Source organism: Lytechinus pictus, chromosome 4 (assembly GCF_037042905.1).
Source record: "Lytechinus pictus isolate F3 Inbred chromosome 4, Lp3.0, whole genome shotgun sequence".
NCBI classification, from domain to species: Eukaryota; Metazoa; Echinodermata; class Echinoidea; order Temnopleuroida; family Toxopneustidae; genus Lytechinus; species Lytechinus pictus.
In genome coordinates, this window is record NC_087248.1 from 25,810,651 (window position 1) to 25,882,739 (window position 72,089).

Genomic DNA, 72,089 nt, shown 5'->3' on the forward strand with positions numbered 1-72,089 from the left:
GCGACCCACGTCTGCATGTAGGTAGGTATAGGCCTAAACAAGGCTGATACATTCATTACAGTAAACTGTACAAGCATACAATTGAAAAGAAAATCAATAAAGTTCTCATTATTATAAGGCTGCATTATGGCAACAAAAGAAAAAAAAAACATCCTGTGATTTTCTCTTCCATTCCCCCACAAAGCTGGATGTTGCCAATGACCGGTGCCAGGCGGATTTCAAAAGGGGAGATGACCCCATTGTCAAGTTGGGCTGGCCCGTGGGGGGATTTCAATGAGAGAGATTACCCCCATTGTTGAGGGTTACTAATTGGGATACTTTGATGTTTCTTTCCTTTTGAACTTTTTTTTTCAACAAACCATATGCTAAACTTTCCATTGTCAGTATTAGAGTATGAGGGTATCAATAGAAAGCTTATAACTCAATCTTCCTCATTCTGTTGGTTTTAAGATATTTATTTACTGGTAAATTAGACATTTTGGAGGAAGAAAAAGCTGTAACAAATATGAAAAAGCAAACAATATATGTGAATTAATATTTCATATATGATAAATGAAAATATAATAAATGAGGTGTCATCATAAAGATAATTTTTTACTCTACAACTTTGCTACACAACATTTTTTGATAAAATCAAGCAGTGAAAAGTTAAAGCAACTAGATTCAGGAAACTCCGTTGCGGTCTTCTAAAATTACATGCCCCTGAAACAATGTGGCACAGGCAGGTTTTTTAAGTGGCGCATAAAGAGTTAATAGGGCGAAATGGACGCAAACGAAATTAACATTAGACCATCTGGTAATGAGACGAAATGGTGATAAGACGAAGTGATGATGGACGAAATGCCATTAGACTAAATGAAGAACGTGAAGAGTGGATGAGTTGGCAGATAACAAGATCAGTTAAAAAAACTGTTTTACATCATGGTCCTGACAATGAATACAAATTGGCAATTTACCCTACATACCAGTATACTCCTTGTGTATTTACAATTGGGAAGTATTTATTAATCGAATAGTTGTAAAGTAAATAATTCATTTTATGTTTTCAACAATAGTGAATAAGTACATGCGACTACCATGATTCTTCAACGACCATGTCATGTCACGTGCAATATCCTTAATGATTCAGATATTTTAGCACAATGATTTGTTTACAGTAAAAATGATCATCACTTTATGAGGGAAATTAGTGAAATTTTAAAGCGACATTAGGTTTTTTCTAAGCCTCGCTTGCCATGCTTGAGTTAATAGTTTCCTCCAAAGTATTTTTCAGTGTCCCATTTTTTCTCTCTAAATGAGAATGTCCTAAAACTGGTAGTACTGCAGACTTTCGGATTTATGATGATGTATTATCAAGGCTCAAAATAAACAGTTTTACACAATCACCAATCACCAAGCCAATTCTGTCAGAATATATAATACACAATTAATTACCAATGCCAAAAAATAAATATTTCTAATGACGCGAAGTATATTCCACGTTACCTTAGGATTAAGTGGTTAAATTCTTTTTGAGAATGAACATTTAGGAATATTTAGGGATATATAGAAAGAATTCAGCCTCGAGTAAATTTGGATGAAACTTGCCTATTCGCTCGTTAGCGTCGGAACCTGAACTCTATTTTGGACATTACTATTTTGTATAATTAAATAAATTGTTATTTTGTAATCCGATGTTCACCATGACAACTGGCATTTATGGAAATGTCGTCTAATTTAGTCAAAGGGCAACTAATTAAAACCATAAGTTGTTTATATATACCGCTGGCTATTCGATAGGGTTCGGGGCAGGGGTGATCGCTAGTGAAAAGAGGGGGATAAAAGAAGAATAAGAAGAAAAATAAAGAGTGAGAAAAGGAAAGAATGATATCGGAGAAAAAAACTTTGGTCACGTGGATCTTGTAATTATCCTTTCAATCAATTGATATTGTTTTTAAACAAAAATAACATAAAAACTTCATGCTACTTGTTTTGCCCCCCCCCCTTTTTTCCCTTTCTAATCCCTTAGCCCTAAAAGGACTGGGCAATTTGAGATGTATTGAGGACTGGGGGGGGGGGGGCAGGATCCCCCCCCCCCCCCGTCTGATCTCGGCCGCCGTTTGCCCGATCGCACCACAAGTTTGCCACGCACATTTTTTAACCACATACAGTAAAAAAAAATCTGAAAATAATTATTTTGTATTCATTATGAATGAAATATGCAAGTTTCTTCTTAAAAACATTATTTGAATATTAACACCAAATTTAATATCATTTTTTTCCCCTTTTTTCCAGATATCATATATGTGATTTAATTTGAAGGTTTCCATCAAGAAAAAATGCCAAAGTCAATTTTATCTTTATGTATTTCTTTGTTTTTCCAATTTTGTGCATTTCTCTTTTTTCGTCTTTTGTTTTTCATTGTTTTGTCAATGAAAATTATTACAGACCATTTAACAACTAAATTAGACCCTAAGTAATTAAGCAGACTAATCAGAATGAAAAAAACCCACCTGTTGGTGAATTTCATCTCCGGACCATAAACTTTGTTCACAAAGTATGACAATAAGCAATCTCGGCATGACATTGTCTCGTAAACAGTCATGTGGCATATCACAATGCTTTACCCGTATATCGCTATTTTGGTTTCAAAGGTTGCGTGAGACTTCCAAAAAGTCATAAAAAATTGTGGAGATATCTTTATGCGTTTCGGAAATATCGCGCGAAGCGTTGAAAATGCTCCCAGTCCTTTTAGGGTTAATGCTACCATGATGTGCATAATTGGGCGATTCCATACCTGTCGTATCGGACATTTTGACAATTTCTAGTCTCTTAGCTGATTGCTTGAGCAAGAAGAACATATTTTAGTTTACACTGAATTTAAAGTAGGTACGCATGTGAAAAACCGATTACCAACAAAAATGATTTTGGGTGAATTAAATATGAAAATGTTTTGTGTCGTCCGGGACTCAGAAATGCCCAGTACGACACGCAACATTTTCACCTCTAATTCACACATGGACAACATATTTCTGTCGGTTGTAGTTGTTTATATTACTACCAAGTAGTACTTTATTATTACCCAAAACCAATTGAATTTTCTCGTTTGTTTGGACAGTAGGTTGAAACAAGTTTTGAAAATGGTTGATTTTTCTAAAATGGAATCGCCCAATATATTTTCCTTTCTATTCTGTCTGCATTTGTTCGTAATTTTCTCAATGTATTTCCAAAGCTATCACTCATTCTATAGAATTTGATAACTCAGTAAATCAACACTCTTTACACGTGTTTTTCCGTTTTCTATTCTTTATTTATAATATGAAGAGTATGCAATGAATATATAATAATTAACGAAGTAAAAAATGGTGTAGAAAATAACACTCGAATGGCAGGAATAAAAATAATTGTGGCACGAAGCCATTATTCCCACTTCCAGCGATATATAATTATAAATTGTACTTCAAACAAACTAATTCTAACAAAAATAGTTTCTAAATGGTAATAACTCTATCCGTAATCGCATATCCCCCAAATTCATCAGAATCTAAATAACGCCTTAAAAAATGTATGATAACGGAGAGAAAAGTAGGGGTTCTGATATCGTCCGCTTCAATTAGAGGGTCGTAGCTACTCCAGGCGTTAATTTCCTTCGGTAACAAATTGCCAACAGCTAGCCCGAAAATGGTAATCATCGATTAGCATTAGTCCTGTCATGTAGCTCCCATCACAAACACGCTAATCTTGCAGCAGCTAGTGATAATGTAAAACAATTATTCCTCGTCTTTTCATTTACCCTTAAAGAAAATACGTGTATAACTGATGGAAAATAGAGTATGAACAGATTTGACCATAATTACATAAATTTATTGATGGCATTTCTATGCAGCATGTTGCCTCAAAGGCAATAGAATTTGTTTCTTGGTTAGAAATCGTGTATTCAACTATAAACTTAACCTTGAAACTGGGCCTCAGAATGGTAAAATTTACAACAGTGAAAAGTCTGATATCATTTCTCAAATCCATGACCTTCAATGATTACTTGCTGATGATCAATATTTGATAATAAGTGGACAGCCAGAATCTTAGAGAACTTTATGAGAAACTGTATACAAACTTTATGATATTACATGGTAGGGTTTCATAGATTACATAATGTCCCTTTCTTGCGGTAAACATACAAACATATACATCACATTATACAATGAGTTCATGTGGACCTACTCTAGGCATATAGAAATGAAACATAATTATTAAAAAAACATAAAATGCATGAATGGTAACATTTACAAAAGTGCAACAGTCTGATCTTATCCTATATACAAACTTTATGAAAGTACAATATTAAGGTTATAGTGATTACGTAATCTATTTTTTGTCTGCCATAAACATACACATGTATTTACAACATCATATCACGTGCCATTGTATGCGTACCCCTAACATAACAACAATAACTACAGCAATGTAAAAAAATACACATATATTTACGTTCATGCAATATAGTGCTCATGAGTATATACATGTACCACTTTTTTACCATTTACACCCGATACTGTCAGATTTGATACTATTACAGCAACCAGCAACATTGTGAGGTTTGTAAAAGATTGTTTAACATGTTGAACATCATCATTTTTATTTTAACTTTAATAGCGAACCATTTGTGACTGATAACCCATCGTTTCCTGCACGCCTGTTTAAGGTATGCCATGTACTTCACATTCATGGGACTGCCCTGTACTGTCAGAAATGGTTATCTTGATCTCTTTGGTGTCATTACTTTTTAATTTCATACCTTTTGTAGGCAACAAAGCTTTTCTTTTTCCTGATTGTGTTTTTTAATTATTTAAAATCTTTACACGATTATTTAAAAAAGAGGATACGCTCTTCATGCAACATCCTCCATTCATTCCAGTTTGTATGATTGATTTTCATGGTTGTACTGCTTATTATGGGAAGATGTACAAACAAAACATAGCAGGGGCCGCGAAAACGTTAAAATGACCATATGATTGTGATTTTGTGCATGGTCAGCCCCCACACCCACACACTTTGAAAACAGTTCCGCGGCCCCTGCATAGTGTAATCGCGGAAAATGAACAATTTAAAAATCAAATGAAATTATGAGATGACATAGTCATTGGAGTAATTTTAGCCGATCAATCTCTACGTGAAATGCTACATATACAAGTCATCGAACCAATGCTGCAATCGGCAATATAAATAATAGTTTGTTACTTTAAAAAACACATGTAGTATTAGGTAGCTTGCATTTCTCACCTAAAACTAGTTTTTTTTTTACAAATCATGTAGCTATACACTATTTACAAAGGACGTGTACATACAACATTCAACCTCATATCACACATTAAAATGATTACTTGTTTCTAACCAGGATCATAGCAATGTGAAAAAAATCAATGTAAATAAATGTTCAAACAAGAAATAAGCATATCGTTTCTGGTATAAAAAAATGATTGTGAACGAAAATCCATTAATTTCTTAAAGAAAGCTTACATCTGATCGGGAGAAAAAAAGGTCGAGTCCACCTCAGAATAATGTTGATTTGAATTAGTAGATAAAAATCTAACGACTGGGCATTACGCTGAAAATTTCATCAAAAATCGGATGGAAAAAAAATGACATTTTAATTTTTTTTTACTCAAAACAGTTATGTGCATAACTCAGTGATATACAATTGAGAGAGTCGATGTAGTCCATTACGCACTTTTTTATTGTTTGAATCATACAATATTTCAATGTTTACTTAATTGACAATAATGTAAATCTTGATTGAACCACATAATGTTTAACAAAGTTAATTCCACATATCAAAATGAGGAATACAACTAAATTTCACATGACAAGAGGGAGACAAATTTGAATATTTCCTATAATAGAATACCAAAGAAATAGTGAGTGGGTGATGTCATCATTCCCCTCAGTTGCGTACCGACCAAGATGTGAATATAACTGTTTTGTGAAGAAAAAAAAACGAAATTCAGAATGTCATAACTTTCTTACATTACATCCGATTTTGATGATATCTTCAGTGTATGTTTGTTGGATTTTTTCTTTTATTGATAATAAACTTGTCTGGGGTGGATTTGTCCTTCACAGACATATATCTGAAACAACAGTAACAGCAAATACAATAATCGGCCAAATACAGGCCTCGATGGTAAGGGCGGTGTTCCAGTCGCCGTGCCCATGTTGGTTTCTTACTCTCGACTATTTTTTTTTAATCGGTTGGGGAGAAAAAAACTTGAATGGCACGTCCCTTCAAACAAAAAATGAATTTGAATAAATAAGAAGATTCGACAAATTGTAACGCTGGACATTTCAAGAAAATCGGATGTAAAATAGGAATGTTATATTGGTTTAAAGTATCGCTTTTTTCCACAAAACAGTTATACTCCAAGCAGGATAGTAACTTAAACTCACTATTTATTTTGAATGCTATTATCACAATGAATGGATATGTTTTCATATTTTAATTTAGGAAGCATTTCCAATATACAACAATAGGTTGCACCAATGGCGATGAAACTTATTCAAGGAACAAAAGCCCGTTTTACGTTATTTGACAGAGATATGCGCCGAGCATGTTGGTATTATTATGAGGAACACTAAGGCATTTCATACCTTCTTAAAGTTGAATTAAGAAGGGGGTGAGTTTCCATAAATATAGGTTCTACATACAATATATAGTATATATAAGTTGTTCAAACACATAGCATGTCACAATAATCCTCTGCCTTCTCGATATTTTGCTTTGAAAGTCTATGAAATTAGCCACCTGTCAGAGCCCGAGAGACGAGTGTACAGAAAAGTCACTCAGAGTGTGACGTCACCGGGGGAATTTAGTATAAGAGGTGCCTGAATGTCATACAGAAATGCTATGCAGAGAGAGAAAGATATTTTACATTTTTTTTTCAAAGCAACTCAAATCAAACAAATAGGACTGATATGTACAAATCTTTACTTTCCCTGTATAAAAAACAGTATGAATAACCACCATGAACTCTTCAATCATGATGTAAGATAGCAAACAGTGAGTTATTGAATGATATTTTCATTATTTCTCATTTATTTTATCACGATGTTCAATCAAGTGAGTAGCTGGAAAGTAATTCCGGCGGCTAGCTCAGCGCGCGCTGAACGCATAATACTAGTACACACAACACCCAGGCATTGAGTGTACTGTTATGGTCTGGTATGTCGACTTAGTTCATGGCCGTGCAGCGATCCCCTGGCGTTTTTTCTTCTTTTTCTTTTGTCTTTGACTCCACTTTTTATATCCTCTGGATCATTTCCACTCATAGCTCATTCCACAGAACAATCTTGAACCAAACGTATAGTATTCTTTCTCGGCCTTCTGAGTTGTTTTCTATATTTAATTACGCTAGGGGTCACCGTCACACATACAAACGCAATTCGGAAGTGAGTTGAAGACAGAAAGATATATAGTAATTAGTATACATCTCTATGGTTGAAGACAACAAGAACGGTACGGTAGCTCGACAGCTAGCTGCGCCGGAGCGGGCGGCCGGTCGGCACAAAGCAATTCCGCAACCAACTGTGTTTTTTTGCAAGAGCCGCGTCACACGCGGATAAATATGTCATAATAACACGTCTGCTACGTTATCGACTGGTGAGAAGATCTCGATCAAATTTCATATTATTCACCTTGAAATTATTCCTTTAGGGTCTATGGTATCATTCTGAGGGAATTCACATATTTGGAATAATAGTACGGCCACAAATATTTTAATCATTTCCTATTTGCAAGTTCTATGGCTCGCAGATACAACTTCAACTGCAGTTATTCCATATGAAGGAGTACGTGCATAGTACACAAAACGGCACTGCCTTGTTTACTACACCCGTCTCGGTAGGCATTGCAGGAGCGAACTCAGGGAAAATGGGCCCTTAGGGATAAATCGTTCAAATTCACTATTTTGAAAAAAAGAAAATGGGGGGTCGAATCACCTATTAGTGTTTGGGGGTTGTAAGGTTGCTGTTAATGTAAATATCTCAATATTTGGAATCGTCTTCTTAATTCAACTTTAAGAAATTCACAAGAAATAGTGAGTACGTCACTTCATTACTTCCCCCATTTGAATTTCACTACCATCAGAATAAGCAAAGCCATTGTTATGTAACTGTAACCAAATGTATCTATCTTTATCATTTTCTTTTTTAACTGGTTTTATATTAATAATATTGATGTAAAAAATTTATAGAGCGCTTAATACAAAAGTTTAAAAGCGCTAAGAAAGAAGGGGGAAATACAAGATATCTCAGAAAAAAGAACAACAGAGGAATTGAAAGTGAAAACACCATTACGAAAAATTAATTATACGTACAAATAAAGAGATAATCGGCGAATATACAGCTTAAATATAACGGGTCGATAATCATGTATGTAAATTTAAATGATCCTGATAAATAAGCTTACAATCCGACTTAAACCAATCTGAACACAATATGATAATGCAAATTAACAGAGGGGGATAATTTCATACAGAACACCAGATATAACGATGATGCCTCACGTACATTAATGGGGAGATTATTCATGAGCTTCGGGCCAATAAGTGAGAAGGATGCTCAAGTTGTCGTTCTGTGTGTTTTTTGTTTTGGTATATACTATATACAAGAACATTTTTTTATGAGGAGGCTGCACCCTACTAGCTATTTTTTTTAGCAGCCTCCTCCATTTCAAACCTGCTAGTATTATTATCGTAACTAACATTTTTGTACGAAAAATATGCAATTTCATTGCTTGTATATTATGTAATATTGTACGAAGAAAAATATAATATGTTGGAAATAAAAATGAATGAAATGAAAAAAAACAACTTTGAAATGTCAACTGTTTTCTTTCATATCACAGTTTACACTAGTTTTCAGCGTCTTATATTGTTTGGGTTTTTTCTCATTAGACATTCAACGCAATTTAGGTAATAATTAACAGGATGTCCATCTAACTAATCATTCGATGCGAGCGCGAATCACTCCAAAGGTCGAATTTGCCCCCCCCCCCCCTTCCTAGGTCGAACATTAGTGATAGTATAGTCGTCAGATCAGTGTCAAACATTAATTTGGCGACCCCCCCCCCCCTTCCTAGGTCGAACATCAATTTGGCGCCCCGCACTTTTATTACTCCCCCCCCCCTTTCCCCTTCTTCTCTCTTTCCCTTCTTGTTTTCTTCTCTCTTTTCTCCCTTTTCTCTTTCTCTTCTTTCCCCCTACTTTTTTATCTCCCTTTTCTTTCCCTTTCTTTCCTCCCTCTTTTGGCGCCCCCTTTTCGCCTACCCGGGAGCCCGGGCCCCGAACCCCCCCCCCTCCCTCCCGCCCAGAATACGCGCATGGGCAAGGTGCGATACTTTGAAAACTTTCTGAAATGAAATGTCTAATGTAAAATATCATGATGAGTTTGACGAGCAATTCATGGTATACTCACTGTATAGTCCCCCTGTGGCCGCCGTAAGGGCGCCTTGCGGCCACCTCGCGTCTGCCGTAGTATTTGTCAAAACCCTACGGCCAGCGCAGGGTCGCCCTAGGGCGATCGTACGTCATGATTTCAAGGACATACGTCAGCCGCAGATTTTTTTTTCCATAAATTTAACAATACGCCGTGCGGCGACCGTAACATATGTGACCGCTGGAGTAATTGGCCGTGGAAATTCTGAGGCGACCGTAGAATTGCTACTCGCCGTAGAAATTTTAGAATCTACGGCGGCCGTAGCAAATGTGACCAAGGTATTAGGATCGTCTGATTCTTCATGATCTTGATGCCGCAACTTCATCTTGGAAAGTTCTTACTGTATAGTGGTGTATGAGAGGAGAGAGAGATACATACATATTAATAAGATTGTTGTGAAATAGGATAACAAATAAGAACATGAGGGAATGGCGAAAGAGAAGTTGATGAGTAATAGGAAGACATTAATAATTATGCACAGAGTTAGGTGGATAAATCAAGAGAGGGAGGGAGAGAGACGGAGAGCACGCGCGCACACACAATTTGATTATGTAGGACGGCTTGTTTTCGAACAGCAATAATACCTAGTATGAAAAGGCATTAATTTCGACTTTAATAGGTTTCCAACGCGATTAGATAATACTAATAATAATGGGTTTTTTTTTATTTCAAGACTGTTCGCAGCAAGAGCTGGATTGTACAGAACTTTTACATTAAAAAACATAACAGTATCAAAATAGAATTATATAAATATTCAAAGTATGAACAAATGCACAATCATTAATACTTTGTGATTGATATAAATCAGCAGAATATTTTCTAATAATTGTAAATACTTTAATTGCAGAAGGTTCAAAATTTGCTTAAGATATAGTAGACGTGAAAGCGGAACGGAATGATTTATGATGTAAGTGAATAGTATTGGATAAATCTGACTGTAAAGGCTGTCGAGATTTTGAATTAGTGACGTATTCAAAGTATAAGGAGATTGAAAAGTGCAAATTATACAATGGATAAATATTTATGATAAATTGTTATATACACAGAGTTTTATATACCTATATACCTATTTTATACACCTATTTTATATTCCTAGATGAATATATTTATTTACTACACTACAATTAATTGTGAAAATAACGTTACATTTTCAGGTATGTATTGTAAGCTAGGAAAGAAAACTTTGTATCGTTAGAAGCTCTTCTTGTCGTTTTAGTAATGCGGCTATGCTCTCTCTTGAATGGTCATTTAATTTTAACTTTGGTAACAATCATTTTCTCATCTCTTTTTTATTTGTGATCACATGCATCCCTGAATGCATTTTTTAAATGTTATTTGCTTGAATTTTGGCCAGACTAATAGACAAAAAATATTTAGCTATTTATTCCGCTACAAGTTTTTGAGAACATACTTTCTGTCAAAAATTTTGATGAGATTAGAATGATAAGGACAGGGCGGTGATTGGTTTTATATTTCATATGTATTGGAAATTATCATGGGCTCTAGCCAGCTTTCCTTGGGAAGTGTAGAAATGCAAAATAACTCGTTAATATCGCAACTAGATGATCACCTTTTTAGATGGGATCTGGGGACCTGAATTGCAAAATTTAGAAGAAAATGAAATGTTTGATAAAATGAGGTCTTATGACTTACCCCACTGGTTTGCCATGTACTATCTCCACAGTGATCTTATGTTCATCATTGGAGTCAATACAAGAAGAATCGAAGCTCTCATCAGTCCCACATCTTATGAATCTAATAGTATTAACGCGGAAAGAACACGCATTCGTCGGAATAAAAAAAAATTGTGTTATATGGGGCAATGGTGAAATTTTGTGTTTGGACTCTCGGGAAAGCAAAGTAAAAACACCGGTAAAGGCGGGGACAAAACTATGGTTTAATAATGGACCTACAAGATTTGAATTCCCTTCAATAGGTTAACAATATGAATGGTTAAAATGTAAGCATACAAAAAATAGATTTGCATAAAATAAAAAAAGAAAATGAATTACAAAAGCAAGGTGTTGTCATTCCTAAGCAGAAGAGCATTTACCAATCCATGTCTATGGCCCATCAAATCAAAATGGCCCCGAGATAAATGCAAGACAATCATTTATTCCGGTAATTCACATTCGAACATTCTGAATAGTATCTAAATGAAAGTATGTGTCATTACGTCAATACGTGCGGTCGAGCATTTATACATCATAGTAAAGGGGAAAATAACTCTAATCTAAATAATTGCCATATATTTAATTTCATGCTTAAACACAACATGAGATCATACTAGACAACGCATTTGAGCTTTTTTCTATGATGAGTATTTATTTTACGTTATACATAAAATATCGTTTATATAACATTGTCCACCGAGTTGCATAAGCGTTCCTTGTTACGTTTTTAGCAGTATGTGTATCATTCACGATAAAGAACCGAACAATGGACATTTGGAAAGGGTGTACCTAAATCAAATTAATAAATAGTCATCGCTAATCAAAAGATGATAGAAATAAAAGAGAGATATCTCACCCCAGGATCCTCAGATGTTTGATATCGTGTGTTGATCTGAAAGCTTGAATGATGTGTTCGGCCTGATCGTTACCGATGTCGAAATCTGTGAATGTGACCTTGACAAGCTGAGATGAGACCTTGTGGAGAGCATTGGGTAGTGAGGTGTGATCATCATGGAGAGAAACCTGGCGATACTCATTATGCGTTTGAATGGTTAGTTCTGTCGCTGCTGGTAGATGGATCATCTGGATGACGTCACATCTGATCGTGTCCCATACCTGTATGGTGATCCTCTTCACATTGTCAAACATCGATCCACAATCCTGCCATCCTTCTAGTGTCTCATCACTGATGGTCAGATCAGTAACAGTTGAGCTCGTGTTACATTCATCCTAAAATAGATGCAAAATAAATGAAACGAACCTAAGAGATCGATGACAAGAGATCATGCTAGTGGAAACATGATGTATAATGATTACCATATGCCATCGGCTGACAATTAACAAAATAGAATAGGGGAGAGAGAAACAATATAACAAGCTATAACAAAAAAAAACATATCACAAGAAAAATCCATTTCATCAATGATCCATTTTCTTTACTATGATTGTATTTTTTATCATGTTAATCATAAATTTTAGGAAACACCAAGGTTGATTCTGTATTCACTTTCCTGTAAAATAAAAAATAATATTATTTTTTAGGATAAATTTACATAAACCAACATGTTCTTGCAAACACATATTTCATTTCATGAATACAAACAGAAGATCGGTAATTGCACAACAAAATGAAATGAAACAAAAATTAGAGTAGAAGCTGTAATTTAATCAAAACTGGATGTTATATAAGAAAGTTATGCACTAAACAATTTTATGCATGGCATAGCGATAGCCAAACGAGATAGTCTGTCCATATTGTATTTTTTGTTCGCACTATGCAATATTTCATTTTCACAGCAAAATAGTTCACAACAATGGAAATTTACCTTGATAAGGAAAAAATCAAACATGATTCAACATTATATTGTCATGAGAGAGAGAAAAAAAATCAAAATACAATAATGTAAGGGATGGCTTCATCAGATTCCTCATTTACATGCCAATCACGATGCATGTGTAGGTCCTTCATAAACAGTTTGTGAAAATGAACAAAGTCATATTTGGCGTCCGAATTGGGGGGGGGGGCGATTCAGGAAAGAAGCTCGCTTTTTTTTTTTAATTCAATGTAACTCTTCAAAGAGCAGTAAAATTAAGTGGCTTCCATTGGTAAATAAATATATATAATTATCATCATAGTTATTATTATTATTTATGTGCAATACGAGCAAGACATGAATGGCTGAAGAAGATAATTCATTTCTATTCCACTCCTAGTACATATATCAGTGCAATCAAATTTAGTGGAACGAACCAAATATTCTAAGGGAGCGGACATGGCATGAGAGGCAACATTTCAACCCCCCCCCCCCAAAAAAAAAAAAAAAAAATGTGAGAAGGAAGAGAGTGAACAAATTTCTTTTTCTTTTATAAAAAAAACCAACATGATTTGGCTCTATTCGCTTAATCTGTAGCCAGGCCTACTCTGATGTTCACTTTCTACTATACCGGACTTCAAGACGAAGTCCATGCATAGCCTTGCTCTGTTTGAGCCGCACATGCCCCTGTGTCAAAACTGTTGTTTGACTATAAAAGGTGAAATCACGATATTCGTAAACGACCAACTAAACAGTCACTCCAAATCAGAATTTAAACAAGAAATTGAAAAAAACGTCAAATCCGAATATTTAGGTATACGAAAAATGATTTACAAATAGGACCCTTACGTTATCACACCCTTTAAAGTTTGTGTTGTTAGCGCTGAAATGAAAAAAAAAAACTATGACTTGATTTCAAGTACTGCTACATCTACATGTAAGTACCTCCTTCTAGATATTACCTTTGCAGTCAAGGCCATCGATGGTGATGAAGAGTAGAAGTCATCATGACGCTGATTCATCTTACAACATCTACAAAGGAACTGAGCGAGGTGACGTAATGCAGGCGGACGTTCACTGGGATCAGCATAGAGATCAAGAGTGTCTATTTGCTATAGTAGTAATATCAAATGAAAGTTAAAATCACTTGTCGTAACTATGAGCATTGTAATTACATATCGTTGATTTTATTCACGAAATAATACACAGATCGGATATTTTAGTAATCATGGTATAATAATTATTATTATTTAGATAATTGTTAAGGGTATATATTTAACATTGCATTTGTAGGTTACCATGTTTTTTTTTTCGTTTCATTTTCAGGAACATGACACTCGTAACAATATTTAATATGCGTACACTGAAAATAATCATCATACAATAAAGTAGAATATCAGAATGAATAGAAATACACAAATACAGGGACGGATCCAGCTTCCACCAATGAGGGGAAGACCTTTTTAACCCAGATATGTATTTTCCCCGATCGGCTGCTCAAAGTTGATTTTTGTTTGTTTCTTTGAGGGGGTTGTCTCAGTGGCGTAATGAGCCAAAAATCTTGAGGGGGGCTTGATACGGCGTATTACGCAGCATTATTATGAAGTTGAGAGCGAGCGAAGCGAGCAAGCAAATTTTTATTTCTAAAATCAAGATTTCTTGATTTCTTTCTTATCCCTTTCTTTGTCTCTTGGTCATGAAAAATGTGGGGGGGGGGGCAAAACGCACAAGTCCTAGCAATCATTCCTAAGCTTTATCTAAGCTTTATTCATATGAAACAACATAAAAATATAATAATCTCACAAGCCTTATTTAGATAGTGCAAGTGCGAGCTAAACATTTGGGGAGTTTCATGCATTTTGTCCTGAAAAATGAACATTCTGGGTAATGTTAGTAAACCTGAAGAAGATGCGTATGTAACTAGATAATTACTACTTTTTATATTGGTTCTGGCTTGATCGAAAAGGGACCTGTTAGGACGTTTGCAGGTAGCCATTAACCCTAAAATCAACCCCCTCCCCTCAACATTATCTGCGATCATTCCGCTGCACGAGTTTATACTTTTAAGTCTTGCGCATCTTTTGAGACCACATTTACGACGCCCGGGTACGCGGTTTCGAAATTACGCAACATTTTGTAAATGCATGTCAGACCAAAAATTATTCCAAAATGTGATTTTATGTACAAAGTCAGTGCAAATTGAGTTTTCTCATCTTATTCATAAAGGTATGATTATTTTCACTTTAAATAGCTGAAAGCAATTGATTTTAAGCATAATATTATGCTTCAAAAAAGTTGTGCAATAAATCTGGTAAAAAAAATAAAAACAAAAGGTTGAAAAACAAAGAAATACATAAGAAATTCATAACACAATAAAATACATGAGAAATTGATTTCCAAACCGAAGTTTATTTTAATTGCCATTGTTAAGAATGCTACAAAGAATATTTTTACCAAAAATTTGAATTCTAGAAATTTTATTTAGTGAATTAGAGCAAAAGGTATGATTTATGCATAAATCATCATAATTAAGTCATATAAAATAAAAATCTCATTATTTTGGAGAATTTTACCATACAGCCTTGTAGATTATATCGCACACTCCCAACGTGCAAATTTTTGCGGCGCTCGCGCGATCGGCGGCCGAGATCTCAGAGGAACAGAACAGAACAGCCAAAAAAGCCCGGCCTAGTTAGGGTTAAGACGATCCATATTTTAACTATTTGAATAATGCAAGCGCGAAGCGCGAGTTGGAAATTTTTGTCATTCCGACCGAAAAAAAAATTGACATTCTCAGCACTTTTTGTAATCATTAACGGTATAGGTAAATAACCAAACAATTGATGCGAGCACGGAGCGCGAGCGGAAAAAAAGATATTTCAGACCTAAAAATGGGACACCCTATGTTTTATAAATCATGAAAAAGGATTGGTAATTTGGTATTTTCCTACAATATTAATGCGAGTGCAAAGCGCGAGCAGATTTTTTGTTCATGTTCTGATCTGAAACTGGATAATATTAGCACGTTCTGAATATAGATCAAGCTGGGTATTTCAATTAAATGTGTGCGTGTGTTTTAGAGTTAGACAGAATCTGGACATTCTGAATACATTTCATTTTTTATCATGAAAATCAATAACGAGAGTGCGAAGAGAGAGCGGAAAATATTGGATCCGGTATGAAGCACTGTGAAGGGGAATTGTGAAGTGGATGTGGATAGCACTTAATAAATGATGAGAGTCCAAAGCGCGAGCTGATATTTTTTTTTACCTCGAACCTGGACATTCTAGGCCTAAGGACAATTTGTAATCAAATGAAAATGATCTTCCTATTTCTCGTCCTAAGCGCGATATGACACTTGTCGATATTCCTTTCTGAAAAAGGACAATTCAGTCAATAGGAATTAATAAAAATTTTATTATCATATTTATTCATGTAATAAGCCTAATGAGTGAGTGAAATTCGTTGACATTGAGGCTTGGATTCATGCGTTGATATATTTGTAATAATTAATGCGAGCACAAATCACGAGACGAAATTTTTGATAAACTGTCATAAAAGGGGGGTTTTAACCAGTTTGTTATAGAATTAATATATAAAGAATCTTATGGAATAAACATAGACAATCTATAGGAATACTTGGCAAATCAAACAATGCGAGCGCACAGTGCAAAGAGCTGCAAAGGATATTCACAACATGAAACGGACATTTTACAGAGAACTTAAAAAATAAATGTATAAATCATACAAAATAATGAAAGCTCGATGTCCGAGCTGAACTATGATTTGTATATTGACTTCAAAACTTGATATTTTAAGCTACACATGATCTTATCATCATCGAACAGGCAATGCGAGCGCGAGCGAACATTTAATACACTGACATGAACTATTAAAAAAAATTATTTTCCAAGACTTCCCCTGACTTTATCTTATTTACTCGCCTCCCTCCTCTTATTTCTTCCTCTTCGTTTTCCTCCTTTCTCTCCCCTTCTTTTTCTTTTTTTCTTTCTTTCCCTTTTTTGTATTTTTTTTCTCCACCAATAGGGGGGGGGGGGGGGCTCGGCCCCCTGGATACGCCTATGCTAATAGGAAAGAACAACTCCAGCCGTAGGTGGAAATCTCTCCCCAAAAGTAGGGGGACCAGGGGCGGATCCAAGACTTTCAAAGGGGGGCACATTTCCCCGGGAAATTAACCCCCCCCCCCAAAAAAAGGGTCATCACCCAAAATGTAAGGTCATTTCGTCCAAAATAAACTTGACAACCAAAAAAGGGTTATTACTTTCAAGTTCAAGCGGTGAATTATCGGATGGTTTAATACCACTAAGTTTTCTTATCAGTTCGTCAAACTTCACATAGTCTAAACTCATTTCGTCTACAGCAAGTTCGGCTAATATCCACTTCGTCTAATTCCCACTTGGTCTAATATCCAATACGTCTAATAGCCAAATGGTATAATGACCACTTGGTCTAATATCCATTTGGTCTAATGACCACTTGGTCTAATCGTAGAATGGTCTTATGCCCAGTTGGGCTAGTTGTTACTTGGTCTAATTTTCATTTTGTCTAATTCACACTTGGTTTAATGTCCATTTATTTTAATATAGCATTATTTATTATTATTTCATCTAGAATTAACGTAATGGATAACATCATGCATCAGTTAATACATATCGCCAGGATCCGGAGGGGTAGAGCTTCGGTAGGGCTGCTGGGCGCAAAACCTCACCGTGAAGGATTATCGATGACGAGATAGTTGCTCATCAAATGAATTATTCTAATCAACTATAATTCTTATAATTAGGACTATATATGGATAATATAGATGATGATGAAAACTATATCATACTCATAATCATTACATCATTGCATGCACATTAAAATTATAGAACAATAAGTTTGGGACCTTGTAGCTTTATAATGGTCAAATGGCAGGGTTTCATCAGAATAACATTATGAAGAAAGGAACGAAAGTATAATTGTGTGGATACGTATCTGGTAAACATTTTTATGCCTCTTTTAAATCATTGTCATGCACCATTACGGACTATACCTGAACTTATGGAAACAAGTAAGCAATAGTTATGCAGTTTGGGGGATTCCAAAAGTCGCAAAACTAGATCGTGTCATTTTGTTTTGAATATTTTGTTTAGTTATTTCAATGGTAAGTTTGGACACAAATAACTATGAGGCGCCGAGTGTACCATTATTATATAGAACAATTATTTGTTATATAATCATTATTTATTAAATAATAACTATTATTTATATATAATTTACATTTTATTTGTAAATAACTACTATTATATAAAATATCATTTCTAATTATTTATATATAATTCCAAGTAATACTTCATTATTTGTAAATAATAATAGTTCGACATTCCATTATTTATAAATAATGATTATTTGTTTTTCATTATTTATAAATAATGATTATTTGTTTTTCATTATTTATAAATAATGATTATTTGTTTTTCATTATTTATAAATAATGATTATTTGTTTTTCATTATTTATAAATAATGATTATTTGTTTTTCATTATTTACAAATAATGATTATTTGTTTTTCATTATTTATAAATAATGATTATTTGTTTTTCATTATTTATAAATAATTTGTTGAGTTTTCCATTATTTATAAATAATGATTATTTGTTAAATAATGAAAACGTCTACTTCATTATTTATAAATAATTTTTTCGAGTGCACCATTATTCTCATTATTTATAAATAATCATTATTTAATGTTCGAGTTTTCCATTATCTATAAATAAAGATTATTTGTTAAATAATGAAATATCTACTTCATTATTTATAAATAATAATTTTGTTTCAATATCCCATTATTTATAAATAATCATTATTTATAAACAATTTTTACAGTTTGCCATTATATACAAATAATCATTATTTATATACAAATAACCATTATTTATTAAATAATGCCATTATTTATTAAATAATGCCATTATTTATTAAATAATGGAAAACTCGCTATAACATGCAAATGTGGGACCGCCCATGATATGAATATTCATGATGCGATTTCCTTTTTCGTGATTTTTCTTCACAAATTTTTGTCCATTTCCTCTTCATAATGACATTTCTTGAAGCAATTTTCTAGGGATATGGTCTGATTGTAATATTCTTCATTTTCTATATAACTTCGTCTTCGTAGAAATATCAAAAAGTGTAATTTTATACGATTTTTCCTACAGTTCACAATCCCCATAGGCGCGCGTGTACGGTAGGGACAACCGGTGAATCGACGGAGTGCTCTTCATCGAAATACTACGTTGGTTGGTCCCCGGAAGTGGCGGGCGGAATTTAGCCCGAATCCTCGATGGAAGTCGATCAAGTGCATATGAGCTGAGAGAGTGAAATATCAGTGTACTTGTACAGGCCCTTCTACTTTTTATAAATATTTCTTGTTGCTTTTTTTGTTAAGTTAATTTTTCCTGGTGTAGAGATAAGTTTCAGTTCTAATAATGCACTTCAAATACATTTTGGAGTGTCTGTTTGAGGCGTTTGGGGCGATTTCACCCTGGCCCCAAAATGCTCGCAACGACAATACGGGGGCATGATGACCCCTAAATTTTTAAAAACTTATTTTTCTATTGAAAATTATCACAAAATTCACCAAAAGTGTGCACGAAAGCCTTCGTATTTCACTTTTAAAACTCCGAAAAGTGCCCAAATGACAAGCTTGGTCGCTTCGCTGTGTCGCTTTCAACTTGAGAACGTTTACGCGTCTGCTCCCCCCCCCCCCTCCTCCGAAAGAAATTCTGTATACGGCCATGCTCTAAAGAGCCTGGCACATTGATTTATGTATACTTTCATTTTCATTATTTTTATCTCATTATCAACATGGCCTTACGCAGAATTTTTTCCAGGGGGGCCGGGGCCGGAGCATGACGCGCGTAAACTTTCTCAAAAAAATCTTGAAAGCGAGACAGCCACGGGACCAAGCCCAAATGACAAGCTTTGTCGCTTCGCTGTCTCGCTTTCAACTTGAGAACGTTTACACGCGTCTGCCCCCACCCCCCGAAAGAAATTCTGTGAACAGCCATGCTCAAAAGAGCATATGGCACATTGATTTATATGTACTTTTCATTTTCATTATTTTTATCACATTATCATCATGGCCTTACACAGAATTTTTACCGGGGGGGGGGGGCAGCTAGGACGCGCGTAAAGTTTCTCAAAAAAATCTTGAAAGCGAGACAGCGACGCGACCAAGCTCAAATGACAAGCTTGGTCGCTTCGCTTTCTCAAGATTTTTATGAGAAAGTTTACGCGCGTCCTGCTCCCCCCACCCCCCCCCCCCCGGAAAAAATTATGCGTAAGGCCATGATGATAATGAGATAAAAATAATGAAAATGAAGTATACATAAATCAATGTGCCAGGCTCTTTAGAGCATGGCCGTATACAGAATTTCTTTCGGAGGAGGGGGGGGGGGGGAAGCAGACGCGTAAACGTTCTCAAGTTGAAAGCGACACAGCGAAGCGACCAAGCTTGTCATTTGGGCACTTTTTGGAGTTTTAAAAGTGAAATACGAAGGCTTTCGTGCACACTTTTGGTGAATTTTGTGATAATTTTCAATAGAAAAATAAGTTTTTAAAAAATTAGGGGTCATCATGCCCCCGTATTGTCGTTGCGAGCATTTTGGGGCCAGGGTGAAATCGCCCCAAATGCCTCAAACAGACACTCCAAAATGTATATGAAGTGCATTATTAGAACTGAAACTTATTTCTACACCAGGAAAAATTAACTTAACAAAAAAAGCAACAAGAAATATTTATAAAAAGTAGAAGGGCCTGTACAAGTACACTGATATTTCACTCTCTCAGCTCATATGCACTTGATCGACTTCCATCGAGGATTCGGGCTAATTTCCGCCCGCCACTTCCGGGGACCAACCAACGTAGTATTTCGATGAAGAGCACTCCGTCGATTCACCGGTTGTCCCTACCGTACACGCGCGCCTATGGGGATTGTGAACTGTAGGAAAAATCGTATAAAATTACACTTTTTGATATTTCTACGAAGACGAAGTTATATAGAAAATGAAGAATATTACAATCAGACCATATCCCTAGAAAATTGCTTCAAGAAATGTCATTATGAAGAGGAAATGGACAAAAATTTGTGAAGAAAAATCACGAAAAAGGAAATCGCATCATGAATATTCATATCATGGGCGGTCCCACATTTGCATGTTATAGCGAGTTTTCCATTATTTAATAAATAATGGCATTATTTAATAAATAATGGCATTATTTAATAAATAATGGTTATTTGTATATAAATAATGATTATTTGTATATAATGGCAAACTGTAAAAATTGTTTATAAATAATGATTATTTATAAAAAATGGGATATTGAAACAAAATTATTATTTATAAATAATGAAGTAGATATTTCATTATTTAACAAATATTCTTTATTTATAAATAATGGAAAACTCGAACATTAAATAATGATTATTTATAAATAATGAGAATAATGGTGCACTCGAAAAAATTATTTATAAATAATGAAGTAGACGTTTTCATTATTTAACAAATAATCATTATTTATAAATAATGGAAAACTCAACAAATTATTTATAAATAATGAAAAACAAATAATCATTATTTATAAATAATGAAAAACAAATAATCATTATTTATAAATAATGAAAAACAAATAATCATTATTTATAAATAATGAAAAACAAATAATCATTATTTATAAATAATGAAAAACAAATAATCATTATTTATAAATAAGGGAATGTCGAACTATTATTATTTACAAATAATGAAGTATTACTTGGAATTATATATAAATAATTAGAAATGATATTTTATATAACAGTAGTTATTTACAAATAAAATGTAAATTATATATAAATAATAGTTATTATTTAATAAATAATGATTATATAACAAATAATTGTTCTATATAATAATGGTACATTCGGCGCCTCATAAATAACAGACCACTTTTATAGAGTTTGATAACACTATACACGTTTATTGGGTTAGCTGCGACAACATCACGGCGACCATCTTGGTAGCAGCCATGACTCATTCTGACTTGTAATAACATAGTATAGTCTACGCTTGCAGACCTTTATCAGTTAATACCACAGTAGTCATTAATCTTAATATCTTCTCATTCTGTTTTTGTTCTACTTCGTCGCCTTCTCCTTAAAATGAATTGGCAGGGTTCCCAGCCCATCAGGGAAATCAAGGAAATAAGGAATAGGGACAGGATGACCAGACGTCCCGTATTTCCCGGGATTGTCCCGTATTTTGCTTCTTTGTCCCGGCGTCCCGACAAACCCTTCCCGGGACGCCTATTTGTCCCGTATTTCAGAATATTGTTTTGTTTTTCAGAATATTTGTTTGTTTCTTTCTTTCAAAGAATGAAGGAAACATTTTTCTTTCCTTTATTCTTTCTTTCCTCCTCATTTTTCTTACTTTCTTTTTCTCTTTCTCTCCTTTATTTTGTCTTTCACACATGTATTCTTCTTCCATTCCTTTCTTTGTCTTTCTTTCTGTATTCAATTCAAAGAATGTCGGGAACTTTTTTTCTCTCTTTTATTCTTTCTTTCATCTTTTCATTCTAACTTTCTTTTATTTTATTTTTTTAATTGTTTCCTTCATTTTCCCCTTATTTTTTTTCTTCTCAGTTCATGTCTTTTCTTTCGTCTCTTCTTTCTCTCCTTCATTCTTTCGTTCACCCTCCCTTCCAATTCTTTATAATTTGTTACTGGTGTAACACTGTGTAGCCTTCTTTGTCAATTGTCCCGTATTTCATTTTGTGAAATCTGGTCACCCTGGATAGGGATAAATCAGGGAATAACCTCAAATCAGGGGAAAATGCCTTAAATGAGGGCAAAATCAGGGAATCGTGATCGGCTCAAAAGTTGAAAGCACAACAGTCAGTCAGGCACTTTTAGTGTAGCTTCTTTTACTACAGTACAAGTAGGCCTACGGGTACATAATTAGAAATAACAATAGGCCTACATGTATATATAAACAAAATAATAATACAAGTTATTCACAGCAACAACTTAGAAAATAATTATGAGATACTCGGAATGGGTTTGAATAATAATCATGGAATTTTTAAACTTCATCATAGAAAAATCAGGGATTTTTGTTTTCTTGAAAAACTGAACCCTGACTGTGTTAAGCAAGCCATTGACTATCTACAGTAGATCGTATAGGCTTACATAGATTTGGATGAATACAAATCTTACTTTTTTCACCTCTATGATCGTTTATCAGCGTTATTTTACAGAAAATAGCAAAGTTCATTGTTTTTCACCAAACCTTCAAACGTCCCCTTAAATAGACAAAATATCCCCAAAATTTGTTTAATCCCCAAACATATTTTTTCTTCCACAAAGGCTTTTGAAAATCCCAAAATTTTCAAAATTTGAGGATGAAAATATACCGTACGTCACTCTAAGGCTGGGTTCACATAGAAGTGTATTATTCGGGTATACGGTGCACGTTTTCGAGGGCACGCGAATAGCTTGAATCGAACAATAGGATTTCCTAATATCGGGTCACATGAGAGGGCACTATACGAAAATGCCGTATAGCTGCGTATAGTATAGTATAGTGGGAATCGTACTTGTTCGATTTTCTTGCAGCGTATACAGACGTGGCAGGTGGTGTTCTGAATTTCCCTATAATATTTACTGTGTGCGTTGGTTAAATGAGGTAAGTTCAAATGAAATGATTTCTTGGTACTCATCTTATTGGAATCTCTTAGCATATGCCGTCAGAGCTGGGATGGGGGAGTAGAATCAAGCTCCCCCCCCCCCTAAAAATGACGTCATCAAAGCAAAAAAAGGAATGATTGATGAAATCAATTAGGCTGATACAGGTTTGAAATCTTAAAATATAAATTTAGAAACATAACTACAGTATTTCCAATAACATTCCTCACCCCCCCCCCCTCCCCCCAAAATAAAATTTTAGTTTTTAGTGTGTAAAATCATATGGCTCAAATAAGCCCATCTCGACGGACTGGCTAAACTAACCCCATTAAAAAAATCTGTAAAAGTTGTATTAAATAGAAGTTTAATAATTTTGAATATTAAAGTATGACACGCGTGCTACCTTTATGTGACCCGCCATGCCCGTATAGCGTATAGCGAATAGCGAATAGAGAATACCGTATACTTCTATGTGAACCCAGCCTAACTGTACTCAAATATCGAGGGGCGCGTGTGTGAAGATTTGAATCCGGCGCACGGCTTGAAACTTAACAATTTTCAACAGAAATTCGAAAACAAGATAACAAGTTGGATAACAGTTGGCTATTAGACCAAGTGGTCATTAGATCAATTGGTTATAAGACCAAGTGGTCATTAGACTAATTGGCTATTAGACCAAGTGGTAATTAGACCAAAAGGGTATTGGACTAAGTGGGTTTAGCCCGAATGTTGTTAGCCCATCTAATGATTAGACCAAGTGATGTTAGACTAACCGTCAGTAAACCGGTCAAGCGGGGGGGGGGGGGGGGCGCGCACTTTTGAACAGAAACGATATTTTTAACATCAAATAATAAATGGTGAATACTACTGCGGTGAGATTTTTTTTTTATTTGCCCCTTTTAAATGATTTTGCATTCTCAAAATGCAAAAAATTATCGCGCGCCGGGGAGCTCCCGCGATCAATCTAATCTTAGGCAAGATTTTGGTCATGGCAAATCCGTTAGCACATTAAAAATGTTTTAACCCTGCATCATAAGGGTATGGTTATGATACATTCATTTATGAATTGTATGCTAGTTGCTACAAATGTCTTTTAAATATGGTTCTAACTTTGAGCATAAACCAATCAAAACATTCTTTGAATACACTGACGTGAAGGGAGGGGGGGGGGGTGTTACACCCACAAATGCAATAATGCCCACAAATGTAATAACGACCACAAATGTAATAACACTTTACCCACAAATGTAATAATGCACTTTACCCACAAATGTAATAATTTTTGATCGCCCACAAATGTAACAATGACTTTACCCACAAATGTAATAAATTTGAAGGGATTTTTGTCGAATCCGTTCCTAAAGTAATACGTTCATATACTCATATAGCACAAAACTGCAGTCTTTTTTTCCAGGCCCGGTTGTTTCAAAAATTATAATATAAGTCCAAAGTCTTTCCCCTTTTCATTCTCATGTCACCTTTGACCAGTGAGCAAATGATTATTTTTTCATTGCACAAAATATTGACCGTTTCATACTTATTTACTCTTTATATGTTTCCCCTTTCTTCTGTAGTTTAATTTATTGATAATTTACCTTCATCATCCTCTGTAATATTCACATCATTTTAAACCACTGAAGCAACTCTCCAAGGCTCACCTACTACGTTCACTCGCTGTATTTCTCCCATAATTACATGACCCTTGAAAGACGGTTTTTGGTCATTATTCTGCGCACCAATTATTGAAAATTTCCTCGCTTGCATTTTGATATTCATATATTTATATCCTAACACATTCACTACAATATAGCCATTGAACAAAGTCATGATAGGCATGTAACAGTACACACAGTATATACACGCGTATACATAGCCCGTGATGTGATAAATTACACACCACTTGTAAGAGGTCTTTGGAAATCATTTTACAACTATTGAAAATCTGCTCGCTCGTGTATTGATATTCATATCTTTGTATCCTAACACATTCACTACAATATAACCATTGAACAAAGTCACGATAGGCACGTAACTGAATTGCTCAAAGATGGTATAATGTAATCTACACAAAGTATAAACGCACGTATACATTGCCTTGATGTGATAAATTACGTACCACTTGAAAAAGATTTTTGGGAATAATTTTATTACTACTGAAAATTTGATTGATCGCTTCGTTCGCTCGCATATTGATATTAATTGTAAATCATTGCTTTATAGCCATGAAAACATCGTCATATGAAAGATGGTAGTATTATGTTCATATACATCCTTATACATAGCCCTTGGTGTAGGGTGTCACAAAAATTTTGATTTTTGGATTAATATATTGCTATCAACCCCTCCACTACTTTGACCTCATTTACGCCAGTGGAGAATCAAACTTTACAATTTGATGAATAAAAGAGAGAAAAAATGTGTTTCTTATTGTGAATGTTTTTTCATGGGATATTATTCGGTTGTTGAAGAATCAAATATCAAGTACAAAGCAAATTTAGAAGCTATGTTAAATTATTGAGCTATTCGGGCTAAGTACAAATATTTCAAGGGGGTATTATTGATAAATTCATTTTTCGCAGATTCTAAAAATAAACATGAAAAGAGAAACAATGATGCCTGAATTTTCAATGGTCAGGACCTGTTTACTATTGACTGTTAAATGACAATTGATTTTAATAACAATTCAAGAAAAGATTCATTGCAAAGTGAAATTAGCAATTTTAGTTTATATAAGATATTATAGCCTCATGAGACAATTTGAATATCATTATAATTTTATTAAGTACTTTTTCTTTACATATAAAAATCTCCAAATAAATATTACCTTTGCAATTGATACCATCGATGACAGTGCTGAGTAGAAGTCATCATGATACCAACCATCGAGTGTGAGGTTCTTCAGATTATTCATCTTACAGATGAACTGAGCGAGATAACATGATGCAGACGGACGTTGACTGAGATCATCAAAGTGGCGAAAAATCTCAATCTGATTTAATAGTTACGTCAAAATAAATTTAAAATTATTTTACATTCCTTACACTCCAGTGTGTATTGAAATCATATTTACCATATCAGTAATTAATTTCAACAACATAATAAGACGCTAATGTTGTATGACAGTATTCATGATAAAAGATCAATGTAATAAAACAAAAATCAACAACAATTGAAATGTGTTTTACATTTCCTTTTGCGTGTCTCCTATAACACTTTACCCCTCATTTGGTAAATTTTCATCCCAATTATTAACTGAAAATAGATATAGTAATACAAATTTGATACAATTTCTTTTACATAAGGTTCATTTTGCAGCATAGCATCGTTCCAACGGTATGTAGCAGAAAGCACACAGTCCCAAGAGTAAAAAGAGTACCTAATATCAAAATGATTATTGCGAGGTTTTCAGCTTTCAAACAATAACGAATTACAAGCGGTTTATCGAACAAAATGTATCCAATATGACTTTATTTGATTTGATTTGATTTATTTATTTCCGTTTTACAATTGTACATAATATGATGAACATAACATAGCATGGTCGAAAATACTACCAGACAAAATGTAATTTATACAACATATTCATAAATTTAAGGAACATAATTCAGTAAATAAAGATATCTCAAATGACATTTGTATTTAAAGTAAAACGGAGGGACTTGTCGAAAAAAGCAAAGCTTGTACAAGAGGCAAGCCCCTTTCTTAGTTCCATTACAAAATTACAACAAATAAATATTGGGTCTAAATAATAACTTTGTTTAAAAATAAATACAAACAATTTTATGCACTTGACAAAAATGTAACTGATGGATTGTGTGAGAAAATATTAAGTTTTACAATATTATAAGAGAGGAGGAGAAGACAGGAGGGAAAGAGGGGTGCAGTACACTAAGTAGAAAAAAAGAAGAAGGCGGGCAGCAGGAGCAGGTACTTTGGCTTATTGCAATTTTAAGAAGAAAAAATAAAACAATTAATATACATGACTTGTGTACATAATATGGGCGCATGTACACAAAAGTCGAGTATGATTAAATTAGTTATTCACAGCTTGACCTGTTTGCAACGAGTATTGCAGAATTAACATTTTTTTCAGTTTGCGTTTAAAAATATTTACGTTGGGGGATTCTTTGAAATCTTGACGGTTTTCATAATACATTAAAAGGAATTTGAATAGGAGAACGAATCAATGTTGGATTATAAGTAGTAATAATTTACATTATTTTAGTCTGGTCCTTGGATCGCAATGCTTGTTTTATCCGAATTATAAACCTAATAGCCCCCATTTCTTGTACCACCTTATTACTACACTGGAACTATATTGAAATTAATGATTGGTATAATATACAGAATACATATATTGTTGAGCGAGATATGTATTTTGTTTATCACAATATAGTATAGTATAGTATAGTATAGTATAGTATAGTATAGTATAGTATAGTAATGGTTTATTGACAATATATACATGCTTGGCAGCCGGTGGCTGAAATATACATGTTTACAAAATGAGAACATACAAAGATATTTTACAAAGAGTACATAATTAAAAAGAAAAAACAATCATTCAATACATAGTAGATTAAATTACACAAAGATTGTCATTATTATGGATCTAATTAAGTAGTTCTAAGTATAAGTGGAAATATAAATCGCATTCAATCAAATATTGCATGAAAAGACAGAAAAATGCTAAATGAAATCAAATGGTAAAACAAAAGAAAATCATATTCAGGAGGTCAGCAAAAATCTAAATATAGATCAAGCATGTCAAATGTATGTTGTATCATTGTTAATCATGTTAATACATATTAGGTCATTAATCCATGCCTGTTCTATATCTAATTGCTCCCTTTTTCTTCAAAACGCTGTGGCGGCTGGGACGGGTGTGACGGATGACACGGGATAAATCTCTGTTCCACTCCGATATTTATTATTGCTACATTTTGGTTCTCTCCCTTTTCCTTCAAAACGATGTGGCGGCTTGGGTAGGTGTGGCGGATTACGAGGGATTCACCTTTTTTACACCACCGTTCCACCCCAAAGAGAACGAAAATGGATCAATAATAAAATAGCCCTCCATCGGGGATGAACAGTGTTGTAAAGAAAAAAAAAGATGAACCCCTCGTCAGCCGCCAATCCCGCCCCAGCCGTCACAACGGGAAAAAAGTAAATTTGCCAGTACAACCAAGGGTGAATAATTCCCTCTTTAATTTCGAATTAAAATGCCTGGAATATCTATTTTTTAATCCTACTTTAACACTGTATTTTGAGGTATGTTATTTTGTAGAGGGTGTATAATTATGAAATTGTGTTATTTGTACAATTCATTGTGTTTCATCCGATTTGTAGTGAAATAATCGAAATGAGGATAAACAATTATTTTGTATTGCAGTCTTGTAACTTTTTTTTGTAAAAACCGGGGACTTAAAATAAATTCTAAGTGTCTTTAAAAGAGTGGACATTCGCACTGACTTGTGCTGTTAACTTCAAAATCAATGGATTGGTAACAGCATCAAAACGATTCAAAGCGCATGTATAAAACATGTTGAATTAAGACAAAGATGAGCAGCATATTCAGCATGTTCAGGGATAAAGAACGATATATAAATTTATGTTAAGAAATGTACTACTAAACCCGCCATTTTTGATTAGCTTTTTCAACTAAAAAATCGTCATAGAACGTAAATTGGTGTTCAATCTGTCATAATTATTAGCCGATAGAATCTAATAAAACTTGATTCCATCTACTCCGTATCAAATATTATATTTTGGCAGGGTTCAGTTCAATTCCAAGCATTATCCTCAATTTATCTGAAGGAAATCTTGAAATGCAATCATTTAAGGCCTGGTGTAATCTATGTATAGGCATATCAATCTCGTGCTTTTGCCTATGCAGCCCCAAAATTATGGAATGGTTTGCCGTATGTAATAAGATCCTGTCCATCAGTAGAAATGTTCAAACTTAAACTAAAAACCTATCTGGTTAAATAATTCCCATACATCTTTTTACCCCCTTTTCTAATTATGTTCTCAAGCATTTCACCACCTCTTAATTGCAGCGCAATAGAATATATGCATATAGTTTCTGCGCTATATAAATCAATATATATATATATATGTATATATATATCCTCCCATGTTTTGGCTTGTTTATCACCAAATTAAAACAAGTATACCAAACAGAACAAGTGGAACGCCTCTGACAGTCTCGCCTACATTACGGAATTCGATATAGCAGCAGTGCTTCCTTTGAAAAAAAAGCTAATGAATAACTATTCACAGAAAAAACACAAATATTATAACGATGATTATGTCAATTGACCCAAATTGACCTTTGACCATGATCATATGACCTAAGGCATGTGCAAACTAATCATTCATACTTGATGACCCTTAGGTCGATGTTTCATGAGCAAGTACCATAAACTTCCCAAGTTCAACACATACATGTACTCCCAACACGGCCAGAGTTCGTTGACTTCTAAGTGACCTTTAATCTTGGCCATGTTCCTGAAACACACACAGGGTATTCAGGGATAAATTGCTGCTCTTACGTCCAAGTTTCATGAACTAAATCCATAGACTTTTAAAGTTATGGTAATTCCACAAATATCCCAAACATTTGTTGAACCTAAATATCCTTTGACCTTGGTAATGTGACCTGAAACTAGCACATGATATTCAAGGATACTTGATTGCTCTTATGTTCAAGTTTCATGAACTAGATCCATGAACTTTTAAGGTTATGATGACAATTTCTCAAATAACCCCAACATGGCCATGTATTTTCTAAGTTATGATTACATTTCAAAAACTTAACCTTGGTTAAGATTTCAATGTTGACGACGCCGCCGTCGCCGCCGTCGGATAAGCGCCGCCTGTAGTCTCGCTGTCCTATGCAGGCGAGACAAAAATGTATTTCTTATAGGTACACTACTATTCATGCATGTAGATTTGTTAAAAATTTCAAGCTATTGGATTTTGAGAAATTCAACAAACCTGTATTGCTTTCTTATGTTTCTTTTCTTTTCTGCTTTATTTTTTGTGCGTTGTTTTATGTATTTTTTATCAAAATGTAACGTACTCATACTCAGACTTAATTATGAAATATGTTACTCTGACATTTCTGTATAATCATGAAATGGTTATACCAAACAAGTGGAATGTCTCTGGCGGTCTCCCCTGCATCACGCGATTAAATATAGTAGCAGTGCAGACTTTGAAAACTACTATAACTCGCACAAGATGTTCAGTGATACTTGGTTACTCTTATTTCCACGTTTTATGAACTAGACCAATACACTTACAGAGATATGATGGTAATTCAACAAATACCACCAACGTGGCCAAAGTTCATTGACCTTACATGACCTTTGACCTTGATCATGTGACCTGAAACCTGCACAGGATGCTCAGTGATACTTGATAACTCTTATGTCCAGGTTTCACGAGTCAGATCCATAAACTTTCAAAGTTATGATGGTAATTCAACAAATACCCCCATTATGGCCAAAGTTCATTGACCTTTGATCTTGGTCATGTGACCTAAAATGCGCACTGGATGTTCAGTGATACTTGATTACTCTAATGTCCAAGTTTTATGAACTAAGCCAACATACTTTCTAAGTTATGATGGTAATTCAACAAATACCCCCAATTTGGCGAAATTTCTTTGACCCTAAATGACCTTTGACCTTGATCATGTGACGTGAAACGCATGCAGGACTCTAAGTAATACTTGATTAATCTTATGTCTAAGTTTCATGAACTAGGTTCATATATTTATAAGTTATGATGACATTTCAAAAACTTAACCTTAGGTTAAGATTTTGATGTTGATTCCCCCAACATGGTCTAAGTTTATTGACCCTAAATGACCTTTGACCTTGGTAATGTGACATGAAACACAGGCAGGATGTTTAGTGATACTTGATTAATATTAAGGCCAAGTTTCATGAACTAGGTCTATATACTTTCTAAGTTATGCTGTCATTTCAGAAACTTAACATCAGGTTAAGATTTGGTGTTGACGCCGCCGCCGCCGCCGTCGCGGCCGTCGGAAAAGTGGCACCTATAATCTCACTCTGCTATGCAGGTGAGACAAAAATAGTGTAAAAATAATAATGTGATTTATTTTCAGTTTATTCTAATTTTAGAATAAAATAATTATTTACACAATAAAATTACCGTTTTTATACAAAACTATGTAAATTATTGATACAACGCTGTTTAATATAAATGTATTTAGTACAGATTAAAGAAGTGTTTAAAATCATAAATAAACGAAGTTGTAACATATTAAATCATCAATCAAGCATGATTGTTTAACATGTAAAAAACTTATAAGCAGCAATGCATTAAATCTTAAAGAACATATTTATCTTCCACATTAACATGTTTATCTGTGTTTGTTTTTAACATTGCATCATTCCTTGTGGCTGCACTGATTGGGGGAAATTGCGGATGATGCTAGGAATGACAACGTTGAATAGAACTCTTCATGAAGTGAGGGATTGGTGATTTTGAAAATTGACGTCTTTCCATCACTTGGTTTTTCTAACCTTGTAATTTTTTGGACTTCATAGAAATGCATTGTGCTGAAATAAATTGTACAGCATTTTTTGCACGAGAGGGCTGTTTATGATAAATTTGTTATGCTAAGTGTCAATATTCTAAAATGTTAAGTTGATTGACCTTTACCAGCTCACCGGGGTCAAAGGTCAAAACTTATAACGCACACCAATTATCTCTAGAATATAAAGATGCCATACAAATCAATATTAAATCATTATTTTCCAACAAAACCATGTCTATCGTGAAACAATGATGCAAAAAGAAAAATATTTTGATATTTGGCAAGTTTGAAGCCCGGGTTTGGAGTTGGTTGACTAAAGCCCCAGTCACATATAGACACGGATCATCACGGATCAACACGGCAATGCCGGCATGATCCGGGGAGGTCCGGGATCGTTTTGCCCCGGATTGAGCGTTGATGACTGTAAACACGGCATCTACACGGCATATTCACACGGATCTACACGGACCATGCCGGCAGAGCACGTCGTCAACACGGACCAACACGTCAGCAACACGGACCTACACGTCAGCAACACGGACCAACACGTCAGCTACACGGACAGACACGTCAGCAACACGGACCAACACGTCAGCTACAAGGACCAACACGGACCAACACGTCAGCAACACGGACCAACACGTCAGCTACAAGGACCATCACGGACCAACACGTCAGCAACACGGACCAACACGTCAGCTACACGGACCAACACGTCAGCTCAAGGACCAACACTGCAGCTATATTGACCAGCATGGCAAATGAAAATCTGCTCATAATAATGAGCTGATATTTATTTATGTATTTATTTTTCTCATCCTTGTCGCAACATTATATCATGCTGTTTTTAAAAAAAATATCAAAACTTAAAACTTCCTTAATACCATACTAAAATAAAGTTCACTGTCAAACCATATTGACACAAACAAGTAAGCATTCTTTGATAAGTACCCGAGCGTTTTGAAAGCAGATAAATTTAGTAAATGTTGCTCATATTGTAGCTTATTTAAAGAGTTACTAAAATGGGTTAGTTCTGCTTATTAATGGTTTGTAGCTTTCGGAAAGACTAGACTATACGTTTTGAGTATCATTGAAAACGAGGTACCGTTATTATTTTAAGATTAATGTTTCTTATTTCAATTTCGTTTATGTTTCATGTATACATAAAGTATGTTGTCTATGCATTACACCCTACCAATGAAACAAGTATATTGTTATTGTTATGTACTATGGACATGAGTTGAATATAAAACTTTTTTTTACTAATAAAGATGAAACACGTACATGCGCTCGAGACGAGCATTCGAGGACTTTCTTCCTACCGGGTGCACATTCACCTGGGTTGAGTGCAGCACAGTGTGGATGAATTTCTTGCTGACGGAAAACACGCCATGGCTAGGATTCGAACCCATGACCCTTTTTTTGAAAGACGAGAGTCCGAACCACTAGACCACGACGCACCCACATGCTAAAACAATAAGCGGCATCGAAATCGGACTAATTGAAGCTCACCGGTCCTTTGTTCTTATGAGCCAAACCAAAGAAATATGCAAATGAGGTCATTAGCATGCATGTGCCCCATCATCATTTGGCACAGGTAAAATTGAATCCGACACTACCCACATACTAAGCGACATCGGAATCGGAGCTTGCTTTCTTGGTCAGGTTTTTTTAAGGGGGGTGTTGAAATGACGGGAAACAGCCCTACATAACCTCCATACGTCCAACCGAACGCTAAATCACCATAAATAAACCGATACTACAGCGTGTATAAAAAAAACGGGACAGATTTGAAAAGTCTATGAAATATTTGTTTCAAATGTTAATGTCTATATTTTGGTGTTAATAGGTGCTCTAAGGTCTTATCTTTCAAATGCTATTTAAAAAATGGTTTCGTTCATGCTTGAGCGAACACGGAATGTTTTTGTCTGTGGTTAAAAAGGAGGCTTGCGCCAGAATGGCATAAAATTATAAATATGATGATCGGACTTCTTGCTAATTAGCACTTCCTCTTAACCTTTTCATTATCTTTGCCATAACCTTCCAATCATGCGGTCAAATTCATTTTCAGATTTATTTATTTTGCTTGAGTTGTTATGTTGTTGTTTCGTTTTAATATGCTCTCTGTTACAAACAATTTTGTTTCAACCGGAGTATGGGAGAGCGTGGATTTTTTTTTCTTCAAATCCTATCATTGTGTGCTACAAAGGTAATGGTGCCTTTTGAACAGTGCCACACAGATGATGGGCGGGGGCTTGGGATGTTCCCCCCTCCCCCTCAATAAAAAAAAATGATGACCAAGAAAAAAGTGGACAGGAAATAAAAGGAAAGATAGAAAGTAAAATATGATATTATTTTCTTAATATTATGTCAAAATCTATCACAAAATTTGACATTGTAATAAAAAGTGGCAATATTTGCCTGCTTACTTCACTCGCTCACAACTTTTTAATACATTTTACCTTAGCTGCTATATCTAGCTCCTTCAAAATTGACTCAATACACCATTGTCATTGAAAGACATGGATCCCTTCCTGTGTTTCCTGTCAAGCAATAAAACTTGGTCAAGGAATCAATGACCCCTTGAAAAATAGATCCTTTAAAGGTACATAACCTTTTTTTTCACATAATAAAAGGATTTGAATCATCACCAATTGTCCCAATTAATAATGCAAATCTTCTTGCTTGGGTTGACAAAAAAAATATTTTTTTTTCAGTTACTTATGAAGGAAAATTAAAACGTAAGAGAAGTTCAAATGAAAAAAAAATTATAATAATTCAAGTGAATAAAAAAATTTGTAAATAAAATTTGACTGCATAATTCGAAAATTGTGGCACAGATAATGAAAAGGTCAAGAGGGAGTCTCCTGATTAGCAAGAAGTCTGATCATCATATTACTCATATTCTGCAATTCTGGCGCAAGCCTCTTTTTGAACCCCCAACAAAAACGTCCCGTGTTCGCTCAAGCATGAACAATTTGTTTTTTTTATTGCATTTCAAAGATAAGACATTAGAGCACCTATTTACACCAAAATATAGACATCATAATTTGAAACAAAAATTTTATAGACTTTTCAAATCTGTCCCGTTTTGTTTTTTATACGCACTGTATAAGAACAATTTTGGCCAAGATGAACAAGAAAGGCATAGGAAGGAACCTGGAATTCAAACAGAATGATATATTTTATGAAAATCATCGCTAAAATAAGTATTTCATAATTCCATTTTGTTTCTAATCAGTCACGGATATTAGAAGAAAATACGCCTCTGATTACCAGTAAATATTGTGTGTAAAGCAGACACAGTTTTAGCAAATTAACCTTTGGAAGAAAAGATTTACCATGTTTACTCTTATAAAGTGCTCCTATTTCCTGGAGATGTAGAGGGTATTACAAAACATTCCCGATAACCGGACATGATAATAATGTATGATTAGTTTTACAACGATTATACACATTATGATAATCTATAGAAATTAACTGTAAACTTTGTTAGGTGAAACGCCCCCCCCCCCCCCATAAAAAAAAAAACAATCATAACAATAATTTTGAATAAATAAGTGTTAAAATGAACAAATAATAATAATTTAAGTACGTACCTTCGAATGAGTGGCGTTATGAGCAAGCACCTCGGATAAATTTTCATGCATATCCTCTACTCGGCCTGCAGAGATAGCGATCCATGCTGATCTCAGAGTGGATGAGGACCACATGAAGTCAGCCAGGTCCTCTGAAGCAGTCTTTCCACATGCCTTTTTAATGACAAGGTTTTTCAAGTATGCACATCATTTATGAGAAAAGATAACGCCATAGTAATGTGGGGGAGACAATCAAAGATCGATTTTACTCGATTTATTATTTACGTGTATCTTGTTAAATTATGGTGTGGAGTATTTGTCCAAAAGATGGTACATGTACATTGGGCTTTACCTTGATCCTAATAGAGATGAACCATTTCGGGTTGATTATCTGGTGCATGTAGGTACTGAATATGGAAATATTGGAAATTTGACACAGACCACCTGGCACTGATGACATTCAGAAAACAATTAAGCAACATATTGTGCCTGTCACAGTTTCTGGAGCATGGGACTTCTCTACACGGAAGCCGATTTAGCATTTTTAAGCAATGCCTCAAATATTGAAGATTAGGGGGGACGGCGGAGATAGCTAAATATCTTCGAAACTTTACCAAATTACGTAATTTTTTTTATGGTACTGTCACCCAGAGAGTCCGATCAACTCGATTCCTAGGGCTAGTCATAGATGAAAAACTATCTTGGAAACCGCACAGTTGACAATGTCTGCAAAATCATTGCTAGGAAAACTGGCATCCTTGGTAAATTAAAACACTTGCTACCAAACAATATTATGTTATCCTTGTATTCTAAATTAATCCTTCTTTACTTAAATTACGGACTTATAGCTTGGGGGTAATGCAGCAAGTTTGCTAATTAATAGACTATTTATATTGACCCCCCCCCCCCAAAAAAAAAAAAAAAAAAAAAAAAAAAAAAAAAAAAAAAAAACATTCGTATAATAAATAATGCAGATTTGCGGACACATACACCTAATCTATTTTTGAAAATAAAATTCTTAAATTTAAAGAATTGTATACTCTTTCAACTTGTACAGCTTATGTTCAAGCTTAACACTAAACAATTGCCTTTGCCTCTTACTGATATGTTCTCTTTTTTTAAATATAGTTCGATTCATGGTCACTTCACTCGCCAAGCAAACCCTTTTCATTTACCACTCAATGGGACATCATTCGCTCAAAATACGTTTGTTTGACTAATGTATGGGTTCTAAAGCAATTCAATTCACATTTTCAAATATGAAATTATTTCTCCTAAATGATTACTCGATAATTTAATTACCTAATTATAAATTACTGCGCTAATTAGTAAGCATTTTATCTAATAGCGTACAGTAGGATTTTTAAAATACATATATTGATTATTTCACACCAATGATTTATATTAAAATGTACCCATTGCTTAAATTTGTTTGATTGTCTTATCATAAAACAAAAGATGCTATACATACAAGAAATAACAATTTCAGGGGAAGGGGACTTCACGATGCAAGCTCTGGTTTTCAGTTGGTTCTCCCTCCCTTTCAGTTTATTACTCATTTTGATAATACATTGTCCACTGTAATGTGTTATTTTTTGGTGTATACTTCAAATGTGATTATATGTTTCTACGTCAATTATAGATATGCAAAATCGAAGGTGAAAAATTAAAACAATTGACATGAATTTTAATGGATAATAGCCAATCCCACGCAATGGCATTTAGCCATTCTGGTATGCATAAACAGATAGCCTGACCCCATAAACATAGGGTGAGACACAACAATCAGCTTTTTTTTAATCCAAATGAAGAAGAATTGGCGAGAAATGTGATGTACATATGACATACATGTGGTGTTTTACTTGCAATTTATGTTACATTGGGTAACATCATGTACATCAGCTGAAAGGCAATCATGACAGATATGTCATATCTAATGTTAAACATCAGAAGCTCACTTCTAATGACACTAGTATATATAAATATCCAATATCCAATGAACCATAATACGATTTAACCTATTTTTTAGCCTTAAAACAGGGGTTCAGAAATGTAAATTTGGGTAAAATTGCCTTTTAACTCTACAAAAAAAGAATGATTTAAAAGTAATATAGGTTTTCCCGTCCAATTTCGTCAAAATTTCAACCGATCTAATGATCTAATAATTCAATTTGCAACTAATTTGAATGACCTATGAGATCAGCATTTAAATATCCAAATACTTAATTCAATTTAATTCTATTGGCGCGCGATTCCATGGTTATCTCATTGAAACATGTATAAATCACGATCAAATTAAAATAACTGAAGAAGTGTTTTCAAATTCGCACCGGTACCTTCGTTTCGAACGTTTAGGAACTCAAAATCATTAATATGCAATCACTTATAGGATATGGACAGTGTTTTTCGTTGTTGATGTTGTTTACTTTTTTTGAATATTTATGGAAATGGATTTTACTCCTAAATTGGATGTTTACAATTTTACTGAAATGTATCATCCCTCTGACAAACCATCATCGGAACAACAACTCGTTTTTGTGCCACTTACAATACCATGTTTCTTATCCCTACCCTAAAACGATATAAATTACAATTATGTAAAATAAAAAAGAACAAGATGATGAAGAGAAAATACCTTCCACTGGCATAGGTCATCCACCCACTCACTGGCGAATCCAGGGGGGGAGGGGCACAACCGACTCGTGCCCCCCCCCCCCCCCCCCTCTTGGCACAATTAATTTTTGTGATTTTATCAATACGATGTACAGTACGGCAACAAAAGGGATGTACTGTAATAGTCATACCCTTATTCTTAGGTTAAAAACTTTTTTTTGCTCGTCAAATTCCTCGGGAAAATGTGCCCCCCCCCCCTTTGGGAAATCCTGGATCCGCCCCTGCACCCACTCATCAATCACTAAAAGAATAAGCGTTTACAACCATATCCTATAAGTTTTACATGAATAAAGTCTTTATTAAACATAATGGAATATAATTATTTTAACTGAAAATGTTAGAAAAAATAGAAAATAGGGTAAAGTAAAACAAAAATTGTATAAAGTAATGAAAAAACATGAACACAGAAACATGTTATCTCAATTTGGATGTTAAAAGTGCAATTATGTGTGCCGATAAATGAAATTGAAAATGGTATTTTAGGCGAAATTAAATGATCAGTTCATCGTCGCGAAATCAAATGACACCTTTGGGCCATTGATTTGAACGAATTTCTCTCTAAATTGAATTTCTAGAAAATTCAAAGGAATGATATAGAACGGAATTGAATGCAAAATAAATGAAAATGAACCATGTGTGCAGAGGGTGGACGAAATATTTTGAATTTGAACGTCCTTTCATTAATTTAAATGCAACTCTGATGAAATTGGACGGGAAAACCTATAACATTTTGGAAAAGCAATTTGTCTTACCCTAAAAGCATATAAATAGACAGCAAAAACAGAGAAATTTAAGGGCCACCAAGTAAAGAAGTTGCGGCCACAAATGATTTTTTTCTTTGGGGTGGGGGTGGCGGCCATTTTGAATTTAGGCCCGGCAGCGCGTTTCCGTTTTACACCCTGGCGAAGGCATTTTCCGCAAAAATAGCCACAAAGCGACTAGTGAAGAGTCTACACACGTCGCTGGTTGCAGCGTGCGACACACCACCGCATGCAATCAGCAATCCTCGGCATTTCATGTACAGAGCAGTCATATGAGTGAAATCCGAACATGCTTTTGCAGTTACGTTTTTTTAATGAATGTTAATGACAGACAAAATCAAAATAAAAAGATACCTATAATAGAAAGACAAATTGAAGTTTGATGGATTGATACACATAGATGCCGAAAGATAGATATATAGAAGACTGATAAATAGATAGAGACATAGATAGATAGATATAAATAGAGAGTGAGAGAAAGACATGCAGAGAGATGGATAAATATAGATAGATGGGGGAGAGAACTTGAGAGAGGGGGAGAGAGATGTTATAGATAGATAGATAGATGTATGGACGGATAAAGAGAGAGAGATAAAGAGAGAAAAAAAGACAGATGGATAGATAGATAGATAGATAGAGAGGGAGGGAGAGAGAGAGAGAGAATTTGAGAGAGAGATAGATGTTAGATAGATAGATAAAGAATGAGAGAGACATAGAATATATACAAATTAAAAGATAGATAGATAGATAGATAATGTAGTTACATAAATAGATATATAGATAGATAGATATATATATGGACGGAAAAAGAGAAAGAGAGAAAAAAAGACAGACAGATGAATAGATAGATAGATAGAGGGGGAGAGAGAGAGATAGATAGATATATATAAGATAAAGAATGAGAGAGACAGAGAAGATAGACAAATTAACAGATAGATAGATACTGTAGTTACATATATAGATATATAGAGGGAGAGAGAGAGAGAGAGAGATAGACAATTTGAGAGATAGATAGATAGATAAAGAATGAGAGAGACAGAGAAAAAAAGACAGACAGATTGATAGATAGATAGATACTGTAGTTACATAGATAGATAAATAGATATAAGATAGATAGATGGGGGAGAGAACTTGAGAGATGGAGAGATATGTTATAGATAGATAGATATATGGACTGAAAAAAGAGAAATAGAGAAAGAGAGGAGAGAACAAAAGACAGACAGATGGATAGATAGATAGAGGGAGATAGAGAATTTGAGAGATAGATGTTCTGCGGATATCTTCGGTGCGGACTTTTGGATCGCGCGCCCAGCTGATTATGTAAACAAACGTAGACGTAGACTCTTCACTAGTCGCTTTGTGGCTATTTTTCCGGAAAATGCCTTCGCCAGGGTGTAAAACGGAAACGCGCGGCCCGGCACACTTCTTTCCCGGACGCAAGACAAACAAAAATATAATTTCATGTTAAAAATACATAAAAAAGAATTAAAAACAAGTGGAACGACTCTGGCAGTCTCGTACGTGTGCACTACGCAATTCGATATAGCGGCAGTGCCTCCTTTGAAAACAGCTAATGAATAATTATTCACAGAAGAAAACACTAATATGATAATAAAATATTATGTTCATTGAACCAAAATGACCTTTGACCATGATCATGTGACATAAGACATGTGCAAAACAATAATTCATACTTGATTACTCTAATGTCGATGTTTCATGAGCTAGATCCATAAACTTCATAAGTTAAGATGCCAATGTAACCCATACTCCCAACACAAGGCAACATGGCCAGAGCTCATTGACCTTTAAATAACCTTTGATCTTGGCCATGTTCTTGAAATGCACACAGGTTATTCAGGGATACATTGCTGCTCTTATGTCCAAGTTTCATGAACTAGATCCATAGACTTTTGAAGGTATGATGACAATTTCACAAATATCCCCAACATTACCAAAGTTTGTTGACCCTAGATGAACTTTGACCTTGGTCATGTGACCTCAAACTCACACATGGTTTTTTAGGGTGCATCGTTGTTCTTATGTCCAAGTTTTATGAACTAGGTTCATAAACTGCCAAAGTTAGGACAACATTTTAAAAACTTAACCTTGGTTAAGATTTCGATATTGATTCCCCCAAAATGGTCGAAGTTCATTGACCCTAAATGACCTTTGACCTTGCTCATGTGACCTTAACCTCAGACAAGATGTCTAGTTATACTTGACTGCTCTTATGTCCAAGTTTCATGAACTAGGTCTATATACTTTTTAGGTTATGTTGACATTTCAAAAACTTAACCTTGGTCAAGATTTCAATGTTGACGATGCCGCCGTCGGAAAGCGGCGCCTATAGTCTCGCTCTGCTTTGCAGGCGATACAAAAAACTGATGGCGTATCGAAATTTCAAAATTGGGATGTTTGATCCATATAGCCCACTCTTGATATTTTTTTTGCTATTTCATCCGCAATTGTTAAAACAAATTTGTCGTCAGAGTGAATTTCTTTAAAATTTTACCGTTGCTGTTCCTTACGGATTGCTTTAAAAATTTACTTACCACTTTACGATGATTCATGATAAATATATGTCCCGCTACTGTGTGCGCCGGTATCTTCTCCGCGATCACAAGTGTCTTGCTGGATGAAGTTGATAGATGATCTGCCACAGCTTTGGCCACTGCTTGGTCTTGACTCTCATATGCTACATCAATAATGAAGTCATCATCATTACGCCAATATCCCATTGATCGCGTTGTCGTTGATGCTATGAGACGTGTTATGATATCCAATCCGACCTCCTTTTGTTGGGCGGAGATGAAGTACAGAAGCTCACGGAATTCACTCGCTTTTTCGATTATATCCTTCGTCAACCTGTCGTACTCGCTTCTGCCTGAATTGTGGAGAGATGCCAGATACATTCCTGAAAGATACTCCTGAAACAGCTTATGAGGGAACTGGACAGATGAGACTGCAGAATGAGAATGGTGTCTTCTCTCTCTCCGAGAAGGACTTTGCGTTTGCTTAGTGAGTACCCCAACTTGGCAACCTGTATCCACAGAACCCGATAAGCTATGGAACTCCTGTTCAGTGAACACTAGCTTTCTGTCATGAAGCCCCTGCAAGGCAATACAACCGATATCGGATAGATGACGTAGAATGTCCTTCCGTTTCCTATCCATTTTCCCACCAACATCAATTGCAGACGTATCGAGCTTGGAAAGATAATGGTCTACTAAAAAGTGGATCATCTCATCAAACAGTTGGGAAAACGTTTGCAACTTGGACATTGCACTTCGCCGTTCGCCGTCGAAGTCTTTCCACATGATGCACAGCATTACTGTGTATATTGGGAATGGGGCCATGTTCTCTCTGATCACATCGTTGTTTGATATGAATCGATTCAAATCTTCAGCCGGAGTTGTGTCTGGATGGAAGAACTTAGTGATGTAGGCAGACAGATTATTAGCAGAAAAACCTTCGACCGCAATGAAAGCATAGAGCTTTCTAAGCTCACTAATCTTCCGTATCTCATCTGATTTCCATCCTCTTGATGTAATTAGCACTCTCCCTGACTTGAACAGCCGATTTAAGATGATCAAGGCGATCTGGTGAGGGTTGTTTAGATCACCAGCTAACTCGTCTAGGCCGTCCAGAACAAGAAAGACGTCTTTCTGGTGGGAGAAGATATGTTTGTTTAGCTGCATGGCTGTAATCTCAATGTCGTCTGGGAGGTAAGACTTTATTATCTCTCCAATAGTCTTATCACTTACGTCACGAAGAAGGACGAGAAGTACCAGTTTGAACTTTTGGTAGCCTGCTCCATGAATCCAGTCCCAAGCAATCTTTGCACAAAGAGTTGTCTTCCCCACACCTCCTTCACCTTCAACCAGCAAACGTTTAGGAAGAACTCCGTTGACTTTAGTCTTGAGCAAGTCAGCGTAGAGTAGCGGTGCCTTACTTGTTGTCCTCTTATTTTCTTCCATCATTATTAGGTTGGTGAAGATCTCATCAAACTTGAATAAAACGCCACTGTTCAGTGGATCTGCTTGAATCTGACAGTTGTGAATTAAATAATATTCTTTGACCGCTTTTATGACATTCTGGAATTCCTCTTCCGTCAGTGATGGTATGTGATCACCAACCTGACCTGTAGTAAGATAGAAAATAGCATGTCATTAAGACTAACTAATAAAATGTAATTAAATATGTATACCTTTAGTTGATATTTCGTGTTATTTGTTAATAGTCTTTATGTTTTCTTGCTGCTGTTTTTAGCATACTTTCATGACTTTGGAAATACTTAATGTAAATTTCAGAATTATTTGAGTTTTCCACTTCATTATGGCTAACAAACAAAAACAAGAAATACCTTTACACTCTCGTGATTACTAATTTTTTTCAAATTCTATATTAACGAACATTTTTTTATCAGTATCGTCATTTGCATTCTCATTTTATAAATATAATTTACTATTACGTATCATTTATCATTATCGACTTTATTGTGTCCATCATCCTTCCTCAAACTCTCATTGTTATTATTTCCATTTATATAACATTATCATTATTCTATTTACTCTACACAGCAGTAGGATAGGTGATTTTAATCACCTTTCAGTACATTGTCGGCAAGCTGTACCAGTTTGATGTCTTTTAACTTGTTGGATAGTTTCTCCCTCGCTTCATAATCTCGCACTCTCTTCAGCCATTCGCAAAGCATCTTATACGTAGCTCCCATGATGTTGCTAGTGTTATCTCTCTCAAACCGACTTAGTTGAGCCTCAGTGAATCCTAGAGCTAGCCCCACCTTCCTGAAGTCTGATGGATCCATACCATCAGCAAGGAGATTTAACTCATGTTCAGTTAGATTCCTAGGGTTATATTGTATAGAGAATGAATCAGAATCGTGTTCGCTCCCACATTACTTTTTCTATTTGTAGAATATGTTCGGGTAAAAGATTCGCATTATGAATATCCATTTAAGTGTTTCATATTGATGCAATACATTTTTACCCATCAATAATAACAAAAATCATTATATATGACGCAAAAACTGAACTGTGGCAGCTTGAGGCTGAACGATTCCTCAAAAGGAGTGTTTGCGTAATCAAGCGACGCACTCGACTTCCGGCAAATGCCATTGGACTGTACAAGAATATAATCATCCAATATTGACATTATGAATCAATTTGTTATACTGTCACAATAAGGAACTAAATTCAATTTCCTTACTTGGTATTTGGACCCGGGTTAGACTCCACGTCACCAGACCTTAGTAGGAGCACGTTGGTCATATGAGAAGAGTAAGTCCTTTTGATTACATCACCGTGCGATAGAGGCGATCTGGCATGTCCAACGACTGGAGAAATTGGTGTTTCATGATACTCTGCGACCTTTTGATTAGGGAGTAACATAGAGGGAGAGACAACAGTAAAACACAATTTACTTTGCAAACTGTTCTTGGTAGTTCTAGGAAATTCATATTTTTCCAACTCCCTTTTTTTGCAAATGTTAAACCCAACATAAATTTTACTAAACATTACATGACGGTTTTTTTTTAGTTATAAGTGGTTGTGCCAAAATGACCAGCAATAATATCCTGAATTATCTTTAGAATACAATGTCCAAACTAAATAAATTGTTATACATGTATCTTATCATGATTATTGTGTATGTTTAACTCATACTATCAGAAGTTTCTATAATACTCGTCAGACACGCTCTTTCTTTACTTGTTGCTTGATATATCTCGGTAGGTAAATATAAAAAAAAAAATACAGCTAGCTTTCAGATGTCTTTTTTTTTCGTATTATCCTGATAACATTGTGTTTCTACTTATTCTAAGTGAGACAAAAATAGTTCTGGTAAAAAATGAATTTTAGATATCACACCTACCCTGGTACAAGATGATACGTTTTCAGCGTTACCTAGTAGATTCATCACAGAACTAGGCGGAGATTCGTCATATGTTTCTGATGGTAAAGGGTTTGATGTCTCCTTCTCGTCATGTTTGCTGTCATCCTGATCACCAGTGATGGCTGTAGCTACATGCAACTGTGGGGTTGAATCCGATAAGCAGTCTGGTTGGTCTGGTTTACTAAGTTCAGGTGATGCGTGAGGAATGGTTATATATCTCATGTCCAACTCGTCTTCGTCACAAGGGTTGGTAGGTTTAGCGTCAGAAGGATCCGGTACAGGATTGGATTCTTTGTCTGTGGAACATGTTCAAAGCGTACGGTCATCAGCGCACAGAGATTCATAATAATAGTAATAATAATAATAATAATAATAATAATAATGTTAATAATGATAATAATAATAATACAATCTAAAAAGGAAGAGCTAATTTAGCTCTTAAAGAGCGTGTTTAGTGACTGCACTTCGGAGTGCTGATTTTTCTCGTTCTGAATTTTGAACTAGACAAATCAGCACTCCGAAGTGCCGTCATTATACACGCTCGTTAAGAGCTAAATTAACCCTTCGTTTTTTAGTGTAACAATAATAATAATAACACTTATAATAATACCAACATTCTTATATCATGTATATAGCACATATCACTGTCAACTGCGTCCATATGCTATTTTAGAAAAAAAAAAAGATAAAGCAAAGAAAATTTTCTGGACATCGTGGCACTATTAAAAACTCAATATTTTTTTTCTTAGGTATGTTTTTCCAAATGGATTTCATCTTGGGTGTAGAAGAGTTCTTGACATAATTATGATAAGGTGGTATTCTAAAGTGAAGGGGCAGCATGGGCAAATAATCGCTCTCCATAACGTGATCTAAGCAATAGGACAATTCAAACGATCCTTTTAAGCTGATCTAAGATTGTGAGCAGGTACAAACTTCACTAAACAATTGAAGGGATGCTCCGGGCTGAGGATATTTCTTAATAACTAAATAGGGTAAAATTCACAGAGCAAATTGCTAATTACAAATAACACATTAATTGAATGTCAAAGTTTAGCAAAATTTTATTTAAAAAAAACAGTTAAATGCACGTCCTCATGGATATTCATTAGGTAGGTTGATGATGTCACATCCCCACTTTCCTTTTTCTTATATTATTACATTAAATCATAATTGTTTCATTTTCTTCATATGTGTGTTTATGATGCGTCTTCAATATGATGAAATAAGCTGCAACAATAAATACCTAATACACTTAAAGATAAATTCCAGTTCTGGTAACGATCTCAAAATGACTTTTTACAGAATCTAATATAATGACCACCCAAGTGTCTGTTTGTATGAATAAAAAATATGTGCCAAAGGATTTTGGAAGAAATTGTGAAATTGCTGAGAAATAAGCAAAATAAGCGCGGATTCGGTCACTTCCGTCGGATCTTTATTCCTGCAATAATAATACACTGTCCCACGTGTACCTATCTGTGATCTTCAGTGTGAACATTTTTCAGCGTAGATTTCAAGATTTCACAAAGTTCAGTGTATGTAACTGTACCAGATCTACATCCCCGATGATATACTGATAATTAAGCCTGGTTTTACAGACTATCTCATGAAATCAGTGTTTACTGCAACTACTGGCATTTCTCTTTAATCAGCTGTCAATCCAATTGTTTTAGTTCTTGGTAAAAAAGTTTTAAAAAATCATACAATAAAATACAAAAGAACAAGTGGGGATAAAACATCATCAATTTGCTCATTGAATATTCATGAAGACATGCCGAGAACTGTTTCACCGGAATAATACAAATGTTTAAAATGCCATAACTTTGTTATTCCTTGTTCAATTTCGTTCAAATTTTCAGTGTTTTCTTTGTCCGACTTTTCTTTATCTGTTTAAATCATATAATTTTCAGCCCGGAGCATCCCTTTAATAAGATATTTTGGAGCCATTGCATGGAGACAATGATAAGTTAAAAACAGTACTTTAAACATTACACGCGACTGGACCAGGAGCCAATTAAGACAGGTGTGATGTGGGAATATTGTTTTACGGTTAACTAGTCGTACTGCAGAATTTTGAATTACTTGTAACCTGTTAACTTGGGAATCGGGCATCATGTAGAGTAAACTATTACAGTAACCTAGATGACGTAGTACAAGAGCCTGGACAAGCTGGCCAAACCGTAACGATATTACACATAGTAAATGATCCATGTTGAGCGTGTTGAGTGACATTACCTGGGCTTTTGATATCACACGATGATCCATTGACGGCGGCACAACCAGGAATAGCCAAAGTCGACAGAGTCTGACCATACACATCGACTTTTGTATTGTCGATGTTAGTTGGAAATTCGGTTTGGGAGGTTTTCAGGTCTACAACGTCTGAAGACGGGGGTTGTTGAGAAGACTTGTTGACATTTTGGCTATTTTCATCTTTTGAAGAACCATTGCAAGATGGGTTATTGCTATTGGCATTGTCATTTTCGTTTGATTGTTCAGTTTCTTTCTTCGGGTCATGACGATACCTCCCGAGATACGTGCCAATCCTGACACGCCAGACACTAAGAGAGACGGGCATGGTGACATCAGGAGACTGCATGGCATAATAAAACATACACGTACCATTGATAAATAGTGGACACATTGATGTAGTGATGTATTAAAAGAATCAGTTTAAAATTCAAAATATATTATCCTTTAAATAAACACATACAATGGCATAGTGGCCAGTATTCTGAACTCATAGTCTTAAGATGGGGTTCGATTATAGGGAACCACAGATAACGCAGGTCTCCATAACCACATGATTAATGTTATCATCGCATTTTGCATGTTTTGGCACTCAAACAGTCAGAAAATCGTGTTATTATAAATGAAAAAAAAAAATCTTCACCATACAATGTAAAAAATGAAGTGCTAAAAAAAATATTTAGCACTTACAGTGCCTGTATAGTGACTGCACTACGAGTGCTGATGTTCTAGTTCAAATTTAAACTAGAAAATCAGCACTTGTAGTGCAGTCACTATACAAGCACTACAAGCACTACAAACTAGCACTTCATTTTTACGCTGTATAGAATACAGGAAAAATCTCATTAAAATCAAATGAGGCGCATTGGGTAAAGGATTTGTTTGTGCTTAGCTTCGCATAGTTTTTAACCCCAGATCACGTTGTATTTTTTAAACTGGATTTCAGAAATTGAACCATTGTGTAGATTTGTTTGATAATTTTAGGTTTATTACATAAATGATTCCAATTCAATTAATTGTACCAGTGTTGAAAAGGAACATTGATAATATAAGGGATAAACGAAGAATAAGACTACCCAATTGCTCAAGCTAACGACAAAACATTATTGAACATGAGCATTTTCATAAAGCAATACGTCATACGCACAACCTTTAAATGAGTAATATGTGAAAAAAAACTATTTCTGTGTTTCAATGGCTTTTAGCTCAGAAAATAATTATTTGTTCATGGGGTGCATCTATTGTTGCGTGCCCAAATACAACAGATAATCGTCTGCTCTGACGACCATGAGTATTTCAATAACATCGACCACCCTTTCACACGGTACAAACATTGTAGTTTGAACGATGATTCCAGTGAAAAATAATTTTAATTACTAATTTTTAGCACTTGTGAATCCACACTAGAATCACGAACGTTAATCACAATCACGAAGTCAAACTCTACTCAGGAGGTAAATTCCAGTGAAGTTTCACTCAAACTCCGGTACAAATACGTTTGGACCTCCAAACCATCCTTTGACAGGGGTGGAGCTTACGTGACCTTCCAAGCACTTCCGTAAACAATACAACTGGCATGCAATCATCGTAGTTTCTTTTTGCAATGCAGTGCTTTGGGTTTTTTCGGGAGTCTTGCGAAACTTTTGAGACCAAATTCGCGACATACGGGCAGCTCCAAGAAGCTTCCAAGCAGTCCAATAATGGTGCCAAAGAAAGTCTTGCATTCTTTAGCATTTTTAATATTTATTAGAGTTTGCAATAAGTAATTTGTTTCTCTGTTCTATGACATGTATGGTTCCCTTTTAACAAACCAATGACTATTGCTCCAACTCGATTGGAACGAGAACGAAAACAAACACATCATTTTGACAAAACACAAAATTGGGGAAAACCAGTAGTATAAAACAAAAACAAAGAGGAAGTGACTGGCGAAAAACAAATGACTTGTTGGTATTATACTCCATAAAGTTCATCTTTCATTCAGTTATGATGGTAAAAGCTTTTTCATCTTACTAAATTTGAAAAAAAGAAAAACATTTTAGCCTGGCGAATCAGTGCAATGAGAATGAAGTTTAATTGCAGCGAGGTGATTTGGAGTATGGCTGTTGACTATATAGGCAATATATTACTTATGTAAGTAGTAGTAGTAGTAGTAGTAGTAGTAGTAGTAGTAGTAGTAGTAGTGGTTTAAGCAGTAGTCGCAGTCGTAGAAATGATAATGATAATAACAACAATACTATAAATAATGATACAAATATATGACACAATTGTTACGAATCAGTAAATTCACCACATTTAGGCATGGGTTGGTCGATATTAGTTGCGCCTTTGTTCAATCCTTAAACTCATCACTTACTTTGTATTTCTCGCAGTGGCGTACCTGGGATTTTTCACAGGGGGGGGGGGGGCAAAACCGTCTGTCAAAAAATTTGACAAGCAAAAAAAACACACACAAAAAAAAAAAAAAAAGGTCTTCAATCACAAATGAAGGATTTTGTACCAGAAAAAAATTTGACAAGCAAAAAAAAAATAAATAAATAAAAAAAAAAAAATTAAAAAAGGTCTTCAAGCTCGTCAGGGGGGGGGGGGGCAGGGATGCATCCTTTGCATGGGTTGTGGCTCGTCAGGGGGGGCAGACTGCCCCCTCTGCCCCCCCCCCCCGTAGGTACGCGCAGTTTTCGTGACAGTTCTTTTTGTTACCATTATCTTCTCCAACTTATATAAACAAACATTTAATCAGGAAATATATTACAATATTGAAATTGAAATAAATTCTTTCAAAATTTAGGAAGAAATTAGCATCCTCGACTATATCATTTATAGTTACGTCATGTATTGCATCGATGGATTTATCTGACTATAATCATTTGCCTCATACAAAAACAAGTAACACAAGTAAAGTAAGGGATGACCTTCCAACGTATCCCAATGGCAAACGAAACAACAAAGAGTGTCTGGAAATTAATTGTAAAACATAATCATTCATATAAAATATGCTGATAACAGCGTAATGACAGCGGTCTAATCTTTTTGAAAAATCAATCATGCAGGGGAAATAATGTCCGTATTGTTCTTGGAGTTGACGATTCATATTTTAGCTTCGTTTCCACGTTCAACACTGATGACTTCTTTTTGGCAACTTATTGTTGATTTAGGTTGTCAAGTCACGTTTGGTACTTTACGAGAAAATTTGTGCATTTTTTTTCTGGGAAAAAGAAGGCAACCTACATGTACACTTGTCACGCGACCTTTTCTTAATTCCATTTCATTTGCTCCGACGAAAACTCTGCATGTTATGGCAAACAAAAAAACTAACATAAAAACCTAAATAAACCCTAGTCATTCATTGTTATTATATCATTCTAAACCAAAAGCTAATGTCGCATTACCGGAGAGGTGTACACACTGTGCAATCTTCAAAAAACTTCCAAGCAGTCCGACAAAATTGTGCCTAAGCACTCTTGCATCCTTTCTATCACTCACCTTTCTAAACTTTGTTTACAGTATTTAGAAGAAGAATTGCCCTTTGAAGAATTACCTGATTTTCAATTTTTCTCTTTTGGAAGACTTTCTAGGAAGCTTTTTTACAGAGAGCTTTCCCTTGTCAAATCAGGCTGTTGATTTGGAGCGGCTGGCAAAATATGACATGCGAGCATCGTTTGCAATAAAAAGATGCAGTTCTTTCGGCACACATTTTCTCTTTCCTTCATAATGTTCATACTATTAAGCTGTATTTGGTTGTCTGCAAAATAGTGCATTTTAGCATTTGCGATATTTATTAGGGTTTGCAACATTTAAATCGTGCAGATAAGTTATTTTTTGTTCTCTGTTCTATGGCGTGTATGCTTCCCTTTAACAAATCCATGACTATTAATTTGCTCCAATTCGATTTGAACGAGAATGAAAACAATTACACAATTTCGACAGAAAACAACATTGGGGAAAACCAGTATCATCAGACACAAAGAAAGAGGAAGTTACCCGCGAAAAAAAAAAACCCTAAGGCCCGTATCCTGAAGTGAGGTTTAACTTAGACCCCGGTCTAGTGTGCTAAAATTATGGGAAGCCAAACGTGTCAAAATTATAATTAATTGTATGTTTCTTATGTTTACTGTGCCCTTTCCTGATTAATCGTAGTGAATTAAATCATTTATTTATACTTCCTACACAATTATGAATGATTTGAGAGCCAAATGGGCTGAAATATTATATATCTTCTGTTAGTGATTTATGTACGAATTGGCTGTCCATACTTACACCATAACTTTAAACCTACGTTTAACATAAACCCGACTTCAGAATACGGGCCCATGAATTGTTGGTATTATACTCCATAACGATCCTCTTTCTAGTGATGGTGAAATCTTTTAACAATACTAAAATTTAAAATAACACATATTAGCCTGATCAGTGCAATGAGAATGATGTTTGATTGCATGTGTGCTGCATGAACGCGAAATGATATTGAGCGTGATTGTTGACTAGGCACTCCATCTATGCATTAACTAATAGTAGCCATGGTAGTGGGAGTAGTAGTCTATGATAGTAGCAGTCTGATAATATTAACAAAAATATTATGATACTAGCAATAATATTAATAATAAAAATACCACCATTATCATCAAAAGTGACATGACAAAATTGTTGTGAATTCATCAGTAAATTCATTACATTTATGCATGGGTCGATAGATATTTAGTTTTGCATTTGTTCAATTCTCGGCCACGTCGTCAAAGCTGTATTTATCATAATTTTGGGGTATTCGTGACTATTCCTATTTTTGTAAACATTATCTTCCCCAACTTGCATTAGCAACCATATAATCATGAATTCTATAACCAACTGGAAATTGAGATGTATTGTTTCAATATTTTTTAAATTAATTGGTATTCTCGAACTTTCATTTTTAGTCAGTTCATTTGTCACATCGATTAATTTGTCTAACAAATATTAATTTGCCTTATCCAAAGTACTTTTAGAAGAGTTAGGGATAGCGTGTGTGCCCCATAGGCAAAATAAACAACAAAAAACTGCTTGGAAATTAATTGTAAAGAAGGATCAAACATGCATGGCTAATATGCTGAATACAGGGCATATGTAATGGTCCATTCTCTTGGATTAATGATAATACTGCGGAAATGTCGCCCGCACTGTTCTTTAAACTGACGATTCATATTCCAACTTCGTTTCCACGTTAAAAACCGATATTTTTTATTTATTTTGTTATCGATCTAAAATTGACATGAAAGTAAAATATATCCGTTGTTTATCCTAATCAAAAGAAATTGTATTATTGAAGAGCTATAATTTATACATTGGTTTCTAATTTGTATTTTATTAATGATCCAAAATAAAAATGTTACTGTTAAGTAGGGAGTGTGCATATTATTAAGTAAATAGTCATCATCAATCTTTCAAACCCGTGGGTGTAATGAATAGTATGCAGCAGGGTGATTTATGAAACCAAGTGGTTTCGAACCGCTTCGATCACAAGAATCCCCGTTAAATTACGAGAACATTTTTAGGCTAAATAATAAGCATTCACATCGCCCCGAAACATACCCTTCGGGATAAATTCCTAAAGTTAGGAGCATGCGCAGTAAGGTCTAATAAGCAGGCAAGGCGCGAGATTCAAAACCACTAGCCAAGCACCCAGTGCCCGCGCCCGATGACACGCTGGGCTAAAAGTTCCCGTAAATTGCTTTCACATGGCCAAAATACCTGCGACCTTGGAAAAATCCCCACCAAAAATTTCTCGTAATTTCGCCAAGTGCCTACTATTTAGCAGGTATTTTCTTTCGGGGAAATTACGCGTAGTTTGCTTTCACATTACCAAAATACCTGGTATTTTCTGATCGGGGTAAATTTCCCGATCAGAGAACTTCGGGGCGGTCTGAAACCACCGAGAGTCTTCTTAGATAAAATGATCAAAACATCAAAATTAGCAGAAACGGCAATTGGTAGATTTTTTGTCGTTTCATGAAACTGTAATATGGTGATATGTCTTTTGTGAGTAAGTAATAACATGATATATATAGAATCAAAGGATATAATACATTTCACAGGAATAATAGGAGACGGTTATGGACACTTGAATAATGGGTGTTTGGATTGAGCCAATAAATTTTTCAAACTTACGAAAAAAAATGGGACTTGTTTTGAAATTCACTCACCCAAAATATGTGGTGAATTTTAAAGGACAGGTCAATCTTTAAAAAAAAACGCTCTTGAATAAAAGGAAAACATCAAATAAGCATAACCCATAACATTTCCTCAAAATCAGATGTAAAATAAGAAAGTTACGATATCTCACAGATTCGCCTTATTTCACAAAACAGTTTGTACAATTTGTACATCCTGGTCAGAATGCAGATGAGGGGTCTAATGACTTCATCCACTCACTTCAATATCTTCCTCATTGTCGCGTGAAGAAAACATGTATTGCTCTGTGAACAGGTAATTACCATTTTCTTTACATTATGTGGTTTATTCATATGTCGTTACTGCCAAATCTGTGAACAATCAAATAATCTATAGTTCAAACAATAAAAAGAAAAAAGCGAGTTTAGTAAATCATCGACTCTATCATTTGCATACCATTGTGTTGTGCATAAAACCTTTGGTGAAAATTAGCGAAAATTTAAATGTCAGAACTGTTTTATTTTACATCCGATTTTAATGGAGTTTTTAGTGTTGTGCTTCTTGATTTTTTTTTTATTTATTAAAACAAAAAATCTGAGATGAGCCTTTATTTTTTTTCTAAATCTAACCACGGGCATGACAGGACAGATAATGGGCACCGTACAGTATTTTGGAGAAACTGAATGATAGACTTTTAAACAGTGCAATGTACCTTCATTGAATAAAAAAACATTTACACAATGAGCAAAAAGTAAAAATGAGCCAAGCATTTTTTTTCCTTGTTACGCACACACACACACACACACACAAATATTATTATTATAGAAAGGAAAGGCTTTACTCTCAGGATATTAATTTTATGCTCAATTGTTAACCAAGATTCATTACTTTGTTTGTGGGGTTTAGCAAGAAATTTGTTCACATTGTGCTGCACTCAGCCCAGGTGAGGTGAATGGGTACCCGTTAGGAAGGAATTCCTTGAATGCTTGAGCGCCTAGGCAGCCCAGCTAAAGCCGAGGTAATAATGATATCAGGGCCCGCTGGGAGAACAGTTTTCAGAACGGAACTGGATACCCTCACGGCCTCAGTAAATATACCTATGTTAGTATTAATAAATTTATTATTATTATCATACTTAATGAATACTATTTATTGCTTGTATTCAATTAATATCTCTATACTTCCTTTAACCAGGGACGCGTCCCTGCTTTAACTACATTAACGCTTTATCTACACAATGTGAATCTTCAAATAGGTTTTTGTGAAAATTATGTTGAAAATACGAAGGTCAATGTACCCTTATAATGAATTGAATGAATGTGTTTACTGAAAATATACAGAAGGGTATTTGAAATTTTGTTATATCTCTTGCAATACTAAAATAGGTACTTCAAAATTGGACCAGGAATGACACAAATTATTTTTCGACATTTTAAAGACTTACATTATTTCGGTGAAACAGTTCTATGTATGTCTTCATGAAAGTTCAATGACGAATTCATTTTGTCATATACCGATTTATTCTCTCGTTTTATCATTTGAAATTGTGTTTAATCAAATTTGACCACCAAGAATTCAAAAAAATAAATAAAATGAATAAACTGACAACTGATTCAATGCATAAGGTATTCATTGCTGCAACTTGTTTAGTTACACGGAATAATTATCATTTTAACGTAAGAAAAAAAGGAAATGGGAATATATCTCCTCTAAACACTAGAATTCATTTATAATAAAGACTCAAATTTTATCATATCAATATTTGTCACGTGCTTTTGTTTCCGTTTTAAGGCAAATAGTTTTATGAATGGTATTATGAATTTGTATATGTACTTTTAAATTGTGAATGTTGGGCAATAAAGCTCAGGAACTGCGCATTCAATCTTAACAACAATGACCATCGGGATTGTTTGAGCAACCAATTTCATTTTTTCTTCAAATTAATGATATGTAATTGGTTTGTTTTGCATGGCATATGTATCTAATATCTAAATGTATATTCATGTAATGAGTTATGATTTTTATGCATTGCGGCTGAATTATTATTTGCTTAACCTAAATATGAATTTTCAAAATTTCCTTAGTTTTCATCATAAAAACATTTTTTATATATACATTTGTGGGGGGGGGGTTACGTTTACAAAGGTGTTAAGGGTAATACTATATTTTTCCTTTTCACACGACAATACTGACTATGTGAGTATTTTCATTAGCACTTACTTTTTTTTGGGGGGGTCTGTTCTTTTCATCATAAAAAAAACATTTTTTCAAATACATTTTTTTTGGGGGGAGGTTACGTTTCGTTTACAAAGGTGCTAAGGGTAATACTATATTTTTCCTTTTCACACGACAATACTGACTATGTGAGCATTTTCATTAATACTTACTTTCTTCTTTTTTGGTCTGCTCAACGTTTTTTTACAAGAAAGGACATATTAATGATTTTCTAGAAGGGGGGGGGGATTTGTAAGGAAAAGTTTTGACAAACTAAATAAAATAAATTAAAAAAAATTAAAAAAAATCACTACAAAATCTAGGGAATTTGTTCAAGGAGAAATTTGACAAGCAAAAAAAAAAAATGAAAAAGATCCCCAATCGCCTATCCATGACACCGTCCAGTAAGACCCCAAAAATGTGCTTCTCCAAAGTGGATCCGCCACTGACATGTCCCTTTCAAACATATTTACAACTTTATTCAATTCCACTGATCCTCGGTATGCATGGTATGTCAAGCATGGCGGATTTGCAAGGGGTGGCTCCATATCATCAACCAGTGCTTTTAATCAGGAAAAAAATATATTCTAGTACATTTCATAACATTATTTCAATATATCACTAACAGGAAAAGTAGGTCTGTACATGAAATGCAATTGCCGAAAAATCAACATATTTATATGAGTTGTTGTTTAACATTTTGAAATAAATGTACTAAATTCAAATTATGATTACTTATTTGACTCAATAGCTGCCACGTAATGCAACATTTGATTTTGAATTCCCCTTTTTCAAATTGCATGCTCTTTGTAAAAATTCAAGTGATTCACTTGAAGAATGTTTTGCAGAGATAATGAACCCACATGCGGAAAAATGCTATGCTTGTGAATTAATAAAAGTGCATTCTTTTGATCGGATTGATAATTGGATTGATTGATAATTATATTGCGCGGAAAATATATTCAAGTGACAAATGATGAAATACAATGACAAATTACCTAAGCCATCATGACTATCGCGAAATTGCATGATAACATTGAATTGATTTTTTTTTTCAATCTGAGATTGAGCGGGAAACCATATATTATTACTATATTTAACAACATAATATTGCCTCATCTGATTCGTAGAAGAACTTGATGAGGACATACTTTTGATAGTCATTTAAAACAATTAGACAAACTAAAAAAAAATGTAATTAGATGATTAACTTGTTCTTCCTTTCTGGAACACACCGAACCACCATTTCACAAACTCAGGATGTTACCATTGAAATCATTTATCATATTTGCGGCATCAATTATGTGAAAATATTACATGGCCTTTTAAAAACTTACTTATTCCATATTATGATGTGCATTCTTATCACACTCGTCAGAGTTGTAAACTTCACATTCCAAAGGTGAAAAATGACACAGGTAAAAATGATAGAGGTAAATGGGAGAGGTAAAAATGGCAAATGAAAAAGAAAACGTGAGAAATAAAGAGGTACAATGTCAGAGGCAAAAATTGCAGAGGTAAAAAAAGAAGGAGGGGTATAAATGTACACGCAGGTGCTTTTTGGCAATATATTGCACGGGGGTTCAAGACCGACCACATGTACCTCTGCTATTTTACCTCTGCCATTTTAACATCTGTCATTATTACCTCTGCAATTTAAACCCCTGCCATTACCACTGATTACTACCTATACAGTATAAAAAAAACTGTGCACTGCGGATGTCTATAGGCTGGCCATCCGATAAAATTATCGGATACCTATGCCATCCGATAGAACTATCGGATACCTATGCCATCCGATAACTATCGGATGGATAGATGCCATCCGCAAGCCATCTGCTAGCTCATGGTCTAATTGATGGGTGTGTATTGCATATGACTATCTGGTGGTTATCGGATGGCTATCGGAGGATGCCAACCGATAACTATCGGAATAATGGCAATGATAAATTGAAAGGGTTCAAAGGGATTAGATCAAATACGAATGAGTCTCTCGCTCATTGCATGCGATTTGGCAGCCCTGAACAATTTATATAATACAACGTTCAAAGAACGACAATGATACAGTCAGCCCCCAAATAAGAAAACAAAATTCTGAATGCAATGTCTGTATAACGAAGGAATTGCCCATAACTGTAATATTTTTTTAATGATGTCATATTTTCCATCATTCTGTTAAAAAGGCAAATTAATTCTATTCCCCACTTTTTACTGGATCCAATGTATCTTCAAAATCTGCATATAGGCTACACATAAACACCAAATATCAATACATAAATCCATGCAAGACCAATTACCTGTAAGTTACAAATTGAACACTCCACTGGTATGACTACCGCTACATAAAACTCAAGGCATGGGGCTTCAATGAATGATCATGCACTTGTGCATTATCTAGCTTAAACATTTGATTTAATAATTTTATGATGTAATATGAAATTGAAATAAAACAGTTCTGATCACTTACTGTACTTGAAACAAAGGATCAGTTCCTAACTTATGCCAAAGAAGGTAGTTTAGGTCCAGAATTGTAGAGAATTGCACCACCATACACTGTAAAAAAATGAAGTGCTAATTTAGCACTTCCAGTACTTGTTTAGTGACTGCACTACCAGTGCTGATTTTCTAGTTCAAATTTAAACTAGAAAATCAGCTCGCAAAGTGCAGTTACTATACAAGCACTGTAAGTGCTAAATCAGCACTTAATTTTTTACAGTGTAATTTTAAGCTGTAGGACGCATGTCCATTTCCAGTTGTAGAACCGAATTTCCCGCCAATTCTGTAACTGACAAAATACCTGATAGCTACCTGATACCAACTGCTTAACCATCGGGAAGACATTCGCTAGTTGATGTCTTCCTGATTGTTGAGTGAGACGCTGTGTCAAAAAAATGAGTTTGCTGAGTGTTTCTAATAGTTATTATGTGCCAATTGGCAAGCCGATGTCTTGCTGATAACTGGACAAGAAACTATCAAGAAGACATCCGGTAGGTGATGATTGCTGATAGCTACCAAATAACTGTCTAAATGCTATCCGATAACCATCGGATGACTATCCGGTGGCAAACGGATAGCATTCTTTTTTTATATGGGGTACAGGCCCTACCCCCGGGGGGGGGGCACTTCCATTCACGAGTGGATACCATGCGCGACCATGGGGTCTCGAAAAGCACCCTAAACACGTAATTTCCATATTCTGAAAATGCACCCCTTAACAAGTATTGGCGTGTGAAACCCTACCCTTAACAAGTATTGGAAACAAAACGATACTCTTGGCAAATGTTCCCTGAGATGAACCCCTAAAGACGTACAGAAATGTTTTATTGTTACGGGATCTTCGGTCGTCGGCTTTGCCTTATTTGGTTTAGTACGACCCCACCTTCTACACCTCGTGCAAATCGGACTCTAAACACGAAGTGTTGGGGCAAAAAGGACATCCTTTATAAAACATTTTAATTTTGTTTTATCATTCCCGCGAATTCGACCCTAAACACGTAATTTTCCTAGCGAAATAGATACCCTTTTTTCATTATTTTTGTGTTTTTGACACCCTTATCACGTTACGTACGTAACGTGCCCTATCGTGAAAAAGACATCCTTTTTACGTGTTTTTTTGGTCGCGCATGGTATCCACTCGTCAATGTAAGTGCCCCCCCCCCCCCTGGGACCTCTGCCTTTACTAGCTTTGCCATTATTTCCTCTGCCATTTTTTCCCCAAGCCAAAGGTTCTCATCACCGATGTTCAACATTCGTTTTACTTCAATGCCAGAGTCACCGATTGAATGCTCTCGACGAGAGCGTCAAGGAATGTACCACAATTACTCGTTTCAGGTCGCTTTACCGCGTATGCAAAATGTTATTTTTCGTACATGTACATGCAAAGCTCTTTTTTAACTCTCTTTCATTACCATTCTTCTCATGTCTATTTAACCTCTCTGCCCTTCCCCAGGTCTCTCTTCCTTGTTTCGTTTTTTTTTTCTTTTCTTCTGTGTATACTTTATTCATTCCTCTCTATTCTTTTCCCAATGTTGCAGCGCAGGTGTGTGTGTTGGTGTGGTTGTGGGTACATGGGGATATCTTATATCTTATAGGTCTTGTGTGTTTGTTTCCTTTTTTTTCATAAGCACGTATTCGATGCATGCACCGATGTGCCAGCTCCATGGCTGTGCTGTTTACTGGGGAAAATATATTTCTTTCCTCTTTTTGTCTTCACCGTTTCCCCCAATAACACAACGGTGCGGACTGTGAGTGCTGACCTGTGCTCTGGAGTTTGATTACTTTGCCTTCTTTTACATAATTTCAAATATGTATTATATCTAGTTTCAATTATCAACTCGAGCTTGGAACTTCGTTATATAAAGAGAGCCCTCACTACAAAATTATTTTGACTCCCTAATCATTTTTTTGTTTTACTATTTATCATTCTTATGTATTGTTGTGTCAATATTGCCTCATATTTATCTCAGCTATCAATCTGATAAATTAAACATTCACTTACGTTTCACATTTTCACTAGCTTCTTTTTATAATTTATCATAATTAGTCAATTTCTTAGGGATAATTCATTAAGAAAACTCACCCATCAAATATCGGTCACTAGGCATTTAAATTTTGATTACCAGCCAGGGACATAGAGGAAAAGAGAGGGAGGGGAAAGAGGGGGGGGGTGGAGCTTGGGATACATGATTTAAAAGAACACGGAGAAGAATGTCCTTTTAACCAAGTCTTACCCTATTTCGCCCCCTTGCGTGCAAAAGGTACCAAAACAATCCCAACTCCCATTATGCCCATGAAAACACACTGCTGAGGTAGTTAGAGTTAACATGGCACACTTACATTGCAGCCCCTGCTTGCTCATTCATCAAATTTAAATTGAGTATCTCTTGAAATTTGCTCAAGAAACCGATTGTGATCTCAAATCTGATTGATCATTGATCTCAAATCTGATTGATCATTGATCTATAATAACACACTTAACTTTGCAAATTCCAAAGGACTTTACTCTAAAATAAAATAAAAAATGGAAGGCTAATTATTGCCAACCCCAGTCGAGCCTACTCTATCAGGCGGGGAGAAAGGGGAGGGGGGGGTTAATGTTATGTTGACCTTTTTTTTTGTAATTCATGTTTTATTGATCATTTTCATCCATATTAAGCATAACAAAACATCCATGATATAACGGATTACATTATGAGATTAAAATGACGATGGCTTACAAATAACATGACATTTATATCATCAACCTTCTTCACCCATGTAAGTCCTTTCCTTATCTCACCAATAGTCCTCTTATACATGTTCATATATATAACATGTATATATAGTGTGAAAGAAATGGATGAAGAGAACAATGGTAGGCGTAGCTTAAATCAAGGTTCCCCAGAGCTATCTACCCTTTATATATATATATATATATATAACATGTATATATATATATATATATATATATATATATATATATATATATATATACTGGTAAATAATTCAGCATCAACGCAAGACGTAGCTTCCATGTATCTCTTTATTACAAGCTTTCGGCCAATGGGGCCTTCATCAGGCCTATAATGCATTGAAACAAACAGAACAAACCATACAAATAAGGTCGAAATAACAAAGTAAATGTGTAACAAAGGGTACAGATTTACTTTGTTATTTCGACCTTATTTGTATGGTTTGTTCTGTTTGTTTCAATGCATTATAGGCCTGATGAAGGCCCCATTGGCCGAAAGCTTGTAATAAAGAGATACACGGAAGCTACGTCTTGCGTTGATGCTGAATTATCTACAAGTGTACATAGAACATGACGCGCTGTAATACACGTTATGCAAAGGGCCCTCTTCTTTTATATATATATATATATATATATATAACATGTATATATATATAAATTTAGAGAGAGAGAGAGCTAACTTGCAAACGGAGTTAGGTCAGTTTTCATCAAATTTGATTTGTATGTCTCAATGTATAGATTTTCAGTAGCTCTGTAAGATGATACCAAAGAAAAGTAGAAATTCCTATTAAAAAGTGAACTTAAATGGCAAAGAAAAAAACCCCTTTTTCAAAAGGGGTTAGGTCCATTTCAGTTTTAGTAGCAAAAGGGGTTAGGTCCACACATATTGTTATGGAAAAGAATATATTAGAAAATATGAAGACATGTAGATTTATCTTATACCCAATTTTATGTTCTCATGGTAGGGTATCATGAAAATTCAGTTTCGCATAAGAATATTGCAATATGGGAGAATTAAAAAAAATTATTTTCTTGGAGTGGACTTAAATCCCTTTTGCAACCAAACTCTTCTGAAGAACTCATTTGTCAAAAGGGGTCAGGTCCATTTTTCATGAATTTTATTGTTTTCTGTCTCTAAACCTCTAAATTTTTAGTCACTCTAATGATACCAAAGACAACTCGAAATTCAAATGAAAACGTGAATGGAAAAAATAATGTAAAAAAAAAAATCACTTTTTTTATCAAAAGAGATTGGATTAATTTCAGTTTACTTGCAAAAGGAGTTAGGTCCACAATGATATATTTTTAACATATAGAAGAAAATGAAGACAGGTAGATTTCTTTTACACCCAATTTTATGTTCACATGATCGGGTAGTACATCATGACAATTTAGTTTCTAATAAGAATATTGCAATAAGTGAGAATAAAAAACATGTTTTTTATTCTCACTTATGACAAGACGATTTGACGTTGCTGATAGACCACAATTTAATCCGAGCTTTCGGCCTTAGGCCTTCTTCATGGGTTCTATGTTAACAAAAACGAACGAAACATATTAATAGTATACAGAGGAGGAACAGATGGACATATGGGCATATACATTACATATAATACTGATATAATAACATATGTAACAAAGGCGTCGTACGTATACAATATATGCAAATACATATACATACATATACAAATACATACATGCACGTATGTCTATATACATAAATACACATATACATATATATATATATATACATACATATGTACATATACACATACATACACATATGATGTACGCACATGACGAATATATACCAATAAATATGTATATATCTAATGTGGCCGAAAGCTCGGATTCAATTGTGGTCTATCAGCAACGTCAAATCGTCTTGTCATTTTTTTCGCCTAAGTATTTGGTACAAGACACAGTAGTCATGTTAAAGAGTGGATGCCTGTTTACATTTATATATATATATATATATATATATATACACACACACAAACACAGTGCGTATCCAAAAAAGTTTACACTTTGAAAAAGCCCTGGGAATTAAAAAATATACAACATATGGGTAATTTTTCACATATAATCTTGGGTTTGGGTCTCATCTATCCAATGAAAGCAAAAGTTTTGACATAATGTAACACTTGAGTGAGCACTGTCCATTTTGTAAAGCTCGCAGAAATGCTCGTTTTCACGTTTTCACGCTGTGTCAAGGGGAAAGGGCGAAATCAAACTTACCCAGCGAAACATTTCTCATACATTTCCCTTGCACTTTTAGTCAATTGAAATAAACGGATACATACAAGCTTTTTGTAACAATTTTGCCACGCAAATTGAAATTTCAATATACCCTTTTTGTGCCAGCTGGATCCGAGGACATAACTGAATCTGAACAAACGTTTATATCAGACATCTCCAGCATTTTTTCACGAAGTTTTTATCATTTAAAGTGGGTTTACATTTTATTTTTCATTAATACTTGTTTCTCCATACTTTTCCCAAGCTTGAAAATGAATATTGAAAATGAATAACAAAATGAAAATCAAGCCCAAGCCATTTCATGAAAATCACAGCTCCGTGTAAAGCAAATATTGTCACGATGGCCTCGGTGTGTGGGGGAGAGGGGTGGGGCGCAATGCACTCTTCGAAGTGTGTTGGGCAAGGAAACAAGTTAAAAAAGGTGTAAGATATCTTCAAATAAAATTTACAAGCTAAATTTCACGTGTAATTCTTTATGATTAAGGTCTACTTTTATTCGCATAACTATTTCAAAGTTCTGCGCAAATCATTCTTTACTAACTTCTCAAAAGTAAGTGGTGCTCACTCAAGCGGAATTATTTTTCGACAGTTTTGTCATTTGCTTCAATGGATCTGTACCAACGTTAAAATGTGGAAAAATCTTCAGGATATTACAAATATACAAATTTACAGGTTTTTTTCTAAGTTTAAACTTTGTTTTGATACGCACTGCATATACATGTATATATATATATATATATATATATATATATATATATATATATATATATATATATATATATATATATTTATATATATAAAATTGTTATTTTTATTGTTGTTGATATTATTGTTATTATTATTACTATTATTATCGTCATTTGGCAGCCATTTTAAGAGTTTGATGATTCCTTTGGGGTAACATGACTTGCTCAATTAAATTTATTTCCTGTGGGGAGGACTGATAATAATAATTATATCAAATGGCATTATATCATGAAATACGAAAAATATTCAACTCGTTAGCGCCAATAGGCCAAAAATCTGTGATTCCTAGAACATTCCCAAACTTTAGGTATATTTCTAGAATTTCACTCTGAGTCATCCAATAGAATATAAATAACAAGTCGTCTAACCTTAAATTTGCCTCCTTTCATTTTTGAAAGAGTAAGCCCAACCCAATTTAAACTGAACTACAAAAGGAAAATGGTTTGAAAATTGTTTGTAAAGGGGTGGGGGGATGGAAAGAAATAAGATAAGTTAATTAGAACAATGAAAAAAAGGATAGAATACAAAAAGGGGAGGAAAATAAACAAGTGCAACCTTCCTAAAACGAAACGGTTTGCCCTGCTAAGTAGGTAGTGTGTGTGTGGTTACGTGCGTCAAAAGATGTATGGACATGAATATATGTATGCTTACCTTTTAATAACAGGTTTGTCCAATATCAATGATGAAATAGATCTCAATTTCCTGGTGTATTCCGTCACCATACATGTTGACTGAATTGTACCTTATCTGTCACATTCAAGCAAATCTAAGATAAGTGTATACGACGTCAATTTGAATCCTTCCTCTCAAACGTATCCTAACAGTTAGGACAACTTTTAGAGTCCCGCCTTTCGGTAAACTTTGTTTATGCACTTCAAATTGCTAAACCCGATTGCAAACCTCTTTAACGCCCGAAAGAAAGAAAACAAAAGGGTTGGTTTCTAAAAGATCACCATAATATGACATTGAAATATGTGCTTAATCAACCGGGACGTGGTATTGTTTATGCTAGGTAGGATTTTGGGGTCGAATGTACTGTAAAGATTTTAGGAAACTAGACTTTGCAAAACAGGGAGTGGGTGTTTTCCAATTGTCATGTTTTATTATTTATTCATTCGTTTGGGTGGATAAATGGAAATAATAAAAAAGATGGAAGGGCAGAAAGAGAGAGAAAGAGAGATGTGACAATCATATGACTGTACAGTATGTAGTCATCTCTAACAAACGTGTACAATAATCTCTCTTGATTTGATAACAGCAATTGGCTTGTGTGTACGTTATGATGCATGTGATTTGGCGATTATTTATGTGTGTACGTTGCAAATGTATGAGCTCTCTGAATTGGTAATAAAATTGTTGTTTTCGTGTCGCAATTACTTAATTACATTTTAAAAAGTTTCAAGTTAAAATTCGGTTATTGTTTCTATAGTATATTTAACCTTTAAGACGAAATTGCGTATACCCCTGAAGGATGATATCATTCAGGGTGTCTTTTCTTCTCCCATACAGGACAGCAAATGCCAAGAGAAGTAATTTCTAACTCGTTTGGCATGTGTTGTTGAAACCTTTCAAAAGCACTAATAGTATATAGTGGGTAATAAAGTACACACGTTGAGTGAAGGAAACCCCCTTTTTCTAAGTTATCAAATTAATATTGTGGGTTAGATTGTATAATTTATACATGTATGTTTCAATGTATATAGATCGTCCAACCACCCAACTGTATAAAGGAATTGAATACATAAAGCAAGAGACAGACAAAGTTAGAAAATGGGAGGTAAAGGAGAGAGAGATAACAATGTGACTGTGTATAATGTAATGTTTAATATTAATATTGATTTGATAACTCAGTGTCATGTACGCCAGGGTAAGTGTGCTTGTGGAGATGTGTGCGTGTGTGGGTTGTATACATATGTACGTTGTAATGGTTTCCGCACTCAATTGGCCTTATTTTTTTTTCTCTGTTACAAATGCCTTACTTATTTCTTTTCAAATAGCCCCAACGGAAGATTGGACAATAATTTTGTATAAAGACGTAAACACACACGCAATACCCTCATGAGGGCTGCATGCAATATCACCCTATTGGTATTAAGAATTCTCCAGTACAAAACATGGTGATTAAACGTACTGTCTATGTATATGATAATATCATCCCAGTTTGTCTTTCTTCCATACAGGACAGCGACAGACAAGATAAGTAATTCCTAACTCTTTTGACACCAGCTGCATTGATACCTAAGCATTACAATGGGTTGTAGCGGAATGAAGGAGACCGGAAACCCCCTTTTTTTTAAGTTACTCTTACTATAATAGATATATAATAAAATTGTAAACATTTGGTGCTGGAGGGACGAGGGGTTTTAAAATTACGAAATTTACTTCATATCAGTTTATTTTTCTAATTTTTACCCAAATTTGTTCATCCGATGTAATATGGAAATACAAAGAATGCTCTCATAATCAGGTTGGCTGCTTTACAAATACACACACACACTCACATACAAACCGTAATAGTATAAATAGTAAGACAAATCAAATTAACGTATACCGGTCATTCAATTATGAAGAAGATTTTTAAATTCAGTTGTCATTTTCTAGTGAAAATAAATTTCATTCACTCACATAAACCCCTTTTCAGAGTCATATTCAACAAAAAAATACTTTTATTAAAGATTGTGATACTCAATTGTCAAACCAAATTCACTGTCTGAATTCGAAGTCGTGTACATGTAAACCCAGTTAGATACTGGGGGTATAATTCCATGTCAATAATCTTCAGCCAAGCAAAATGCAAAAAAAGGACATTACACTAATGATGAAAAATTGACCCATCAATCCCACACTATCATGAATGAATATATATATGTTCATTGAGAATCCAAGATTGAGAATGTTACTTTCGATATGAACTTTTTCTTTTCATTCGGCGCAGGCCATATTTTGTTAGTATCCTGGAAAACAAAAAATAGTGTTCGTTCAAGCATTTTAAAAAACTTGTATATATTTTTGTGTCATCTGAGGGGGGGGGGGGAATAGCTTCTGTCATTAATCAAGATCTTCATCACACATAAAGAAAACGTATTTCCTACGGCATTTCCTCAAAATGAAGGTGTTTGTTTTTCAAGCAATGTTTATCCGAGCCTAAAACTCATTGCATAAAATAGATTCATGTATACTAACTCAACCAAAAAATACATTTTCGACATTATACTGATACTGATTTTGTATTCTACATTCCGAAAAAAGAAAAGAAGATACAATATATACATATAACACATCGGAAATCAAATAATTCATGATAGACAGCAGAAATTAACAATTCAAACAAAGAGCAGTAAGAGTAAACTTAAAAGTTGTGGGGAAAAAAGTCTAAGGCACTCTCAGTGATAAAGGGCGATGTATTCAAAGTATTTACAACAAAATGCATCCAAGAGGTTTATAATTCTGAGCTGGAACACACATCCATGTAATAACAGTCATTACAATCTACATAACAAGTCAAATAAACATGTATGATAATGGAGAATAGCAGTGGTTTTGATTCTTTCTCTACAATTAGTGGGTAGTAGGTTAGAATCCTACTCCAGGCATTGTTTTCATTCAACAACAAATTTATTAACAGCTACCAAGATTGTGGTTAGCATCGACAAGCACTGGTAACTAGCATGTATTCCACATCACACACACTAATATTGTATCATCTAACGATGACGTAGAATATTCATCCCCGTGTTTTTCTGTGCCCTTTAAGAAAATACATTGTATAACTCTTGGGGAATAATGTGCATATAGCTGAGACCAGGTAAACTTTGTTGTTGTGCTGGGGCTTTTTTCCCCCAAAAAAAAACATATTAAGAATCCAAATGTCTTAATTTTGGTCTCCAAGCAGCATGTTTCATCAACAGATATTGATTTTGTTTCTGTTGGCTAGAACTCGAGTATTTAACTAAACTTAACCTCGGAATAGGGCCTCGGAATGCTATGATTTACAACATTGAAACAGTCTGATAATATCCCACAAATGCAGGACCTTCAATGAAAGTATTATGCAACATGCGGAAGGACAATATATGACAATACATGGAGCAGCCAGAATCTTAGACAAATTTATGATAAACTATATACAAACCTTATGAAATAACATTTTCATAATTCCCTATTCTTGCGGCAAACACATATAATTCCATAACACACTATACCACGTGTTCATACCCCGGGGGGGGGGGGGGCACTTCCATTGGCGAGTGGATACCATGCGCGACCATGAGGTCTAAAAAAGCACCCTAAACACGAATTTTCCATACTCTGAAAATTCACCCCTTAACAAGTATTGGCGTGTGAAACCATACCCTTAACAAGTACATATAACGATACTCTTGGCAAGTATTCCCTGAATTGAACCCCTAAACAAGTACAGCGATATTTCAATTGTTATGTCACGACGTCGGTCGTCGCGGTTTTACCTTTACCTACATCATTGGGTATAGTACAGCCCCACTCGCGCAAATCATACTCTAAACACGTAGTTTTGACTCTTGAGGCAAAAAGTACATCCTTTATAAGACATTTTAGTCTTGATTTTTTATACCCTCGAAAATTTGACCCTAAACACGTAGCGTTCCTATCGAAAATAGATACCCTTTTTTCATTATTTTAGTGTTTTTGACACCCTTATTACGTTACGTACGTAACGTGCCCTATCTTGAAAAAGACATCCTCTTTACGTGTTTTTTTGGTCGCGCATGGTATCCACTCGTCAATGTAAGTGCCCCCCCCCCCCCGGGGTTCATACGAACCTTCTCATAGCATAACAATCAAACGTAATCATTAAAGCAATGCCCCAAACAATGCATGGATGGTAAACTTTACAACAGTGCACTAGCCTGATCTTATCTTATATACATATATGGATTGTGTGTATTTATCTTCATAATTTATACCATTGACAAGGATGTTTCAAAGGGAGCATGCACTCTCCAAGCTCTGCTTTTCAGCAGCATCTTCCATTTATAACCAGTTTGTATGATTGCTCTTCATTGTTTTGCCATTACACTGCAAAAACTCCGGTGTTGATTTAACACCAGCCCGAAATCTATATATGTCCACACCAGAGAAGTATTGAAACAACACCACTTTGGACTCAAACCGATGCTGTTTTAATACTAATAAATGTTGTATAAACACCTATCTGGTGTTAGACCAAAACTATACTGGTATTGTTTAACACTTCTTTGGTGTGGACATATATAGATTCCGGGCTGGTGTTAAATCAACACCAGAGTTTTTGAAGTGTGTGTTGCATTGATTATTATGATGTATTGAGATGTACAAACAAAGCCTTATAATGAAATCACGGGAAATGGGAATGAACGATATGAAATCTCAAATGAAATTATGAGATCAAATAAAGTCATCGGATTGCGTTCTATTTAATTTAAGGTCAGCCCTTCAATCTCTACATATAAAATGCTACAAAACCAAGGCATCGAACCAATAATGTAATCGGCAATATAAAGTTATAATTTGTTACCCTAATGAAAACATATTAGGTAGTTTGCATTTCTCTGCTTAGATTACGTTTTGTACACATCATTTAGCTACCCTATTTACAAACTATATACACGTACATACCACATTCAACCTGTGACGAGATAATAATAGACGTTTAAGTCTGGAGGACAGACTAGAAAAATAATATGGCTGTGTGAACAACGGACTTGTGAATCTGAATCGTCATGTGTACATTTTGTAAATAAACTGTTTTTTTAAACGATTTGACACGGCGTGGCTTGTTTGCTAATTCAGGAGTGTCTGAATGGAGAACAGGAGTCAGGAGGTTTACGTTGGAGTTTGTCCAGGACAGGTAACAATAAGAGCTTGTCAGGACCAGCAGACGTAACAGTGGGGGCTTGTCCGTGAATCAATCCTCCGCCTAACAGTGGGGGCTTGGTGAGAGTCGACCCAGAACTCTCGGCGTAAGTTATATCGAAGTACCGTATACCGTATAATGCTAGCGCCGGCGCGACAAAGTCGCATGAACGTATTCGAAGAGTGTGCAATCGTATTCAACGTGAGGATTGTCATTAGACATTTGCATGGGTGTGTGTACACGTAGATGTAATGCCAGTGTGTGTGGATATATCGCTGTCAGTTGTTGTGTATGACGCTGTGTGGTGGCGCACAAGGTTGAGTATGGCGTGCCGTTTGTCCCATAGGCAATTCCATGTATTTCAGTGTGTCTCGCTATGCGATGTGTTTTTGTCACGTAGTGTTGAATGGAATTTGGGTTGATGATATTTCAACTGGTTAACCATTTTTTAAAGGGTTGCTGTGTCGGTTAATGGAAACTGACAGTGTCGACTGGAGTCAAGTTGACAGTGTGGTTGGAAAAATTTTCAACTGGGGTGACCGAGTCAGGTTACCGTTTCTGTAGGTTGAGGTCATATCTACAGGGTCAGCCAGGTCAGGTTGACATTTTCTTCTGTGGTTGATATAATTTTCAACTGTGATAACCATATTGGTTATTGTCTTGGCTAAGAATTAAAGGTTTTCTTTAGCTGTTTCTAGTCTTTTCAGCGTTAAAGATTAGGGGTCTTTTGTTGACCATGGCGGAATTTTCTTTGGACGATTTCGTTGATTCTCCCAGTGTTGAGAAGTTGCTGGTTCTGAAGAAGGTTCATCTCTTGGAGATTGCTCATCATTACCAGGTTGCTGAGGTAAGGACTACTTGGCGTAAATTAGAAATTCTGAAAGCTGTAATTCAGTGGTTAGTGGAAGAAGAAGATGTTCTGCCACTTGAAGCTTTATCTAAGGTTCCGATTGAGTCTGTGAATGTGGACTTGACAGAAAAATTACGGTTAAAAGAGTTGGAATTAGAGATAGCGAAAGTTGAACTTGAACGAGAACAAGTAGTTTTGAGAAGGGAGCATGAGAATGCTAGAGAAAGAAAAGAAATTAGGCAAGTAAAGTCTGATTTTGATGTTGCGAAACATGTTCGAATGGTTCCCGTTTTTCAGGAGGGGGAGGAGATAGAGAAATATTTCCTTCACTTTGAAAAGGTAGCTGTTAGTTTGAGTTGGCCGCAAGAAAAATGGTCACACTTGTTACAATCTCAGTTGAAGGGTAAAGCTCGAGATGCTTATTCAGCTTTGTCAGTTGATGATGCGGGTCGTTATGACGTTGTAAAAGCAGCAGTGTTGCGTGCTTATGAGCTTGTACCGGAGGCGTACCGTCAACAATTTCGGAAAACGCGCAAAGATGAGACCGAAACTCATCTTGAGTTTGCTAGGCGCAAACAACAGTTGTTTGATAGATGGAGTTCGTCACTCCATGCAGATAGCTTTGATAAGCTTAGAGAAATAATTATTCTCGAAGAGTTTAAGCGTAGTGTGCATTTCGATGTTAGGTTGCATCTTGAAGAGCAGCAAATAGGAACGCTAAATGAAGCAGCGAAGCTTGCAGATGATTATGCGCTAACGCACAAAATCACAAACAAAAAATCAGATGAGACAAACAAATCTGGAAAGTGGAAAAACAAAAACAAAAATGGTGCTTCAGCACACAACAAGAAAGAAGTAAAACCACAATCTAAAGATGACGAGCAAGAAAAGAAATGCTATGCATGTCACAAGGTTGGTCATTTTAAAGCAAAGTGTCCTACACTTAAAGGAAAAACAAGTGAATCAAGTAATGCACATCCAAATGCATTTGTGAAAAATTTGCAAAGTTCAGAGAGTAGGATTGAGCCAGTTAACTTAGAGAAATTGAAAAAGCAATATGAACCGTTTGTTTCTGTAGGATATGTTTCCCTAGCTGGTAGTGTCGAAGCAAGAAAAGTGAAAGTGTTGCGTGATACTGGTTCTTCTCAGTCTTTGATTTTGGAGAGTGTGTTGCCTTTTGGTGAGAAATCTTGTGTTGGAGCTAGTGTTTTGCTCCAAGGAATAGGAGATGGCTTTGTAAAAGCACCCCTTCATGTGGTAGACTTGAAATCAGACCTTGTTTCTGGTAGTGTGAAAATGGCTGTGAGACCATCACTTCCGGTGGCAGATGTTTCCATCATTTTA

General features: G+C 35.0%; 2 protein-coding genes across 2 annotated transcripts; both read right to left on the reverse strand.

Annotated features, from left to right (window-relative positions):
- Positions 1-9,359: 9,359 nt before the first annotated feature.
- Positions 9,360-14,039, reverse strand: LOC135153993 (uncharacterized). The gene is made up of 4 exons (XM_064099006.1): positions 13,918-14,039; positions 11,998-12,371; positions 11,122-11,223; positions 9,360-9,808 (listed from the first exon to the last, which is right to left on the reverse strand). Exons 1-4 carry the CDS (start codon positions 13,975-13,977, stop codon positions 9,790-9,792), a joined length of 555 nt encoding a protein of 184 aa, XP_063955076.1. The 5' UTR covers positions 13,978-14,039; the 3' UTR covers positions 9,360-9,789.
- Positions 14,040-26,313: 12,274 nt separating this feature from the next.
- Positions 26,314-47,771, reverse strand: LOC135153834 (uncharacterized). The gene is made up of 8 exons (XM_064098004.1): positions 47,418-47,771; positions 45,162-45,478; positions 44,499-44,659; positions 43,878-44,137; positions 41,825-43,413; positions 35,857-36,009; positions 26,507-26,671; positions 26,314-26,334 (listed from the first exon to the last, which is right to left on the reverse strand). Exons 1-8 carry the CDS (start codon positions 47,758-47,760, stop codon positions 26,314-26,316), a joined length of 3,009 nt encoding a protein of 1,002 aa, XP_063954074.1. The 5' UTR covers positions 47,761-47,771.
- Between the last annotated feature and the right edge of the window lie 24,318 nt (positions 47,772-72,089).

What these genes read in the sequence shown, in the direction of transcription:
- LOC135153993 (XM_064099006.1), bottom strand. Translation starts at nt 13,977, where the DNA reads ATGAATCAGCGTCATGATGACTTCTACTCTTCATCACCATCGATGGCC. An exon ending in CGATGGCCTTGACTGCAAAG is followed by an intron (nt 12,372 to 13,917) that starts GTAATATCTAGA and finishes CATCTATTTTAG; the next exon opens with GATGAATGTAACACGAGCTC. An exon ending in AAACATCTGAGGATCCTGGG is followed by an intron (nt 11,224 to 11,997) that starts GTGAGATATCTC and finishes TAATACTATTAG; the next exon opens with ATTCATAAGATGTGGGACTG.
- LOC135153834 (XM_064098004.1), bottom strand. Translation starts at nt 47,760, where the DNA reads ATGCCCGTCTCTCTTAGTGTCTGGCGTGTCAGGATTGGCACGTATCTC. An exon ending in GTGTGATATCAAAAGCCCAG is followed by an intron (nt 45,479 to 47,417) that starts GTAATGTCACTC and finishes CATGTTCCACAG; the next exon opens with ACAAAGAATCCAATCCTGTA. An exon ending in AACCCGGGTCCAAATACCAA is followed by an intron (nt 44,138 to 44,498) that starts GTAAGGAAATTG and finishes ATATAACCCTAG; the next exon opens with GAATCTAACTGAACATGAGT.